Here is a 72,089-nt window from a genome sequence, read left to right as displayed (position 1 = left end):
TAGCCTGGAACTGAGTAGGAAACAAAGTTTTCATCTGTTCCCAAGATGTGATCACCCCTGGACCAAGTTTTAGGAACCATTGTTGAGCACCTTCTCTAAAGGTGGCCGCCAGAAGACGGCACCGTGCCAAGTCCGGTACTTATATACATCCATCTCAATGTTGAAACGCTCCAAGAATTCCACGGGGTCGGAGTTTCCATGAAAACGCAAGTCATTAGTTGTGTTCATGTTCCTGGAGGAAGTTGCGCTTCCCTTACAACAGCAGAAAAAAGGGGATGGAGCTTGCGCAGTTGTTGTTTCCCTACCTCCTTCAAGATGGTTGAGCAACCTCTTAAGATCATTCACATTAAACGTCCCTACTCCAGGAATGGTTTGAACGTTGAGTTGTTGGGGTTGCTCCAAAACTTGTTGTTATCCCCCTTGGTTACCCCCGGGTGTATCGGTGGATCTCGATGTCCCTCACTCTGAGGCTGCTGTAACACCCCCAAATCCGGGGTCGGGGATCTGGATTGTCACGAGTTCCATTTCCCTTAATAACACTTAATCTTAATAAACAACCAACTACTACATACTGTGACCCCACAATATACACACACACCACAAGTTATAGTCTCAGAGATGAATACCAAAAAAAATAATACAAGTCACTTTATTCCACAATTATATGTCATTACACCTTAAAAGGGTTTTTGAATAAATTTACATTTCCTTGCCATTATTACAATTCATAAATATACATAAGTCTGGTACATCAAAAGTTGAAAGCCTAGCCTATTGGTAGATCATACCTCGGCTATAACGGCATCAACGCCTACAGGAAACTGCGGAACGTTTCCTAACCGCTTGCGAATCGGGAGCTTGGTCCTGTTCATCTTTTCTATCTGTTGTTGTGTGATGAAGAAGAAAGCAAGGGTGAGCAACAAGCCCACCGAAATAATATGTATAATAATTAACAATATATGAGCATTCTCATAGTACTCATGAAAGTCTTGGTCAAGAAGAAATGAACCAAGTTTGATATCTTAATGTGACGAAGTCACAAAATATTCAGTATATATACTTATATACTTTTCAAAATCTTGGAAGTCCTCTTCCATGCCTAATATATACAGAGTTCCAGTTTATAACTGTATAAAAATATCGTTGCAAGGTGATCTCATATATCTAACCTTGTCTCAACGTTTTTGTGAAAATCTTTGTCATGCATAAGATAATCATTAACCAGATATAAGTTTAAAAGATGAAGTTACAAGATACTCCAATATACTTATATCTTTTCCAAATACTACTTGAACTACCACCGTTCAAGTTATAATCAGTTTCAAAAGTTCATCACACTGATGAGACTACAAGACAAGATTTGAATAGATTCAATCTTTGAATATCATTATAAATAATGAAGTTACGAGGTACTTCATTAAGTCCCGATATATATATATACATTTCATACACTCCTTGAAAACCTCTGTTATGAAAATTTTAAACAGAGTTGCAATATCCAATGAATTTGGAAAGGAGAAAACCTTGGCATAAACCTGATATCTTGCTGATCAGGCAAAGATACCAATAAGTAACCTTTTCTACTAGTAGATGGACGAATTCCCCACTGATCATCACCCTGGCCGCAATAGGACCTTATGCTAGACTGCCACTCAGCCACTTACGCATTTGATGGACTCCCACTGAGCCACTTACACTTTCATGGATGCCCACTGAGCCCATGTTGATTATGCCGACTCAATAGATGGACTTACTTCCCGAACTTTGGGTAAGTAATCAATTCATTTATCAAAACAGCAACCTCGTTGTGAATATAAAATACACCACAGAGCCGGATCCCTCGGGTTTTGAGCGAATATTTAAATCCCCTTCGAAAGGAAGATCTTAAATATAAAAATGAGTTTTGGGATCCGCTCTAACTTTTAAAATCATTTCGAAGACTCGAAACATTTTTAAGAATGTTTGGAGTACTGCCGATTTATTAAAATAAATCAGTCCCAATATATTAGAAAATATCTGAATATTATTATTTAAATAATATTCCCAAAAAGGATAATCTCTATAAAAATAATCGAAGTACAAGTGTTAAAACTCATACTTGAAATGAATATTAAATAACCAAAGATATACTTATACGAAAGTACTATCTTTATTTGAATAATCAAAAGTAAGTTTGATTATCGAAACATTATTCTTTAACAAAATAAAGAATATTATTTAATAAAATAAGCGGAGTCATAAGCCCTCGAATGAATATTCAAAATAAGATTCATTAATAAAATAAACGGAGTCATAAGCCCTCGAATGAATATTCAAAATAATATTCATTAATAAAATAAAGGGAGTCATAAGCCCTCGAATAAATATTCAAAATAATATTCATTAATAAAATAAAGGGAGTCATAAGCCCTCGAATGAATATTCAAAATAATATTCATTAATAAAATAAAGGGAGTCATAAGCCCTCGAATGAATATTCAAAATAATATTCATTAATAAAATAAAGGGAGTCATAAGCCCTCGAATGAATATTTAAATTAATATTCATTAAATAAATAAAATAAAGTTATCGAATAAACCTTATTCTATTAATAGTTTTGAAAACTATATCAATATATATATAAATATATATATATATATATTATACTCGGGAACATCGACTCCCGGTTTAGAAAAAATGTTCACCTTTGGGTCCCCTATACTAAGGGTATACGCAACTACTGTTTATCTCTAGCATAGGTATTATGCAACTATAAGCATTGAAATCAACAGATAGATAACCAGATTACGAAACAGACATGCATATATATACCATCTCAGCATGCTTCAATATATCGCAAAATTTGCTAATTAACCAACATGCGTCTATCACAAGATAATGCATATACATATATACATCACCACAATAGTATAACAGGTAGAAAACTTGCCTGAGTGCTCCCGGATAGACTTAAGCTTAGAGTGGGTCCGATAACCTATGAACAACAACATAAGTTGGAATTAAATCCCGGTTGCTTAAGAAACTAGACTTTAACCAATTGAACTCTAACGTTCGCTTATGGTCACTCCTACGCTTAACGAATCACCTAAGTCGTTCGAGTACCCTCGGCTCCACCATTTTTAATAAATTAGCCATTAAGAATTTTAAGGCGATTCTTTCGCGAGTACCTTACCAACTGCCTAATCCACTTATTATAATTGTTTCATATCCCAATTAGTCATTTAAAGTCCTTAACCAAGGTTTCAAAGTAAGGCGAGGGGTAATGGTTCGTTCGCGAAACATCGTTACTTAAAATGGTCGTTTCTCCTAAACCGTACATCGGATTCAAACGAACCACATATCAAAACGAAGCTCGTAACATGAACTATATAAACATGACAATGTTAAGAATCTTACAGTGAGTTCACGGGTCCTGAAGTTAATAACAAAAACAGTCTAAGGTAAATCGGACATTACGACGGCTATGTTTACGCGATTACCAAAGTTTAAACTACTCCAATCAACCACCAACCAACTCATAACCATCAATACAACAAAACTTCACCTAAACCATATCACATCAGTCCATAACCTCCAAGTTTTTCAACTCAAACAACCACAATAAAGACCTATGAACTATAATCAAGCTTTAATTACCAAAACACTTCCAAATCAAACCAAACTACTAATAATCACAATCTATGCTTCTCATTTCACAAAACCAATAATTAAACTTACTAACAAATAAATTAAAGGCTAGGGTTTGATGTTTATACCTTCCTTGGGAGGTGTTAAGTTGCTAGGAAGCCTTAGGAAGCCTCCTACAAGCTTGATATTTCCAAAGAAATCAAGAACACAAAGTTAGGCTTTGAAGTTTCTAAAAGTCCGATTTAAAGAATTGTAAAAATGAGGGTCTTACCATACTTATTTGGACGAGACTTGTGAACAAGAGTTGTAGACCATCTCAATACCTTTCCAACGAGCTATAGAACACAACATTTGAGTGAGTATTGAAGGAGATATGGCAGTTTGAAGTTTCTGTGTTTATTTTGGCCGAGAGCTTCTTCTTGCAAAGTCAACTTTTCTCTTTTTGATTTATGTTATTTGCTTGGTTGATTCTTCTTTTTGTCTTGAAATTTGTTTTAACCTTTTTACCATGGTTAATTTTGTATGGCCCAAAATCACCCAACAAATAAAACTCCTTTGTCATGCTTATGCAAGCAAGCTTGTGTCATGTGATGACATCATCATTCACTACCTTTTTGATTAATCCCTTAATTACTTGGCTAATGACAGCTGATCTGTTATACGGTTCGCTTATCTTTTGTTTTCATTTATCGTTTGAGGGATCATACCTGGGATCTTATTACTTAGGTTCCCCTAAACCTTTCTCAATATTTTTATATTCCTTTTATGATCCTCTCTAAAAATCCTTGAATTTAAATCCTTTTTATCATGTTACCTTATACTCAATTCTTTCGGTATCTGGTGGATTTTCGGGAAAAATCAAAGTGTTCGGATTTGGATTCTGACGATCCTTACATACACTTATTTACTTTATGGAATACTAATATGATCTTAGAATTTCCATAACAGTACTCCTATATAGCGTAGTCTGATAATTTTCCTTAATCAGCATCATCAGCAAAAGTTACTATTCATCTGTGCTTCAAAAATTCCAAAAATTGGGGTTATTACAGCTGCGGCTGTGATATTTTGCCATCTTGATTTTGAACATTCCCTTGCGCACGAGGTTCCTCCTGACCACGTCTTGGTATCTTATCATTATTTTTTAACCTTTATTGAATTCGCGCGCCATCCCTGTCATGAGGACGCATCCTGGATCCATTGCCCGTAGCACTGTGGGAAGCTACAGGAACAGTGATAGGGGCTTCTTCAGTGGAGGGCACGCCATCTCTTCTTCCATTGTATAGCGCCCTTCTATGCTGGTATCCCATCCTTCCTCGTCCATTCCTTTGATAGCCTCGGCCATAATTTCCGAACCTTCCACATGGAGGGGCACGCTCGTGTTCGCGGTGCCACACCCTATCATCTCTTGGATATGTAGGGGGAACACGCGTTGTATCACGGGGCCTCGCTTCTCCACCGTTTCCCTCCTTTTGCCATTCTAGCAACAACATCCTCAAATCATCATCTTCCAACCTTATGCCAAGTCTCCTCTTTAGGGTTGAAAAATCTCTTCTTTCCTCATCTTGATTCTGAATATTTTCCGCACGACGACGCTCGTCCATCATACGCTCAGACCTATGTGGGTGTGGTACAACCTAATTACCAAGACGAGGCCTTTCTCTACCGTCAGTGTCCTCATCGACAAGCTCCACAATAGGCTCTACATCGTCAGAATATTCCAAACATCGCGGAGTGATTCGGGGTTCTCTCCACTGGCATGGGCATCTCCCTCAACTACGGGTGCTTTCCCCACGGCGTGGCCACGATGGGGAAAATGACGACCCCTCCTCGTCTTGCGAAGCTCCACCGTACTCAGCCTTGCTGATGAGAACTGGAGGTGTTCCTCCTACATCCGGGGCTCTCAGAGGATCTACCATATTTCTGGGCACGTAGGGTTCATGGCGAGTGTAGCCTCCCTCGCCCTCTCCTTCAGATCTGCCATCACTTCCATCATAATTGTAAGACATCTTTTCCTCCCAAGATTATGATCATAATCAGCACCCCTCCTTTTAGCGCCAATTTGTTGACGGAGGAATCTGGTAACAACAAAGTTTGAGGTTTCTCGCCAGAATGAAAATCTATGACGGTGGTTCTTCGCCGGAAAATCAAGCGGTCTATGGTGGTTTGTGGTTGTTTTAGGCTGAGATTGATCAGAGTAAGTGGTGGCTCCATTATCAGCTCTCAACTTCTTACCCCTCTCAATATGCCTACGTACCCTTTATATAGGGATCAAGCGTGACATAGTTCTTGGGGAACAATAAATCTAAAGGGCTTAGACTTCTTATTCCTAGGCCCGATAGAAGCCCATCCAGAATCCATCTTCCGCTAGCTTTAGGAATGTCCAACTATGAGGCTCAACCGCGAAGGCCCAAGGCTCGTCCGTAATCGTAGGACTTCACGGATAGTGCATTTCCCTACGCAGGGATAACACTCCGCTACAACTATCTGATGGGTTTCGAGCACATAGACGCAACGGAAACATTAATTAAAAATGTAAAAAATCAGAATTTTCGAAACCCACCACAGGATCCATGCGAAAAACATATATTTAATTCGTAGATCAGATTGTTTACCTTAAGAAGCTTTACCAATTGGTTGACTAATGGAGATCCAAAGCTTGTTCAATCACCATGCATCCCGCTCTCGCGATCTACGCTCTATCGGTATCCACACGAATGCTTGAACTCAAAGATTTTTAACCCGTTTCTTCTTGCTCTCTCCATCTTCTCTCTTGGTGGCTAGGGTTTTAATAGAAATCTTGCATCAGCCACACAAGAGATATTATATAGAGAGTAGAAAAACGAATTATAACTCTTAACTAATTAGTAGTTATTATTAATTCGAAATTTCTTTTTGTATTATAATTAAGTCTCACTTAATTATTTAACAAATAAATTTCATAATTAATATTAGTAATTTGAATATCATTATTTATCTAATTAATTAAGACAAACTTAGTTAATATTATAAATAATTCAAATTACTTTAATTTAATTTAAATCCAATTTAAATTAAATAATCCATCAAGCATTCTTTGTGTGTAACCCTACAGGTTATTATTACATTGGCAATGAATTTTAAATCTAATTTAAAATCGTAAACAATGAGCGGCATCTAGTAATACATCATTGCTACCCAAGTAATAATAATTGAATTGGTGATCAATTAAACCTTTCATGAATAATGTACAATGTAATATAATCCCTTTGACCACATATTATAGATTAAACTAGAGGCATATAATGTGTCATCATCATCAATATTTAATCCAGGTTTCCTTGATCAATGAGTAGACTATCATATCAAATCAACATTTGAGTGTGGCCACGCATTTCGTAGTCTAGCTCACACAAGGGGCCAATAATATCACTCCTAATATAGGAGGGTTAAATTCATTCTAGATCATTCATATTTCTCATACGATTCAAAATATATCCAATGTCCACTTTTATCATTACCCGGTCAAGGATAACTTTTAATGGAATCAATGTATATTAATACTCATATAGAAATATAATGACTTCAGGTCTAAGGACCATTACATCATTATCACTGTGAAATTACTTATGACACAACAGGCATGTAGAATCTCACATCGGGTCTGTCCAGCACCATGTACATGTACATCTGCCTGTGTCTTTGACTTTAGTATCACTACACCTATGATCAATGAGATGTGATCATCAGTCAACAAACACACTAGTCTTAATGCATTATTATTGTCCCTTAATAATAATACTCGACTAGGGACCTTTAGGAATATTGATACTATTCTCGTAATCTCATTTCTAAGTCACGTACTTAGAGATATAGAATTGCATATCATATTCCAAGGACATTTATTAATCTAACATTTATATCGCAGTATGTTAAGAATTAATAAATTATATAGGGAATAATCGATAGAACATAAATATTAATAATCCAAATGTCTTTAACTAAAACATCATAGTGTTGTCTCTAGGGCACAAACACTAACAATCTCCCACTTGCACTAGAGCCAATCACCCATGTATCTAATACTCATGGAACTAGTATGACCATCGTGCTTCAACTGCGATAAATCCTTAGTCACTGGGTCTGCAACATTATTATTACTATGCACTTTACATTTATATCTCCTTGATCATTAATCTCATTAATAAGGTGATATCGCCTAAGGACATGCCTAAACAGTCTCATTGGCTATTTCGAAAAGTATCAATATATTCGGCTTCCATTATAGAATCATCAATGTTCTTATTGTGAACCATTCCAGCTAACATAACTTATATTTAGACAAAACACAAACCAGACAGACATATAATCATCCTTGTCTATCCAGAAATTAGGTTAAGAAACTAGTATCAGTGTAACCCTTTATAACCAGTTCCCTATCTTCTTCATATACCAAAAATAAATCTTTAGTCCTCTTTAAGTACTTAAGAATATTCTTTAAAATAATCCAGTGACCCTCACCTGGATTAGACTAGTATCTGCTCGTCATGCACAAAGCATACAAAACATCAAAATAAATACATATCATTATACACATTATAGATCCAATTGCTAAAGCATATGGAGCTTTCTCAAATGGCTCTTATCATCTAATGATTTAGGAGGCAGTTATCTTTTGAGATCATTATCCAATGAGACATTGAAATATATCATTTCTTTACCTCCTACATCGTAAAATGATGCAATATTTTATCAATGTATGTACTCCGACTAGGTCGATTAATCATTTCAATCTATCTTTATAGATCTTGATCCCTAATATATAGGTAGCATCGCCTAAGTCATTCACCAAGAAACTATTTCTCAACCAAGTCTTAACAACCTGTAGAGAAGGTATGTCATTCCTTATTTGTTATATGTCATCTACATATAATACTAGGAATGTGACATGGCTCACACTAACCTTCTTGCAAACACATGGTTCATCTTCGTTTTGAATAAAGCCAAACACTTTGACCGTTTTATCAAAATGAATATTCATTCTCCTTCAGGCTTGCTTCAATCTATAAATAGATTTAAAAACTATCTTAGCAAACTTTGGATCGACAAAACCCTCAGGTTGTATCATATATACATCCTCTTCAAGGCTCCCATATAAGAAAGCAGTTTTGACATCCATTTGCCAAATCTCATAGTCAAAATAAGCAACTATTGCTAACAAAATCCTGATGGACTTGACCATAGTAACCGGTGAAAAAGTCTCATCATAGTCTATACCATGAATTTGTTTGAAACTTTTTGCTACTAGTCGCGTCTTATAGGTCTGTACTTTACCATCCATGTCAGTTTTCTTCTTGAAAACCCACTTGTACCCTATAGGTTTTACCCCTTCGAGTGGATCAACTAAAGTCAGTCCTTTATTTTGATACATGTATTCCATCTCAGATTTCATGGCCTCTAGCCATCTCTCAGAGTCTGAACTGTTCATAGCATCTTGGTAGGTGAGAGGCTTATCATTATCCGTAAGCATCACATCACCATCTTGAGTCAAAAGAAATTCATAATTTCTCTCGGGCTCATGGTGAATCCTATTAGATCTACGAATAACCTGTGTTTCTTGGACGGGGTTACTTTTAATATTTTGATGTACATCCTAATCTTATTACAACTCTATTTCAATATTATCATGTGGTTCTCGATCTTCATCGAGATGTATTGTCCTCTCACTGATTTTCTTAGAAAGCAGTTCTCCCTCAAAAAAATACAGCGGCCCGAGCAACAAACACTTTGTTCTCGGAAGGATTATAAAAACTATACCCTAGTCTCACTTGGGTATCCCATGAAATAGCATCTATCTAATTTTGGTCCAAGCTTGTCAGAGGCTAAACATTTTACAAACGCTTCACGTCCCCAAATTTTCATAAATGACATGCTATGACATTTATCAGTCCATATCTCATATGGAGTCTTTTGAACCGCTTTAGTCTGAATTTGGTTAAGTGTATATGCAGCCGTTTCTAGAGCATAACCCCAGAAACTGAATGGAAGATCCGCTTGACTCATCATCGATCGCACTATATCCAACAAGGTACGATTTCTCCTCTTAGAATCTCTATTCCATTGAGGTGTTCGAGAAGGAGTAAGTTATGATACACTATCACACTCCTTCAAGAAACTCTTGAAATTGAGGTTTAAGTATTCTCCTCCACGATCTGATCGTAAAACTTTTATAATTTTCCCTTGTTTTCTTTTCTACTTCATCCTTATATTCTTTGAACATTTCAAAACAATCGGATTTGTTCTTCATAAGAACCACATATCCCTATCTAATGAAATCATCAGTAAATGTTATGAAGTAGTTTAAGCCCCATTTCCATCATACGCATTCGACCACATACATCATTATGTATAAGTCATAATCGTTCGGTGGCCCTTTAACCTGATCAGGTAAAAGAAGCTTTAGTCATTTTGCCAATGAGACAAAGTTCGCATCTTCCGTATGATTCAAAATCAAACTTATCCAAGTATTAATCTATATATAACTCAGAAATGCGTTTAACATTAATATGGCTTAACGACAATGCTAGAGCTTATGTTTGATTTGAGTCAACTTAGAACATATAAATTATTAACTAACTGTGCAACACTATAAGTCTTATCATTGAAATAGAATAAACAACTATTGTTTATTTAATTAAAATGAAAACCTTTCTTGTCCTGACAAGAAATTGACTTAATATATCCGCTAAAGGCAGGCACGTAATAAGGATTTATCAAGTTCTCAATCTCGCCTTATGGGCAAAATTAGGTATCGAGTTCCTTCAACTAGAGCAACAACTTTTGCTCCAATTCTAACCCTATACCTGAAGTTTGACCATTGCTAGTCTTCTTCTTTAGATCTTCCAAATAAGCTCGACAATTTAACTTCCATTCATCCAGTTATTTCCACATAAATGGCAATCATCTCCTTTAGCAACACCACTATTAGGCTTCAAAAGCCCTTTGGGATTAGACTTTGGTTTGACACCGAATAAGATCAGATCTTCACCTTGCCTATCCACTTTCATTTCCCATTTGCATTCTATGTGTACATCATCAATATGGACGTAATTCATGCCTTTACCGTGTTATTTTCAGCAGTTCTAAACATACTTAACAACTCAGTGAGTGTTCTGTCTATCTCATTCCTTTTGTTCTTAACAAACTGAGAATAGAATTTGTTCAAAAATTATTTGATCAAATCAAGCTGAGTCTCTAGACCATTCTTGAAACCCAAAATATCAAGGTACATATGATTATCACCTTTAGAACATGTGGTCCAACCGGATATGATTCTCCCATTAATGCAAAAGTATGGTGCCTTATTATTGTCAAATCTTTCTGATGAGCATATCCTTCAAGCATCTTTTGAAGGTGCTCAATCATATCATAAGTATAATTATGCTCTTGTTGCTTCTAAAGCTCAACACTCATAATTACAAGCATGAGATATGAAATATCAGTTGCATAATTAATTTGCTTCTGGTAAGAATTTTGTTCTGCACATGTTTCATTCTCAGCTAGAAGAAATAAGGGAGGGGTTTGAGTGACATCCTTGAACTCGAGGACAATCCTCAAGTTCCCATGTCAATCGAGGAAATTATTTCATGTCAGCTTGTCCTTCTCAAGGACTATTACATAGAGAAGTTATTTATGTTATTTGTCATTTGATATCTACAATATTAAAGTGCATAAAATGACTTAGTCTACAGATGATCATTAAATTATGTTCAAGTGATTATTCATATATATATATTCACAATAAATATATCCCATTATTTTTATCAAATCAATAGCCCTAACTATTAATTCAGAAAAAATATCTTCTATATCCTTTCTAGTGAGCCAAGATCCATATTTCACCACGCGTTAGATCAGCTTTGGCTTTTCTCCTAAAACATGATTATTTAGGTAGACAACATTTGTCAGTTATATAAACTATATAACTCTTGGATAGCTTGGTGGAACAATATTTGTTCATATTTATCTAATAAATCTCGCCAAAATCTATGCCTCTAAGTTCACAATCCTATTGTGATAACTTAATTAAGTCAAACCCAATAGTCAAAAAGTATCAATATACTTCAACACATCTCTCACGATAGATAGGAGTACTTCGCTTTGGCGAACCCACTCCTGGTCGATCTAGGGGTTAACGCATTGGACTCATTGGAATGAATCTGATCAACTTAATATTAACTTTAGGGTTTTGTTAATTTTAAAAAGATCATGATCTCATCATAAAGAGATTCCCAATTTATTCTTGAATAAAATACTTCAAATCAATATTCGTCAATGGTTTGATTTTCAGGTAGTGAGGGAGTCACAACGGTCTCGCTTAAAACCCACAACCTTACAAGTTCAATGAACTAGCTTTTGACAAAATCACCTCATGTCAGAAACAAAGAAAATTTGTAATTTATTCTGTGTTTCATAAACACGAGAATCTCATAATCGTTTATTCATTTTAAAATCTTGAATCATTACAGATTTTATCTTGTTTAGCAAGCATGGCATGGGTATCGTATCTAATACATACATCCTTAATCTAATTAAGCATGCATCTTTATAAACTACTCTACACATACATTTATCATATGCGTATATATATGTAAAGTGCAATAAATAAACGTGGATGGTTATGGCTTCATCATATGTGATCTTTATCAAGCTAATGACAAAGATCTAGGTCAATCTAAGGTGGAAAATAAATACAGGCTAACTATTACATGTCTTCTTTCTTGTATTGCTTCCTTGAATGGCCTCCATGTAGGATTACCCTTGATCTTCAAATTTTCATGTCTTCATGTACATTACAAGAATGAAATATGAAAACTAATCTAATGAACTTACAAGAAGAACTCGAGTTACATTCGAGATTTAATAATTACAAGATTAAACGACATGCAAGCCGTATTTGAAAAACCAAAACCATTAACCTAAGGTCATAAGCCATAACCATACACCATGATCAATTAACACAAAAGAACGTGTTAAAACACATAATCTGATCTTAACATATCATACCCATCATAATCTAATCATAAAAACCAAATATTGAAAAAAATCAGAAAATTCAAAATTAAATCTGACAACATCAAATCACAGATTACAGGGCCTAAACGATGTCAAACGCCTTACAAATCAGTCGATGATAGCTTTAGCTATCTATTACGTTCAGACACTGGATTCCATATGAAATAGGGTATTCTTTCGCCAAAATCGGACACCAGACACAGATTTCAACAAATCCGCTGCATCCGATTCAGAATCGTATCAAATACGATTCTTATAATAAGAACAAACACAAAATATGTATATATCAGTATATATACAGATTATATAATCATCATATGATTATAAAACTCTCATGAATATCATATATTCAAAATAAATATATACATACGCATATATAAATATAACAACATGTAAAATATATAAAATCGCATACATAACAGTCATGAAATATTGTATACATGTTATCATCATAAAACCAGTAAACACATAAACGAATTAAACACTTTTCGCAAGTAGCTCTGATGCCATTAATGGGTTTCGAGCACATAAACGCAACGGAAACATTAATTAAAAACGTAAAAAATCAAAAATAAAATCGAAACCCAACGCAGGATCCATGCGAAAAATATATATTTAATTCATAGATCATATTGTTTACCTTGAGAAGCTTTACCAATTGATTGACTAAATGGAGATCCAAAACTTGTTCAATCACCACGCATCCCGCTCTCGCGATCTACGCTCTATCGGTATCCACACGAATGCTTGAACTCAAGGATTGGATGTGTACTAGCACAAACCCGTTTCTTCTTGCTCTCTCCATCTTCTCTCTTGGTGGCTAGGGTTTTAGTAAAAGTCTTGCACACTCAAAAAATCAGCCACACAAGAGATATTATATAGAGAGTAGAAAAATGAATTATAACTCTTAACTAATTATGAGTTATTATTAATTCAAAATTCTTTTTGTATTATAATTAAGTCTAACTTAATTATTTAACAAATAAATTTCATAATTAATATTAGTAATTTGAATATCATTACTTATCTAATTATTTAAGTCAAACTTAGTTAATATTATAAATAGTTCAAATTACTTTAATTTAATTTAAATCCAATTTAAATTAAATAATCCTTCAAGCATTCTTTGTGTATGACCCTATAGGTTATTATTACATTGGCAACGAATTTTAAATCTAATTTAAAATCGTAAACAATGTGCGGCATCTAGTAATACATCATTGCTACCCAAGTAATAATAATTGAATCGGTGATCGATTAAACCTTTCGTGAATAATGTACAATGTAATATAATCCCTTTAACCACATATTATAGATTAAACTAGAGGTATATAATATGTTATCCTCATCAATGTTTAATCCAGGTTTCCTTGATCAATGAGTAGACTATCATATCAAATCAACATTTGAGTGTGGCCACGCATTTCGTAGTCTAGCTCACACAAGAGGCCAATAATATCACTCCAAAAATAGGAGGGTTAAATCCCTTCTAGATCATTCATATTTCTCATACGATTCATAATATACCCAATGTCCACTTTTATCATTACCCGGTCAAGGATAACTTTTAATGGAATCAATATATATTAATTCTCGTATAGAAATATAATGACTTCAGGTCTAAGGACCATTACATCATTATCACTGTGAGAATTACTTATGACATAACAGACATGTAAAACCTCACATCGGGTATGTCCAGCACCATGTACATGTACATCTGCCTGTATATTTGACTTTAGTATCACTATACATATGATCAATGAGATGTGATCATCAGTTAACAAACACACTAGTCTTAATGCATTATTATTGTCCCTTAATAATAATACTCGATTAGGGACCTTTAGGAATATTGATACTATTCTCGTAATCTCATTTTTAAGTCACGTACTTAAAGATATAGAATTACATATCATATTCCAAAGACATTTATTAATCTAACATTTATATCGCAGTAAGTTTAGAATTAATAAATTATAAAGGGAATAATCGATTGAACATAAATATTGATAATCCAAATGTCTTTAACTAAAACATCATAGTGTTGTCTCTATGGCACAAACACTAACACTATCTCTCTTGATTTATGGACGCAGATATAACCACGATTCACCCCAAATGCCGGACACATCCTTGTCCCCCGAATGAGGATAACCCACCAGATAGCAGGACAGGTGATCTCAAGCTCTTGGGTGCAAAGTGTAGGATGACTCCACCAACGAGGACAGCTGTTGAATACAAGAACAGAGTTCCCAAAGCACACACTAAAGTTAACCCCGCATCCCTAATGAGGACACCCGTTGAATACAGGATGAGGCATTCAATCATCAGGCATACCCCTGGAGGCCTTCTAGCTTTTCACGGACATCCCCCTCATTGACCGTCTCAAGGAGGGAATTCTTCAAAAGGTACCTGCAACAAATATGTTAGTAAAAAATAACCCTACATTGCTCATTTCCATGCATGCTTTGTCCTGAGCTCACCCTTGAGGATGCATTCACCACAGATAGGACGCGTCCTAAGACATTGGGTGCGTCCTGACCTTCTTGAAGCCTGTATTGTTTTTTCAGCAACTACCCCTCATAACATTCCATAGAGACAGGACGTGTCCTGAACCTGAGGGTGTGTGCTCCAACCTTCATTGCTAAAAGACCACAATTGCTAGATACCTCCACCATGGTGGATGCGTCCTACTTCCCTGGACGCGTTCTACACCAGATAGGTGCTTCCAAACCTCCTTACCACAGAATCATCATTAATAAACATTCCCACAAAAAGTGGGCGCGTCTTGTGAACCTAGGCACGTCCTAACCTTTTGCAATGCTGTACAGAGTTTGATTGTAATTAGCCCGCGTTTGACCCACATTGATCCAATACCAAATTTTGGGTATAATATAATTTAATAACACTGCTCATTGAAATAAAAATGTAAGCCTATATATCATCAAAAGCAAGCACAAGAATTTTAAACCTTTTGTATCTAGGTAAAAAAAATTGTTCCTTTTTACTTAAAGCAAAATATACATTTGAACTACATACATTAGTACATTTTTTTTGGCAGAATACACTCATATAATTAAAATTATACATTTTTTTCTCGAACAAGAATGACTAATATGCATCTTGAACACTTGTAGTCACCGTCATTTTTCAGAGTTTCCCCATCCTTGCATTTTATGCGGGTTATCACCAGTTATCCCCTTCTTCATCTTATATAAAATCAAAATATAATAAGGTACAAAAAAATATGAACGTGAGACATTGTTTTATTAGATATAAAATTATCAAAAAATTACATAATCTCAGTTTCATGGACAATATAAACATCCAGATTTAGATTTATCTTGGATGATGTAAGAATGTTAATTACGGTAAATAATTTTTGAAAAACATTATCGGTATACCGACTCTTGAAGATTTTCAATATAATACTAGTAATAATCATGATAATGGGGAGTTTCTCGATATTTTATACATACATCTTATCAACTAGCAGTAATAACAAGTTTTTCCCAAACAATAATCTTATGCGAGTAACTTTTTACATATAATTACATTATTATACCAACATTGGTACATTGTTAAAAAATATTAAATGGTATGTGATATACGGAATAATGAAACTATTTATGTCATTTTAAAAGCAGTAAATACATTGTACCTTCTATGTGTAATCCTAAACTTCTCTACGTTCCTCTGATTGTACTATATTCGAATTGGCTTGACCTTTTTTTTAAAATCTTCCAATATACGAATTATATTTAAACATAAACAAATTTACAGTATTGTCTCATATCCGATTTAGATACGGAACTCAAAATATGAGATTGGTTCAGATTCAAACAAAACGATACCGAACTCAAATCTGGACACTATTAAAAGAAAATAATTCGATATAATGTAAAATGTGAAGTGATTTCAACCCGGATTATTTTACACCCTACATTAGGCTAGTTGATAGTAATACTCTCAAGACAAAGTCACTTAAATAATTTATTTGAAAATTTTAGTTACACTTAATTAATAATTTAAAATTCAGTAAATGCAACCAACTGTTTTAGATACATGAAGGGCCTGTTTGGACATCAAATTTTAAGTTACTAATAATTTATAAGCCAGTAACAACTTATCCATAAGTGTTTGTCGACCCAACTTATAAGTCAAATTTATAATTTATAAGTTGATAAATAAAATTATATTAATGACGTACTTTTTCACAAATTTTTGTTTCGTCTTTCTGTTAACTTTAGTTTTAAAATATATGTTATTTTAATGTTAATCTAATTTAAAATTTAAGAATTAAGATAATTATATATAAATATATTTTATTTTACTAAAAGAAATTCTAACTTTTAAGTAAAATTATTCAAACACTTATATAACTTATAAATATCTGTAAGTCATATGTCATAGGCCTATTTGTATATTCGAGGATTCAACTCAACTCAAATAAGAATGTAATAAGTAAATAGTGGATCGACCGTCAGAGAGATCTCGCAAAGTAATATCTGTCAAAGGATTCAGAAATAAGGTTCATCTACAGACTTGAGGAGTTAATTCACTGGAAGAAGTTCAAGAAATTGATCAAGCCTCAGTGATATAAATCAAGATCGTGGATTTAATCAAGTGACAGAGATCTCGTCAGAGTATCATTAATTACAAGGATTTAATCTGAAGAAAATCAAAGTGTCAAAGTCAAGATATGAAGAAACGTCACGGAAGTTAGTCACTCATGAACCAGACAGTACATCGAGTGTCAACGTTGAAGTGGTGGAATTGATTCATAATTGACTGTGATTATCAGAAGATTTTCAGAAGAATGGATGCTGCTCAGGGTTAGTATTAATTCTCTATTAACTAATTAAGTCATTTAATTTAATTAAGAAAATAAATTATATCTGCACAGATTAATTTATTGATTAATTGAATTAAATTGATTAATTAATTTAGAATTAATATTGAGGATTTACAAGATTTTAATTGGTTTAAAATCTGCTTAAATTCAAAACAAGACAATTCATTTGAACTAGTATGACAATCGGTATGACAATTGATAGTCATACCGAAAGTCATGCCAATACATTTAATTGTCTTATTAGAATTTCTGTTTAGATTAAAATCTGTTATTAATTCAGCAAGACAATTTATTTGAACTAATATGACAATCGGTATGACAATCAATAGTCATACCGAAAGTCTTGCTAGTTCATTTTGATTGTCTTGCTAGTTGTAAACATTGTCCTACCGAAAGTCTTGCTAGTTCATTTTGATTGTCTTACTAGTTGTAAACATTGTCCTACCGAAAGTCTTGCCAGCTATAGGATTGTCATGCCAATTCAATTCTATTCGGCTGTTGATTAAAAAGAAGCAGAGAAGCAGCAACTCAATAATCACATACACAAGTCAAGAACAAGAACACAGCAGCCGCAGCAAATATTTCATTTTCATCTGCTTTATTCAAGATCAATTTCTAGATTGTAAAGTTAAATCCAATCAACTAGAAATCTTTATCTTGTTCTTGTGTAACAATCTAGCGGATCAAAATCCCTAGAACTTAATCTCAAATCGCGTTTAGCATTTGATTCTAATTATTGCAAAAATAGAAAAAGTTCATGTCGAATTTATTCTAGATTTGTGATAATTGATTTGAGATTAATACCTTGTAATCGATACAGTTGTTGTAACACCTTTCAAGTTTAATAATATTTTTATTTAACTTGAATTTTGTTTCACATTTTTTATTCCGCATTTATTCGATTATTTGGTACTGTTTGTATTCAACCCCCCTTCTACAAACAAATTGGGACCTAACAATTGGTATCAGAGCCTTCTGATTAACGAACAAATCAAGATCCTAGACTTTTGTGATTTTCCAACTCCTTGAATTTTTATTTATTCAAAAATTCATAATGACTTCACATAAAGTTGGAACCGTTAAAATTCCACAATTTGATAAAGAGAATTATATCATGTGGAAGAAGAAGATGCTATTATTTTTACAAGTTGCAAATCCCAAATATTCAAACTTGTTAAAGAAGGGTATAAAAACTCCGATGGTTATTGAACCGGAGGTAATAATAGATGGTGTGGTGACTACTAAAGCTAGAACCTATCCAAAAGAGCCCGAAGATTTTACTCCTGCTGAGAAGGAAGAAGCCTCCTTGGATGCCAGCCTTCAATTAATTTTAATTGATTCCCTTGATCCCTTGATGAACAGACATGTGATGAACTGTAAAAATTCCAAACACATGTGGGAAACTATTGAGGTGATCAATGAAGGCACAGAGGAAGTTAGGGAGAACAAGTTGGAGATCCTAACCTCTGAGTATGAACATTTCAAATCAAATCCAGGAGAAGGAATTACTGAAGTGTTTGAGAGGTACAATGCGTTGATCAACAACCTGAACATCAATGGAAAATTTTATTCAATCAGGGAGGTCAACAAAAAGTTCCTTTTAACACTGCCAACTCATCTTGAACATAGAATCACTGCCATTAGAGAAGCTAGAGATCTGAGTGAGATTTCTTTGGACAGACTCTATGGAGTGTTAAAAACCTATGAGTTGGAGCAGATTCAACAGAAGGAAGTCTACGGGAAGGATAGAATGGTCACTACATCTACTGCACTTGTAGCTGAAGGTCAACAACAACAGCAATCTCAACAATTGGAGAGAATGGTACAGTGTTCCAAGGCTGAAGAAAATATGTTAGTAGCAGAATATGATCCTCCTACTACAAATCAATCAAGTGATGATTTTTATTCCTTGGAAGAGCTGGAGCAATTGGAAGACGAGTCAATGGCCCAAATTGTCAAGAGATTCTCCCATGTCAGATTTAAGAAGAATCCCAAGCTTAAGTACAAGTCCAACTACAACAAATTCCAGAAAGGTGGATCTTCATCCTCTAACACCAGCAGTGGTGGATACAAAACAGGGATGGTTGATCGAAGCACCATTAGATGCTATAACTGCAATGAGTTGGGACACTTTGCCACAGAATGTAGGAAGCCAAAGCAAGTAAGAAAGAACTCTGAAAGGGCTTATCTGGCAAAGGGAAGAAGCTGGGATGATACTGACAATGAAGATGAAGATGAAGGAAATCTTGCTCTTATGGCTATTGATGGAAAAGCTTCATCGTCAAGAATAGAGGTAAAACTTTCTGATGCTGAAATGGTTTATCATCTAAAAGGTAACTTAGATTGTGCACGTCGTGATAATGAACTGTTAAGTTTACAGATCACAGACCTTGAGAAAGAGGTCAATGAATTAAGACTTGTGCACATTAATCAAGACAAATTAAAAGAACAAGTATCTTTTCTAGAGAATAAAGTTGACTGTTATAGAAAACTCGAAACTATTCTCAAAGACAAGATCACCAGTCTTGAGACTAAGGTTAGAGCCTACTTCAATTCTTGTTCGAAGGCTAAAGAGTTCTACAGTAAGCAAGCTGTTAATCAAACATCTGGAATAGGTTATGATTACAATGCTGCTATTGGAGAATTAGGCATAAACTCCCCTCCTCATGTCTGTGCTAAAGGGAGGGAAGTACCACATGTGCTTAAGGGTGTTGATGAACCCCTCTATAAAGCATCAATTGTTGAACCATTTGATGCGACCTCTTCTGTTATTCAAGAAGAAATACGTGCTGAAGATCTTGCTAATGAGAAGGTTATTTCCAAGTCAAGTGTGTCGAAAGTTCCAGTCAAAGTTGTGAAAGCAACTGAGACTAACTCAGACACACATGAGTTGGATAATGAAAATGCCATGTCTACCATGCATAAATTACCTGCTGTTAATCACTCTCATAAAGCATGTGATGTTTCTAATTGTATGTCTTGTGCTTTTAATATGATGTATGCTTATTTTAATGGTAAGTATGTGTCTAATGATAAGACTACTCCTCGTCAGCATGTGAATAACAAGAAACATGATAGGTGTAAGACTGCTAGTCCTTCTAAGGCTAGAAAGGAGACATTTGTGCCTAAGCTTAAACAGAAATTTGTTAAGGCTGTTTACAAGGTCAAATGTTCAGTCATTGAGGATGTTGAGACCATTAAAATTAAAAATGTTGTTTTGTCTGACAAAGGACAGTTCTACAAGTATGTCGGGCCCAACCAAGTTTGGGTTCCGAAGAAGGTCTAATCCATTTGAAGTGCAGGGCAGTATACAGGTGTAACCGGTAGTGTGGATTCTTGACAAGTGGATCATCAAGACTTATGACCGGAGATAGAGCCCTGCTATCAAATGTGGATTGAGAAAGCTGGCCCCCTGATTACCTTTGGAGATAACAGTAAAGGTTTATCTGAGGGATATGGCTGTTTGCAAGCTGGATATGTTATCAGTGAAATTTTGTATATTGTGCTAGGTTATTATCAGGAAGCAGTATTTAACATATAGCACCAGTGACGAGACTTGAGAATATTACGACATATCAGACACCTGCTGCACATTACACTTGGAATTGTACTCTAGTAAGATGTGTACAAGTGTACTCCTGATTGGTGAGTCAAAAGAGGAAGTCAGTGCACCACAGTTCATGGACTTTGCAGTTGCAGATCTATTGGACTATGCAATTTCTTCTTCACAATCTCACTTCAGGTTGGTATGAACTAGTATACTGCTCAAGCAATCGTCAAGGACATGGTATGGCACTCTAACAGAAGTTATAATTTTATATGAATAAGTAGAGTCGTCATATTAGTAACTATCTTATCACTAAGCACAATCATATTGTTTTATATGTGCAGTGGTATATTGGTTATGCAACATAACAATTAGTATCTAAAGTACTTGACAAGTATCGGTCAATGATATGTTGTTAACATTATGTTGCAGATATTTGTAAGCTTTTGACATGAATGAGAATTACTTAGACTTTACCCTAAGTGATCAATGTTTTATCAAAAACTCATTCATTCTGAAAAACAAAAATTAAACTTCTTTCTACATTAGTGATTTCTTATTTCATGTAAAATCTTTTGAAATCACTATTGTAAATCATTTTCTCTCTATTACCATATATTCTGTGTTACAGGTTCAGTCTCCAATGACTTTCTTTCATTGACAGTCATGAGGTTGAAAACCCACAACGTCTATCCCAGACTGTAAAGACAAACACAGAAACAGAACCAACCAACACTCTCTTACCACTAAATGTAGTATGAATGAGCGTGAGGGAGATAGTGCCTTAGTGCAGCACATAAGGAAGGTTCTGTAGTCAACCCAGTAGCTCTGTCTCATACATAGATGAGTAGTATTTAAACCGAGACAACTGCTAGCCCCCATACATCTTCTCAAAAAGATGTAATGGCTGAAAAGGCACAAAAACAGTTACTAGATTCATTCTCTCAACAGGGTGCGTCTATTGAATTTTGCCTGTCGGCCAAGGCATCCGATGTAGTGTCACCACTTCAAACATAAACAATTCTTGATGCACAAGGAAAGGTTACACACACAAAGGATGAGTTGACGGAAACAAGAGTTTCGACCATTTTAAGGTCAGATTCGATTGTTCAAGGTTCGTTAGTGGACCAATTGCCTTTACAGGTGTTAGGAGAGGATACTGATCCAAAAGCCATATGTCAGTGGTCAGTGTCTACCTCCCCAGGCTTAAATCCCCTGGATGCATCTGGGGATAGTGGATCTGACATAGGTGCAGATCGGCAACTTGTTGACAATGATTCAGATATTACCTGATGAGTCACAAGGAAATGTCTTCACAGACATTAGAAGGGAACTTTGATCTTTATGCTAAATTCGTTGGATCATTGTTTACCTTCCCAGAATTCAAATCTGGAACCCTAAAAGGGAAACTAGCAACTTGTAGATTATGACTCAGATTCATCTGACGAGTTTGACGAGGATGGGGATTTGTGAACTCCCATTGCACCACCTGTGACCTCCTTAAGGATGGCTAAGGTGATTTTCCTTGCAGGTATAGCTGATTTTTGGAGCTATGAGAGGAGTGATACACTTGTGAGAATGAGTGTAAACACGAGTGGAGAGAAGAGTGAAACACATGTGAGGTACACTAAAACACAATCACACACTCACAGTGAGGAAGAAAGAGAAACTACTTGTTATTTCTTTTCCAACCAAGTGAAATATGAGAACTCCTTCAGACGACGGCATACATTCCTTCTTTAAGGAGGAGATAAAAGCTTAAGTAATAGTTTGGAGGATTCCTCAACTAAGGGGGAGAAATAGCAGGGAGGAAGAAAAAGATCCTATATGTACACTACACCACACCATTGTTGTTTGTAACTACGGATCCTATTGTACGGGAGAGGTGGTAAACACAAGGTGATTTCCTAGTAAGGGAAGAAGCAGTTAGGGGAGTACCATTGGTTTTTATCTGCGGATCCTATTGTACGGGAGAGGTGGTAAAACGAAGATGATCTTCTTTAATCAGTTGATTCTCATAGGGGGAGAAGCAAGAGATATGGGCTTCTCAACAGGAAATGTGGTTGTACAAATGAAGATGGAACTACTTGAAGATATGTTCAGTCTAGAGGAACATCTACTTGGAATCTGGAAAATGTTAAATCTCATCCAGAACTTTTCTGCTATTTACTTTGCATGTATGTTTATATCTTTTTCTTATTTGTTAGTTGAGTTATCCTCTAGGTATTTATGTGTTATTGTCTAACAAACAAATAGGGGGAGATTGTAAGTCATATGTCATAGGCCTATTTGTATATTTGAGGATTCAACTCAACTCAAATAAGAATGTAATAAGTAAATAGTGGATCGACCGTCAGAGAGATCTCGCAAAGTAATATATGTCAAAGGATTCAGAAACAAGGTTCATCTACAGACTTGAGGAGTTAATTCACTGGAAGAAGTTCAAGAAATTGATCAAGCCTCAGTGATATAAATCAAGATCATGGATTTAATCAAGTGACAGAGATCTCGTCAGAGTATCATTAATTACAAGGATTTAATCTGAAGAAAATCAAAGTGTCAAAGTCAAGACATGAAGAAACGTCACGGAAGTTAGTCACTCATGAACCAGACAGTACATCGAGTGTCAACGTTGAAGTGGTGGAATTGATTCATAATTGACTGTGATTATCAGAAGATTTTCAGAAGAATGGATGCTGCTCAGGGTTAGTATTAATTCTCTATTAACTAATTAAGTCATTTAATTTAATTAAGAAAATAAATTATATCTGCACAGATTAATTTATTGATTAATTGAATTAAATTGATTAATTAATTTAGAATTAATATTGAGGATTTATAAGATTTTAATTGGTTTAAAATCTGCTTAAATTCAAAACAAGACAATTCATTTGAACTAGTATGACAATAGGTATGACAATTGATAGTCATACCGAAAGTCATGCCAATACATTTAATTGTCTTATTAGAATTTCTGTTTATATTAAAATCTGTTATTAATTCAGCAAGACAATTTATTTGAACTAATATGACAATCGGTATGACAATCAATAGTCATACTGAAAGTCTTGCTAGTTCATTTTGATTGTCTTGCTAGTTGTAAACATTGTCCTACCGAAAGTCTTGCTAGTTCATTTTGATTGTCTTGCTAGTTGTAAACATTGTCCTACCGAAAGTCTTGCCAGCTATAGGATTGTCATGCCAATTCAATTCTATTCGGCTGTTGATTAAAAAGAAGCAGAGAAGCAGCAACTCAATAATCACATACACAAGTCAAGAACAAGAACACAGCAGCCGCAGCAAATATTTCATTTTCATCTGCTTTATTCAAGATCAATTTCTAGATTGTAAAGTTAAATCCAATCAACTAGAAATCTTTATCTTGTTCTTGTGTAACAATCTAGCGGATCAAAATCCCTAGAACTTAATCTCAAATCGCGTTTAGCATTTGATTCTAATTATTGCAAAAATAGAAAAAGTTCATGTCGAATTTATTCTAGATTTGTGATAATTGATTTGAGATTAATACCTTGTAATCGATACAGTTGTTGTAACACCTTTCAAGTTTAATAATATTTTTATTTAACTTGAATTTTGTTTCACATTTTTTATTCCGCATTTATTCGATTATTTGGTACTGTTTGTATTCAACCCCCCTTCTACAAACAAATTGGGACCTAACAATATCTATCTATTTTTCACTAATAAGTAACCATTTTTTTTAAATCTCTTCTATATATAATAGGAAAATGATAAAATTATGAGATTTTTTATGAAAAATGCCCAAAATACACAACTTTTGGGCTTCAACCTCCCAAAATACCCAGATGCACGAGAACCACCCAAAATACCCACAGAATACGCATTTAAGGAATGTGTATTCAAGCTTCTAAAATTTAATAAAGAACACGCATGTTGAACATGCGTATTTAATTTTATTTTTATAAAGAATGCGCATGTTCAACATGCGTATTCACAAAATAAAATAAAATGTGAATGCCCATGTTCAACATGCGTATTCTTTATTAAATTTTGAAAATTCGAATACGCATCCTTCACATGCGTGTTCAGTCGATAATTTAGGCGGAACATCCCGCCAAATGGTATTTTGGGAATTTCTCCCCAAATGGTGGGTACTTTATTTTTTCACCCATTTTTTATTCTCATTAAAATGACTATTTTACCCGTGTATGTGTTATTTATTGGAAAAAATTACAAGGATTCGAACCTAGGTCTTACAATTGCTTTGTAAGAGCTCTAACCACCGTGTTACTTAAATCATATGTGTTTGTTAATCATACCTTGTCGAGGTAGACTCTCCTCTTATAGAGGACGCGTCCTCCAAGGATCAAAACCTTGTCGAGGTACATGCTCCTCTTACAGAGGACGCGTCCTCCAAGGATGAAGACCCTTGTCGAGGTAGATGCTCCTCTTGCAGAGGACGCGCCCTCATGATTAGGATAACATAATTTTTTTCTTAGGTTTAGAGATAATGGGGACAAATGTTTTCCATGATTAACGTATTAATCGGTTAAAATTTTTTGGTTGCGCCCTGAAAGCTACCTCAACATAGGTGCACCTTATTGAGAGAATGATGCGTACAAATTTTTTTAATTAAAGAAAGTTAAAAATTCCAATTCCATTTCCAATGACATATGGAATTTGGGGTAGTTGTTATAGCCAAAATTTGGTACAAGACATATCCGGGTCAAAGTCAGGTCAACATAACTCAATTTGGGCGGATGCCAAGGAGATGGGCTTTCACGGACGGGTTGGCACAAGCTAAACCCCCTGGACAGGTTGGCACGTGCTGAAACCCTTGGATAGGTCAGGACAAGCCTTTATCTTTGGACAAGTTAGAGCAATCCCTAAATATTTGATTGACAGATTCCTTGGACGGATTCCTCAGACATGATTACTTTGACAAATTCACACATTGGATTTCCATGGAGGGGGTTAAGGTGAGCCCTAACCGTTGAATAAGTTAGGGCACGCCCAATAATGTAGAATGAAAAAAGAAGATATCAAAGGCTAACGACACAGGGCGGTGCCAACATACAGAAATGTTTGGGCGCGCCCTTAGCTTCTACTTGGCATAGAGTGCAACTTCGATATGCTACTTGGACAGACTCTTTGAACACTTCCGGAGGGAAATGGAGAATTATTATTAACATATTTTTTGCAGTTACTTTATTGAAGAACTCCTTCCTGTAAAGTAACCACAGGAAGGTGGTGTCCGTGATCAGAGACCTCCAGGGATATTCCTGGACGGAAGGCCTCCTCCTGTAGTCAATGAGTGTCGTCATTGGGGATGTAGGGTAAACTTTGATGTGTGTTTTGGGAGCTCTGTCTCTGTAGTCAACGGGTGTCCTCGTTGGGAGACTTCGGAGTATCCTACACTTTGCACCCAAAAGCTTGGGATCACTTGTCCTGCAATCTGGTAGGGGCTCCTTATCCGGAGGACAAAAATGCATCCAATATTTGGGGTGAACCACGGCTATACCTGCGTCCACGGACTAAAGAAACAGCTGGTAGCGGAGGGTTATCCTTGGCCAAGGAGATGCCTTATCTGTGAAGTCTCGAAGTTGCGGACGAGCCTTGGGAATTTGTGGTTGGGCCTCATCGGTGGACATTTCTAAAGCTAGTAGAAGACGGTTTCCAGTAGGTTTCCTACTGAGCCTCAGAACAAGATATCTAAGCCCGTTACGTTTCTTGTTCCCCAAGAACTACGTTGGCTTGATTTCCTATAAATAGGGATACGTAGACAAATTGCATGGGGTCAGAAGGGAGAGTGCAAATGAGCCACCACTAACCCTAAGAAATCTCAGCCACCAATAATCACCACCACCAAAAACTGTTCATGTTTCCCGACGAACACTGTTCATGTTTCCCGACAAACACTGTTCATGTTTCCCGACGAACACTATTCACGTTTTCCAATGAAGAACCGCCATCATAGATCTTGTTTCCGGCTACGAACCTCAGACTTTGTTGCTACCAAATTCCCCCGTCAACAAATTGGCGCTAGAAGGAGGGGCTAATCGAGATCTGCATCTAGGAGGAAAGATGTATCAAAATCACGATGGAAGTTCTTACGAAGAAGATGACTATGATTTTGAAGGCAGCGTTGAGCATGATTACACCCACCATGAACCTTATGTTCTGACAAAGATTCTAAAAGAATAGCAAAAAGGATGGAGATAACGAAGAAGCTTGGCCTCGTGCTTACGCGTGTGCCCCTAATTTTCAAGGAAAACATAGGGAGGGGCACCGCGGACATGAGCAAGTCCCTCCGTGGGATGTAATGGGAAGAATCGTGTGATGTTGTAATAAGCGTTTGCAAGCATTAGTCACTAGCAGGGTCGCACAGATCGAGCATACAGGTGCGAGGTGCCATTAATTTAAAAAAGGTATATTTAATTATGTAACACGCCATGTTGGTGGGTGAAAAGCAGAAAGGGAGTAAGATTTATACCTGGACCAAAATATTATATTTGCGGACGCTTCTGCTCACGTACATGCAATATGTTTTCTACCTAAGACACGCCCTTGAAACAAAATATAAAAGCATTTGGTATGCTCTCTAAGTGGTGTTACAGGGTTCTCGTAATGAAGAAATTTTTTATTGATCCAGAATTTGGTTGTATTTGAGGATGGTGATTAAATACTAAAGTGAATCACAGTTTAATAGTGTGGGATCTACAAAGGAAAGGTTTAGGGTACTTACGATTAAAAAAAGGTGATAGACACTTTCTTTAGTAAACTACTAATACAGGATGGAGTTGGGCGCGCCCTCGTATGGATAATTGATGGAGGATATGAGTTTTGATTATTTAATTACATGGAATTAGAGCCAGCCAAATGAGCGGTTTGGCTCGGCCAGCTCACTACTCGGCTCGCCAGAAAATTGTAAAAGTCGCCCCGCCATGTGCCGAATCAATATTCGGCTCGAACCGGTAAATACAGCGAATCGAACACGAATAGGAAAGCTGAAAACCGTAACCGGACCGACCCGGCACGCTTGAATTCATCCCGAACTCACGGGCACGAACCGGCACGGCTCGGACCGCGGTTAACCGGCTCGGCCCGCGAGTCCCTGCCACGCGCCTGTTCTTCCAAGTTTTCCAATGTCTGCACTGCTCTGCACCTGCCACACCAGCCAGAACGGTAACCTGCGGCTGCCACCACCACTCCACTCACCACTCACCAGTCACCACTCACCACACATTTGCAACGGCTCCTTTCCAACGTTCCTATTTCTTCCACCTATAAATCTCTCTTCACTCTCGATCTCTCTTCACTCTCGATCTCTCTCTCAATCTCTCTGTTTAATTCTTACTTCAATTCTTCGCAAATATTAATACACTGATAAGCTTACATCTCAAAAATACTCACGACTCACGATTTAAACAAGCAAACCAAGCAAATACAGTTTTTTTCCGGCGAGGTTAATTATTTTTCGACAAGTTTTTCAGAGAATCTTACAGTTTTTCAGACAATTTCAGACAAGCATTTTAAGCAAATGGAAGAAGGGAGGGGCACACAATCATCTCAAGGATCGTCTCAAGCAAATACGATGCGACCCCCTCGACCCAATATTGAACCCGGTAAAAATTCTGAATTTACTCATGTTTTCAGGCTGCTCATTTTTCTTGTTCTTAACCTCCATTTCTTTTGTTAGTAGTTTGTATGTTATATGTTCATTGTATTTGTAGTAATAAAAAGGTGTTATGTTTGCTGACTAGCTGACTGTTTGAGCAGTTTTTTAAATGCAGCAGTTTATTATTGCAAAAATGCTATTGAATTATGTTCGAATTTTTATAATTATGTCTGCTAAAAATTGTTATTCTATTTTATTATGTCCATTTATGATTATAAAAATTGTAACATGTATATTCTATTTGATATGTTAAAATCGACTGTGTGTGTTATTTTGAAACAGAATAACTGAATTTTTATGTTCGAATATTTAGCTAATCTTTTTATATTAAAAATTTGTAGGGAGTTCTGGTACTTCTTCGAGACATTCCTCGCACGTTGGGAATTATTTTTCGAGACAAGTAACACCGGAGGATCCCAACAAATTTAAATGCTTTTGTTTACTTTGTATTCAAAGCGGCCGAAATCAATCCCCGTTTCTTCACTCTAAAGGTGCCGGCACAGGTACACTTGATCGACACTTGAAAATGCATCACGGAATTTCTAAACAAAGTCACGAAAGTGGAGAAGCACGCGGAGAATCACCGCAACAAACACAAATTGGTGATTTTGTGACATCGTCTCCCGGTGGAGGTATGCCTTATTACCGAAAATGATTGGGACTTGCAAATAGGGTATGTGATTTGCTTGATTGTTATGCTCGTGGTACTAAGATATTTTCTTACGTTTACGAGCCAAATGTACATCTTGTTATTATTGAGTGTGTTAATATTATTACTACTTTAAAAGCATATGAAAAAGATAATTGTTTTGGTGCAATTATTGTTGATATGAAAAAAAAGTGGATAGAATATTTTACCGAATTTCCTTATATTTATGGTGCTGCATGTCTTATTGATCCCGGTGTTACAAAAGAAGGTTTAGAAAATATGTTAGAACATTATTACTCGGTATTAGGAGTTTCATATATTCATGTGCTTTATGTGCAAAATTGTTTAGACTTGTTACACCGTCTTATAGATCTATATACTCCTAGAACTCAAAATATTATACCACCTAAGACTAGTCAGTCTAGTAGGTTTAATCCCACATTGCTTGGTATCCTAACTAAAAAACAAAAGTGTAGAAGAAAATGCATCTACACCTCAAACTTCATTTAGCATGCTTAGAGAGTTTTTTTTCATATAACTATGAGTTCGATGAGGATTTTTCAATACTAACATGGTGGAAGAATCACGAGAACCAATTTCCGGTATTAGCTAAAATTGCAAGGGACATTTTAGTAGTTCCTCTCAAATCAATTGTAACATTTTTTTTTTAATTAATAAAATTTATAGAGGTATCGTCCTCTTTTCCTTAATAAAGTTTCAGTTCAACCTTTTCCTTAATAAAGTAATATTTGAATAATTATTTAGAGCTCAATTGTTTACTGATTCAACTATATTACATCTTTTTCCTTTTAAATCTTTATTTAAGTACAATATTACACAAAACCATAACTCTGGTTGTTAAATGGAATTCCTATTTAAATATTTCTCTTAACATGTTACTTTTTCATAACTTAAACTGACAATCTCAAAATATTTATCCATGGAGTCACATCACAGTAATTTGCTTGTCAACCAACATTCATAAAAAAATAAATTAAAAAACAAACTTAGTGGACCACTTGCCCAGTTGCTTTTCCACTTCCATTTGCTATCCACACAGGTTATTCGTCTAATTCGCCAACTCGCGGTTAGACCGGCCCGTATTCGCATAACTCGCATAGCTCAGAATAATCGCCTAACTCACGCGCCGATCACGGTTTATCAATTTATCAAACCGGCACAGATCAGCCCGGCTCGTTCACTTCCACGTACCGTTCACGAGTTTTTTGAGCATTGAATCGGACCGACAGAAATTCGGCATGGCACGTCCGGCCCGATCGTCTGACCACCTATGCATGGAATGGCTTGCATGCATGGTGGAAGACTATCGACCTAAGGAAGTGTTGTGCAATAAAGATGATAGGTCGAGTAAAAGAAATTGATTATGATTTGATTATATACCTAATTACATGCTGGTTGTTACAAAGAGAAAAAGAGATGATACCGTAAATGGTGATTATTAAAGTTGGTGGGGACTGCAGTGGTTAGTAAGCAAAAGAAAAAAAACAAAGTGACAAATGTTGTCTCAGACAGTGTTACAGATTTCGGAAATCGGAACTATTCGGTTGAGGTACCGATTTACGATTTATCGGACGATTTTTAAAAAATCGGATGATTAATCGGCAATTTATCGGAAATCGGTCAAATCGGATAAATATTTTTGACCGATTTTTAAGTGATTTATCAGCAATTTTTGAAAAATCGGCCGATTTTTATAACAGATGTCACAAGTGCAAATTCTCTATAAATAGAGTTTGTGAATTAAGATGAGCAACTAGAAGTGGTCCCACATATATTGATGAATCAAATGAAAAAGCAAGGAGAAAGGGTGTTGTTAGGTGAATTAATTATCATGGCATTTAATATATCTATAATAATTTGATGAAGTTGATTTATAATTATGGCATAAAACTTTCCAACCACACCTTATACAAGAAAAGGAGAGTCACGGAATGGACTACTTTTGTACGCAAAAGAGTAAAAAATAAAAATAAAGAAGTATCAGGTGGGTGATGCAGAGCAGTGCAAGATTATTTGAAAAAATATTAACGTACAAAAGAAGAAGGCGTAGCCTAAGCAAGACGAGCCTTGTTGATACACAAAAAAAGGTTTTGTTGTTTAAAAAAAAAAGACAATTAGGGATGGTATAATATTGTGGTGAAGTAATTGTTGGAGAAAGTAAATATAAAAGATGTGAGCTAGCTTGTGGATTGTATGAAGCATGTGAAACACGCCCTCCTTAATTCGATATTGGGAAATATTTATTAATTAAAATAAGCGAGAAAAGCCAAGCCAACAACTCGCATGCTGACATGTGCACACAACTTAGGTTAAAGATGCACCTCAACAGGAAAAATAGCTTCATTGAAAAGATTACTTGTACGACGCGCGCTTTCTCAGATGTACATGAATAAAATTCATCTCATTAAACGTGCAATTATAATAGGCCGGTTATCATTTTCTATTTATGCACTGTGTATGTATGCAACAAGCCTGTGTTGCTGTGATAAGAATTAAAGCATGTGGGGCCTGCAAGATGAATGGATCAAGCTATAATCAAATAAATAAAATGATAAATCAATTACTATTTATAGCATGAAAAGAGGGGATGCTTATGGCTATATTAATGGAAAAAATGGAAGGCGCACCTTGTGACCCGCATTTGGAAGAAATAAAAGTATAGTATAATAATAGAGTAAGGACGCGTCAAGTAAAAAATATATATTGAGAGTAATTTATGTACTTGGGATTGGATGTCTTGTAAAACATGCGAGATTACTTATTTTTTTAAAAAAAATGAGTTTGTGCAATAGTATGAAATAAAAAAAATTGTATATATGCATGAGAGAGTGGGGTCTATGCTACTAAGAAAAAGATCGCATGCACGGATGAATATACAAAAAAGAGAGGAAGCTTATAACATTAATTTAATATGCTACTTGCATGATGGTGGGGATAAGGAGCAAAGAAATTTATATATATAAGAAAGAGAATGTAACACCCCCAAATCCGGGGTCGGGGATCCGGGTTGTCACGAGTTCCATTTCCCTTAATAACACTCAATCTTAATAAATAATCAACTACTCTGTACTGTGACCCCACAATAAACACACACACCACAAGTTATAGTCTCAGAGATGAATATCCAAAAATAATCACAAGTCGTTTTATTCCACAATTATATGCCAATGCACCTTAAACAGGTTTCTGAATAAATTTACATTTCTTTGTCATTATTACAATTCATGTTATACATAAGTCTGGTACATTATTAGTTGAAAACTTAGCCTATTGGTAATTTCTACCTCAGCTATAGCGGCCTCAACGCTTCCAGAAAGCTGCGGTACGTTTCCTATCCGCTTGCGAATTGGGAGTTTGGTCCTGTTCATCTTATCTATCTGATGTTGTGTGATGAAAGAAGAAGCAAGGGTGAGCAGCAAGCCCACCAAAATAATATGTATAATGATTAACAATATATGAGCCTTCTCATAGTACTCATGAAAGTCTTGGTCAAAAGAAATGAACCAAGTTGATATCTTAATGCGATGAAGTCGCAAAATATTCAGTATATATATATACACATATACTTTTCAAAATATGGGAAGTCCTCTTCCATGCATAATACACACAGAGTTCCAGTGTATAACTGTATAAAAATATCGTTGCAAGGTGATCTCATATATCTAACCTTGTCTCAACGTTTTTCTGAAAATCTTTGTCATGCATAAGATAATCATTTACTAGATATAAGTTTAAAAGATGAAGTTACAAGATACTCCAATATACTTATATCTTTTCCAAATACTACTTGAACTACCACCGTTCAAGTTATAATTAGTTTCAAAAGTTAATCACACTGATGAGACTACAAGATAAGACTTGTATAGATTCAATCTTTGAAATATTTTGAAGGAAATGAAGTTATGATATACCTCATTAAGTCCCGATATATATATACACCTATATATATACATACGTTTCCTGAAAACCTCTGTCATGTAAAGTATGAACAGAATTGCAATATCCAATAAATTTGGAAAGGAAAGAATTTTGGCATAAACTTGATATCTTGCTGATCAGGCAAAGATACCAATAAGTAACCTTTTCTACTAGTAGATGGACGAATTCCCCACTGGTCATCACCCTGGTCGCAATAGGACCTTATGCTGGACTGCCACTCAGCCACTTATGCATTTGATGGACTCCCACTGAGCCACTTACACTATCATGGACGCCCACTGAGCCCATGTTGCTTATGTCGACTCAATAGATGGACTTACTTCCCGAACGTTGGGTAAGTAATCAATTCATTTACCAAAACTGCAATCTTGTTGCGAATATAAAATACACCATAGAGCCGGATCCCTCAGGTTTTGAGCGAGTATTTAAATCCCCTTTTTAAAAGGAAGATCTTAAATATAAAAATGAGTTTTGGGATCCGCTCTAACTTTTAAAAATCATTTTGAAGACTCGAAAACACTTTAAAGAGTGTTTGGAGTAATGCTGATTTAATGAAATAAATCAGTCCCAATATATTTAGAAAATGTCTGAATATTATTATTTAAATAATATTCTCATAAAGATAATCCTTATAAAAATAATCGAAGTAGAAGTATTAAAACTTATACTTGAAATGGATATTAAATAACCAAAGATATACTTATATAAAAGTACTATCTTTATTTGAATAATCGAAAATAAGTTTGATTATTGACACCTTATTCTTTAATAAAATAAAGAATATATTTCAGCAAATAATCGGAGTCATAGATCCTCAAATGAATATTCAAAATAAAATTCAATAAATAAAATAAAAGGAGTCCTAAGTCCTCAGATGAATATTCAAGTAATATTCATTAAATAATATAAAGGAGTCATAAGTCCTCGAATGAATATTATAAATAATATTCATATAATAAAATAAAGGAGTCATAAGCCCTCGAATGAATATTCGAAATAATATTCATATAATAAAATAAACTTAAAGTTATCGAATAAACCTTATTCGATTAATAGTTTTGAGAACTATAACCATATATATATAAAAATATATATATTATACTCGGGAACATCGACTCCCCGTTTAGAAATATGTTCACCTTTTGATCCCCTATACTAAGGGTAAACTCAAATACCGCTTATCTCTAGCATAGGTATTATCAACTGAATCAACAGATATATGTATCAAGAATACGAAACAGGCATGCATATGTACCATATAACATGCTACAATATATCGCAAGAATTTGCTATAACAAATATGCATTTAACGCAAGATCATGCATATACACAAATACATCACAACAACAGTTATAACGGGTAGAAAACTTGCCTGAGCGACTAGGGGTTACAAATGGCTCGGGACGAGTCTGGTAACCTATAAACAACAAGTAAGTTGGAATTAAACCAAAGTCACTTGTAAATCTATACTTTAACTAACTTAGACTCTAACGCTTGTTTTGCGCTTACTGATTCTCTTAAGTCACTCGGGTACCCTCGGCTCCACCATTTTTAATAATTTAACCTTTACGAGTTTTAAGGCGATTCCTTCGCGAGTGTCTTACCAACTGCCTAACACACTTACCATAAATGTTTCATACATTAATTAACCCTTTTTGGTCTTTAACCTATGTTTCAAAGTAAGGCGAGGGGAAAAGTTTCGTTCGCGAAACGCCGTTACTTGAAACGGTCGTTTCTCCTAAACCGTGCATCGGAATCAAACGAACTACATATCAAAACGAAGCTCGTAACACGAGCTATTTAGACATGGCAATGGTCATAATCTAGCAGGGGGTTCTCGAGTCCTAATGTTATGCACAAAAACAGTCTAAAGAAAATCGGACGTTACGACGGCTATGTTTACGCGATTTCCCAAATTTAAACCAATTCAAACAACCACAATTTCAACTCCAATTCACAACCCAATCAACCTCCATCTAAACTACATTACAACGGCCCCAAATCAACTCAATTTTAACATTCATACTTATGTCTAAGCTTGAATTTAACTATACTACATTCTTTTAACCAAAACAACAAGATTTACCATTCTATTTCAATACCACTTCAACCCAAACTCTAAACCACAAACATTAAGCTACAATATCACCATAATAATCAAAATCATCTTATTAAACATAGGAATCTAGGGTTTGGAGATGATATACCTTTCTTGAAGTGGTGGGAGTAGCTAGGAAGCCTTAAGAAGCTTTGAGAAGTCTTAGGGATGCTTGGATCTTAAAGGAAAACAAGAAAAATTTCAAGTTAAAAACTTGAAAACACTATTCATTGTCTTCTTCATTGATTTAATAAAGAAGATTGAGAAAGAATTGATGGCTTAAACTCATGATATAGCCCTAACTATGCATAAGGATGATTAGGGAATTAACTCACCAATTTAGGAAGCTTGGATCTTGAATTTTTGAAATTTCTTGCCTTTAAAGATGAAAAAGCCGAGAGCAAATGAAGAACAATGCCTTGGTTTCTTTTTGTTTTGATGAAGAATGAATTATTCGGCTTGGTTGATTTGGTTTTGTTTTGTTTTTGGTTAATTACCAATTTAACCTTGATTTTGTGTGGTTAATAATCCACCACATCTCCTTCCTTCCCATGTCATGCCTATGTCATGTTGTGATGTCATCTTTCCCTCCTTGTCCTCTTCTCATTGGTTGGGTGACATCACTCTCTCTAATCCCTTTGATTAACTTCCTAATTGTTTGCCTAATGACCGCTGATCTGTTATACGGTTCGCTTAACTTTCGTTTTCGTTTATCGTTTGAGAGATCATACCCGGGATCTTATTATTTGGGTTCCCTTAACCTTTCTCAATACATTATATTCCTTTCTATGATCCTCTCTTATAATCCTTTAATTTAAATCTTTCGTATCCTGTTACCTTATATTCAATTATTTCCGTATCTAGTGGATTTCCGGGAAAAATCAAAGTGTTTGAATTTGGATTCTGACGATCTTTACATATACTTATATCTCATATAAAGTACTAATAAAATCTCAGAATATCCATATCAGAACCCCTACATAGTGTGGCATGAAAAGTTTTCTCATTCAGCAAAAATACTATTCATAAGGGTTTCAAAAATTTCCAAAAATTGGGGTTATTACAGAGAAGCAACGAGACGCGTTTTGATAGAGAAACAAGACATTGTGTTGAAGAATTAGAAATAAAAATGGCAACGATAGAGAAATGTATGGGCTTGCTACCTGCAAAGGAACATATGTGTATGATGGAGCCCACAGAACATCACAGTTAAACCAATTATGGAGACTTGCATGGAGTACAAAGTTATATAATCAGCTTATGTTTTAAAAAAGGGCAAATGGCGCGTCCTGGTTTAAAAAAAGATACACTAAAGTGTGAAATGTGAACAACTCCCATGTTTAGTAAATCGAGGAAGTAGTGGAACCTACTTGTAAAAGAAAGGTTTTTTACACAAGGGTACGCAAGTAAAATAGATGTGCAAGAACGGCGCGCCCTTGAGTATGGAAATATAGCTACAAAAAGAGGTGGTGAAGGGGTGTTAGAAATTTATGCACGAAAGGAAGGAATACAAAGATCAAGGCGCGTCCATTTATCTTTAAGGCTGAGTTATGAAAAATAAATGAAGAGCTTTTGTGAGCATTGCTTCTTGTCACAATTAAAGTCAGCAATGGTACTATATTAAAAATATTTTGTATAATGACTATGGGATCAAGATAGTGGTACAGCTCCCGGAACAATGTTAAGAGCCCCCTTACATGACATAAGGGTGCAGCTCCTAGATTATGTGAGAGCCCCTACAGCACATATGGTTGCTTGGTACACTCCAAAGTAAAGGCCTGGTTTGTTTTTTAACTACTTTAATGAAAGCTTGCTTGCTATATCATTCCAAGTCCCATGTAGACGCAAATCTACTAGCCTTGCAAGGAGAGTTAGTGAAAATGTAGAGTTTCCTGGGGTAGTTTTTACTTTAAAAATCGAAGAAACTTATGAAAATGAGGAGAGCAAAGCATGGATTGTTATGCAGTTGTTTGCTACATGTGGTTTCAAATACAGAGGGCTAGTATGCAAAGAGCAAAAAAAGAAAGGAGACCCATTTTTGATATTGGTTGAGATATTATGGCGTGTCCACATGGAAGGTTACAACTCTTGCCAAGTACTTTTATATATAGTAAACAAGAATACCCAGGATAACAAAGTCAAAAAAAAACTCATGCATATTTAAATGTTTGAGAAAAGAGTCCAGGAAAAATCGACCAGTATGCGCATGTCCATGGAAAGAATTGGTGGCTAGCCTATATATAAAATAAAAATCTATATAAAGGGTGCGCCCTTGTTTGTGAAAGCCTGACAAAGAAAGACTATAAAAACAGAGTCAGAGAATGGTGTACATTACTAGTATTTCACAAGAAGTCATTACTTGGTCTTGTATAAAGATAATGTGACGTGCAAGGACGCGCCATAAAATTAGAGATTGGAGTTGCTACTCTATTAATACATAAAAGTTGGAAATGAAGTTGATGCTATACTTAAATCTGGTTGGATAATTATTTTGCTTAGCAATTATTGTTGAGTATTAATGGTGAAGAAGAAATCAAGGTGGCTGGTGATTGAGTGTATGCTAGTATGAAGAAAGCAGGTGAATAATTGAGGCGGTAAAGAAATCAACTAGGCGCGTCTAGTGTAAACAAATAAAAAAAAAGGCAATATGTTTGTAGGCTAAGGATGGGCCTCGAGGAAAAAGAACAAATAAAAATAGAAATAATATAATGAGAAGGTAGATGATTAATTCCATAGAGAAAAGAATGACCATAGGGCAAACATTTATTTTCCTTGGGTCCTGCATGAAAGAAATTAAAAAGCAAACTATGTGCGGGATGAATGGCATGCAACCAAGGCGCGCCTTTGGTGTGAAGAAGTCGATCTTAAAATGAGCTAGTTTGTGGAGTGAATGAAACATGAAGGACGCGTCATCTGTCAATAGGTTTTAGAAAAGAATCATAGTGAAGCGGCATCTTCAATGATTGATGAGTGTATAGGTTGATCATCATATCAGTTTGTATTGTACGAGAGCTGTATACTTAAACAAAAGTGGACATGCCCTTGCATAGAAAGAAAGAACTAACCAAATATAAGAAGAGGGTCGGTCTACAACAAACAAACACATTTGTAACCGTGAGATCGGGAATTGGAGGGCTGAGATCACATGTGGACCGCGGAAATTTTCAGCGGTCCGGAGTAATTACAAAAAAACCCCTAGCCCATGGACCGCGGAAAATTTCCGCTTGCACTTGTGGAAGTTAAGGAGACCACAACGGGAATTGCTACACATGCTTGGGTTCGGGATTTTTGCAGACCCTGTTGTTGTCTTGGCTACTGACACTCGGTTGATATCTGCTTTGGTGGAGCGTTGGAGACCTGAGACCAACACTTTCTTCACGAGGCAGAGGGAGATGACTGTTACATTGGAGGATGTAGGGTTTATTTTAGGGGTGCCAGTGCAGGGGGATGCGCTGACTTGTGGGGTGATAGAGAACAAGGCGGCGTATTTTGCTAATAATTGGTTTGAGCCTTTGACCGAGGAGGAGGTGAAGGAGGCTTTGTATTGGAATAACATCAAGCTGGGGTGGTTGTTTGAGAGATATGGTGCACAGAAGCCTGAGAAGTACAATATGAGGGCCACGGTTGTACATACCAAGGCGTATCTGCTATTCATTATGGGTTGTATCCTCTTTCCCAACATCAACCGCTCTTTTGTTCATGTTCGGTATATGCACCCATTGATTAATATGCGGGAGATTCCTTATTATGCTTGGGGTGCAGCTGTGTTAGCTCATATATACCGGGGTTTGGAGATTGCTGCAAGGAAGGGCAGCAAGAGCATTGCTTGTTGTGTCTGGGTGTTACAGGTTTGGTCTTCTGAGAGATTTCCTCGTAGTGGCGTGCCATTACGATCTCCCGGTCAGGAGGATTATCCGGTTGCTGAGGGATGGGCCTATGCTAGTGATACTCATGTCGGGGTTTCAAAGAAGCGCAGGATGTCAGGCCCTCACCACAGCTTACCATTCTATAGGGGTGAGTTTGATGGTGTTGCTGGTGATGAGGTGGTCTGGAGGCCGTATGCTAGGTTCGAGGATGTTATGGACAGCGAGATGATACAGGCACAGTTAGCTGGGTGTGGTCGAGTTCCCCTTGTATGTTACGACATGGTCGAGTGGCAGCATCCGGACAGGGTGTCGAGACAGTTTGGTTCTAGTCCGCAGATTCCACGGGCACCGGTGAACATGGTTGGTTACAGGGGGGCTAAGGATGCCACGTTTGCAGGGGAGGATTGGCTGGTGCGGTGGTTTATTGATATTGGCAAATGGGCCAGGTTCTGTTCAGATTTGGATGGCCTTGTTGATGACTCGGTAGACATAGCTTCGGAGGCTGATTACATGGCGTGGTATGCTGATATATATCGTATGCGCATAGGGAAGCCCGATCCACAGCCTCAGCAGCAGTACAAGACGAGGGAGTTGTATGATAGCCTCGAGGGCTATGAAGTTGTAAGTGTTTTACAAATATGCATATTTCACATTACACCCCCACACACTACAAAATTTGCATTCACACGTATTTCATCTTGATGATATGATATCCTTGTGGAATTAATGAAAAAATGTTTGCTTGTTTTTGTTTGTAGATGGTTGTCGGGCTTAATATGTTGAAGCAGCTGGATGCTAGGGTTCCTCCTGAGTTTGTGGAGGAGTTTGGGAGGATTTCTGCTACCTTCCTCACACCATTCTCTCGGTTGATGAAGAAGATCAAAGGACCCGCCTACAGACCTCCCACATTTCAGAACATAAAATCAGATTTCATTGCACCTTTGGCTGACGACTTTGACATTCCAGCCATTCCTGCCCAGGATGTCGTTGACATGACACAGCCATCCCAGCATGTGTCTCAGCCACCCCAGGCTATTGCCTCATCTAGTAGGCCCGCGAAGCTTGCATCCCGCAGGATGAAAGAGGAGAAGTGGAGTATCACTAAGAGTCTCAGCATGACAAAGAAGAATGCTATATATTCAGATTGGGGATGGGGCTTTGGGATGGCGCCGAGGAATCCCGGTGGTCTTAGTGTTCAGGACTATCACGTCCATGCATCAGCTATGCAGAGTCTGGCTCCAGGAACATGGGTTGATGACAGGATCATATACACTTATATGGTATTGTTCGTTGTCTAATATATTTTAGTTTTTGCTTTTATTTTACTTGTTGCATTAATTTTACTTGTTGCATTTATTTTACTTGTTGCATTCATATATACTTGCAGGGATTGCTAAGGACTCGGGAGGAGGAGATTCACACTGGAGGTATATGGGAGAGGAAACCCATCTATTATTTCATGGATCCCTACTTCATGGTTCTTGGGAAAGGACATGTGAAGAAAATCAGAAAAGCATCGAGGGTCGGTGGAGATACATTGCAGAGGGCATGGAATAAAGCATTACGTAGCTTTATCGGGTTTTCCAGTGCTACTGTTGGTCCTTCCGTTCTCGAGGCGGACTACATATTCTTCCCATGTTGTGTCGGAGATGTGCATTGGGTTTTGTTCATGTTCGGTACTAGACGATTTGAAGGTCTTATCATAGATTCAATGAATGACGAGCCGGATTATCGTGAGGATATACGAGTGGTGGTATGTTCCTCTACTATTACTGTCTTCTATATAGTCCTTACCAATTGTATATTATATTCATTCTCGGATCATAATTTCATTGTAGTCATGGTTGTTGCCGAGGCTATTGCATATGGTACACCCAGTCGAGGGGCTTGACCCTACTTCAGCCGAGGTCCTAGCTCTACCGTCCAGGCCAAAGCAACGAAACTCTAATGATTGTGGTGTTTATGTGATGAAGTACATGGACTACTTCACACAAGGATATGACTTAGCTGAGGTACCAAATTGGTCGCAGGAGGAGGTGGATACCTTTAGGTATCGGATAGCCAGGGAGCTTCAGTTAGGGAAGGCAAGGGGGATTCCCGGGATTCGTATGCATAGGCGTCACGAGGCTTCGTAGTTGAATTTCATAGTGTTTTAGTTTGTCGGATTATGTAGTTGGATTGCATTTCATTTTAGGTTGTCGGATTATGTAGTTGGATTTCATTTGATTTTAGGTTGTTGAATTATGTAGTTGGATTTCATTTTATGTTGTCAGGTTTTATTTGGTTTATTTGGTTTGTTTGGTTTGACGTTGTTTAATTTTGTTGGATTTTTGTTATTTTTGAGCATTTTGGGTTGTTGTGGATTTTGGTGGAATTTGGTAGATTTTGGTGGAATTTGGTAGATTTTGGTGGAATTTGGTGGATTTTGGTGTTGTAGGTGTTGGGATTTTGGTGGAATTTGGTTGTGGATTTGGTTGTGAATTTGGTTGTGAATTTGGTTGTGAATTTCCTGGCTGCTTTGTTTTCAATCTGCAAAAAAACAATTTAATGGCCCCAACCGCGGAAAATTTCCGCGGTCCGTCTACAGCCCCACCGCGGAACGGTCCATCAGTTTTGTTTTTTGCCCCTGAAAACAGAGCAAAAGACAGGGGAAACAGAGTATGTGCAAATTAATCTTCTGTTGAAATTGCTTAATTTTTGGAAGTTAGTCCTAAACTAACTTCCACTAATCCAAACTACTCTCAAAAGTCTTAAAATATGGTAATGAGTGATTTTCAAAAAAAAAATTATTTTTTTTCATTTTTTACGATAAATTGAAAATTCCTTAAAAAAGTCAACGAAAGTCAACGCTTGTCCAAATATTGAAAAAAACTTTTCAATACATTTCATAACAATTTGTAATGTATAGTTCGACTTGTAAATTTTACTTTTCAATCTCAAATTTTTAGGTACACTTTCAATCTCAAATTTCATACTTTAATTCATAGAAGATTCATATAAATTCATATAAAATTCAATGAAAATACATAGATTCGAATGAAAATTAGACGATCAATACAATCCACTAAATTTTATGAAATATATTGGTCCTAACCAAAAATACCTAGTATATTAGAAAGACCACCGGATAACCGGTGTTGAGCAACTTCTTGCGTAGTATCCACGAAGCATGCAATATGGTAGAGAACAAGTACACAACCATCACGGATATGGCCTTCCATAAGTTTCCAAGGGTAAGGGTTGGAGTCGTTCCAAATGGTAACCGAAATCGTATTCGAGCCATCGTAGAGACGAAATCTTGCAAAACATGTCCCGCGTTCCCTCTCCGTCCCTCCCGTTAGGTGTGAAACCCAACCCTTCACATATTCGATGCGTATTTGGTCCATATTACAACCCTCACGAGGCCTCAAGTTTACAATATCGGCAATCCGATCACATTTAACAAGCTTACCGCAATTCCATCCGGATTTTTTCCATTTTCCATCGGGCGTGTTGTTGCCCAAATTCAAGATCGGAAGGAAGTACGGATCCGGATGAGAGTTCACCAATCTCCACGGTTCAGTACCCTCCATCCAATTGCATGCCTCGATCCAATTTTTGGCCCTATAAGCCTCCTCATCGGGTGGGTACAAGTCCGTTTCCTCTTCCTCCACATGGGGCGGCTCGTCATTGTCCACAAGGGGCATCAACTCGGCACATGCATCTTCCATCTCACTAAAGGTTGGTGAGACCACATCTTCCTCGTCATTGTCCTCATACCATGAGTCGCTTGGTAGGGAGTCCGAGAATGTGTTGCTAATGTGGGAAACCGAATCACAACTATGATCGGAGTTGTTCTCACCACTATACTCGCTAGTCATGTTACCTATCACAATAAAACACAATTATATGACAATAAAACATAACAAAAAAGAAAGCAATGTTAAACACTTAAAATTCAAATCCATTTAAAAATTACAACATTCGGTTACAAAATGGTACACCACTAATTATATTGCGATTCTTGAACATTTTTAAGATCTTCTAGTCTACTAGCACACTTCCTTTTATCATGACCTTCCATTTGACAATAAGTGCACCTTCTTGGCGGCTTCTCCTTTTTACCAATCGATTCTATTGGACTTTTAAAACGAACGTCCTTCTTCCTCCCTTTAGTTTGGGACATAATAGGGTCAAGAATTGTTTCTTCATGAGCACTTGCATTTGGAGATTGCGAATTGCTTTCGTAAGATTTAATTCCATCAACGCTCATTTTTTCGAGAATTGGTATTTCTCGATTCATCACTCCAACGGCATAATCATACCGTTCTTTGGATGCAATGCTACTTTGACAAAAACTCATGGTTAACATTGTCATGCTATTAAATCGATCGGTTGAGGTCATCTCATGACTTTGTCCAACATCCAAATTGTAAGGCAACACACCATCAACTCTATTGGCATGCATTGTCCACCTCCGGTTTATGTAATACGGGGGAATTTCCGAAACCCGTTTCTTAGTGAAGACCGCCAATAGGTGTCTACAAGGTAGCCCCGAATGTTCAAGCATTCTACACGTACACATTCCCAAAGAGCTTGCTTTCTCGAATGCCACAAAATAAACATTTCTTCTCGTAGGCTCGGACATGGGCCTATAACAACTATAGTACTTATAAACATCCCACATTCTCTCCCCTTCTTCACTAGCTCGTCGGTCTTTTTCAACAAAGTATTTTGAAGACTCAACCAATTCATCTTGAAATCTTCTAAACATTTCCTTAGTGTAGATACAAGAAGCATGATACTCTAATGTGGTATGCAATTTCATGGACGTTTTAGATTAATGGTGACATAATCTTCTTCCTTCTCCCTCATGAATTACCTTGCCAATGCTTTTTGGGCATTTTTAATGAATTCCTTCAAACCCGTTGCCGAACTCACATACTTATCAAAGAAAGAATTCATCCCCTCACTCCTCGATGTACTATTTTGAAACGCCGAAAATTTGTTTCTAGTATATGCAGGAATCCACTTGTGCTTCAACTCATATAACCCCTTTAACCATTTATGATCTTGCAAGTGATACTTTTCCACAAACGACGCCCATCTAGCTTCAAAAACACATTCGGTGAGAGATTTATAAATGCAATTGTTGAAGTCTGTCTTGAATTCCGGAAAAGCCGAATAATAATGAGCTAATTTCTCCGGGAATTTTTGACTAATGTGCCAAGAACACAATAAATGGGTAGTATTCGAGAGTACAACCATAATAGCACTTGCCATGGCTTGATCTTGATCCGTGATTATAGTCAATGGAGGATTATTCCCCACACCTTCAAGCCAAGTACGAAGAATCCACTCAAAAGTCGATGCGTGTTCATCCCGCATCAATGCAAACCCGAAAATTACCGATTGATAATGATGATTGACTCCGGTAAATGGGACAAATGGCATTGCATACCTATTTGTCCGATAAGTGGTATCAAAAGCCATAACATCGCCAAAATTTTGGTAAGCCATTATACATCTCGGATCAATCCATACTAGACACTTCAAGCGATTCTCTTCATCGACTTCGGTCCTAATAAAATATTTAGAACCACTTTCTTCATTCAACCTATGCAACAAGTCCAACCCCGCTTGGGCGTCACTAATCTCAAACCTTTTCTTCCTCTCGTCTCTTAACATATTCCTAACATGTTGAACATTGAAACCAACTTTGTCATTACCTCCATGAATGTTACCAATCACATTCATCACTTGACAATTACGAACCCCCAAACTATAAAGCGTTTTAATCAAACTACGGGTCGCGGTGTTGACATGTCTTTCTCGTTGTACCAAATTCATCTTACTAGGGGAAACAAGACCGTGGTTATGTACCAATTCAAGGCTAGTTACCTCCCAGTGACGTTTTTTCTTTTGATAATTGACATACATCCTCACCTTGCACTCGCTTTTAGGAAGAACCTCTCTACGCCGTTTATTTTGACTACTCTCGGCGACGACACTTTTTCCATAAAGCCTACAAACATATAAACGACCATATATCTCGTTGTCTTTATTACGATGGCTAGCTTGAATTTTAATAGCAAATCCATTTCGTAAAGCATAAGCCCTAAAAAAATGACCGGCCTCATCCACACTTTGAAAAATTTGATTCAAATATGGAACTCCCCCCCCCCCCATCAACATTTTCATACAAATCTGCATCCTCTACATTATCATCTTCATCCTCACCCTCAACATTATCACTATCATTTTCAACCTCATTTTCAACCTCATTTTCATCACTTTCATCTTCAACATCAACCAAATCGTCATCTAAATTAATAAATTCCTCATTTCTATCTACAAAATCATCATCTTCAACATATACAGGGGTTTTAGGTTCTTTACTACTATTTAAACTATCAAGATGTAAACTACAATCAATAGCCTCTTTTTTTTCATTTTGACGTTTATGACGAAACATACGAGCAAATAATTTATCCGCCATGAAAATGTGAAATTTAAGACAAGAAATATACCTTGAATTGACAAAACAACTTGAATTTCTTGATGAAAATGTCCCAAAATCGCCTAAAATATAAACTTGGAGAGTAGATTTTTTTTTGAAATTTTGATGTTTTTGTGTGGTAAAATGAGGATCTGCTGGAATGTTGGGGATAAGGGAGCAGTTGGGGATAAGGGAGCAGTACCAACCGCAGAAATTTTCCGCGGTCCGTCCTGACCGACCGCTGAAAATTTCCGCGGTCCCCCCAATGATCCAGCCCTCCAATCCCAGATCAACGGCTGCAAAAGTGTTTGTTAAATTCAAGTCTACAACAAACAGTTGTTGTAGACCCGTCCCCATTTAAGAAAGGGGCCATGTGACGCCCTCAATCTCGGGGTTAGGAAATGAGGACTCACACACCTCTATTCTAATAATTAAATATGCATAAACCCCGATTAACTACTAACAGGATCAGCAGGATAAAGTATGAGACAAGATTACAACTACCAATCACAAAATATAACTTACAAACCCAAAATATTCTTAAATAATCAATATCGATTCCGGCTGGGAACCGACAGATAACCCATTGTATCTTTAAACACCTCTTTCTAGGCGCGAGCTCACTCATAACCTGTACTACCTGCTCTGGCAACTGGAAGCCCTCAACACGGTAGGGACCACCAGGTACGCTCTTACGAGCAGTGCGCCTAAGCCTGGCCATCTTCTTGCTTAACTGCCATGGTTAAATTAAGACAAAACAAATGAGTATAAAACTCAGCAAGTAACTAAATAGCAGTTCTACAATATCAAATCTCAATATACTTTGAACAAACTAGGGCATTCTATCTTAGCTAATCTAGGTGGCAGATTTCCATATATTTTTTTTCTTTGGGATAAGGAAAAGGGTATCCGAAGAATAGTTGGGCTTTCAAGAAACAAAGCTCGAAACAGGACGAAAGCCGACATTCATCACAATTCATTATAGGATCAAAATAGATCTTTCGGTAGAGGAAAGCAACAGTATTTCAAGATATAGAATCATTCATATGATCAACAATTTCAGGAATCAGGGTTCTGAGCTTTAAGCTCCACATTAACATAATCAACTCTTTTCAAAGCAGTATAAACCATTTTCATTTCAAAAAAAATCAATTTACTGAATAAAAGTTTCAGTTCCCTTTTTAAATAATCATTTAGAACCCTTGATTGGATCACTTATCTTTCCATTTCATTATATACGGGTGATCAGCCCGTATCGACCTCCATTCTGGTCTTTAAGGTACCATTCGGCATAATTTCAGCCTTAAATTGGACTAGTCCCACTAGCCTCTTACCATGACTGGACTAGTCCCACTAGCCTCTTACGTCTCAATCCAATCCATCAGGAATTCATTTGGAAAACCTTGAGTTGGAAAACAATAGGTTTTCTAAAATTCATTTTATCATTACCAAGCCTTTGAAATCATTCGGACTCTTTCAAGTCGAAACTCATTCTTAATTCAGATTTTAAAGAAACAAAGTTCAGGGAGTGAATCAAAGATACGCAAGGAACAATTCTCAAGAATTCTGTATCAAGGATAATAAGGCACTAAATTTGAAGGATCAGTAATAACTTAGGGATCATTAGGGCGATCAAGAGAAACAGGGTATCATTAACAGAGTTATCCAAGATAATTAAAGGTTCAATATGATTCATGGCATTATAGGAAACTGGAACAGAAAGGCAGATTATCAAAGGGTGAAATTAATAGGATTATCAATAACAGGTTATCAAGAACAAGGGTACTTCAAATCAATATCAGGGTTTCATAAAGCAAGGGTTTTATACTTTAATAGTTCAATACTCTACATGGTATGAACAACATTTCCTTTATAATCATTTACACAAGTAATCAGAGTTACTTGCCTGAAATTGCTTTCCTGAGGGTTGAACTACTGCCACCTAGTATACTTTTCCCTTTCCTAGCCCGAATGCCCTCACGCTCCGACTCTACAATAAAAACCAAAAATCTTAATTAGATTCCCAACTATCGTTCCCGAAACGATCTCTCTATACGATAACTCGATTATATCTTTGACTCGAGCATACGAATATAGCTTATACAAATAAGCACACAGCACATAGCACATAGCACAATCCTTTCTCGAATTTTTATATCCTTATATACCTAGCAATCAAAGCGTACTCGCTTGACCTAGGCTATTTCTCAAATCACACTAACACAACTCTTTTACGAGTACTAGACCCATTTACAACCAAACATTTACGTGCATACTATCACTTATATCAATTGACTTAATTCCCTTTTCTTTTATTCCTTAATTCGAACCAAAAAAACAATCCAATCAAGCAAAATCAAAGATTTTCACATATAACACTCAATCATTCTTTCAATTACCAAAATCAAGTTTTGACCTTTATTTCTTATGGCCTATTCGGCCTTAACACTTATCACAATCAAGAATCAAACATGCAAAAATAGATTTTGACATGCAAGGTTATATACCACATTTCTTTCTTGTTTTAATCCCCTATTAAATCATTCCATTCATTAAGTCACCAAACCATGCACTACTTAGTGATTTCAACTTAATCAATCCATCAAATCAACATGCATACACTTAATCACCAAGTTATCCCCTTTTTATCTTGTTTTCATTCGGCAAGAACATAATTTTCAACTCAAAGACTAATTACTAGCATGCACTCATTGATCTCCTTTAAAACTATCATGCAATTGCTTTTAAATCATACAAACTTAGTGTTTACCAAGATTATCTCACCAAATTCAATTTCCTTTCTTATTAACTCAAAAATTCGAACCTAAACTTAGCATGCAACAATAATTCATTCCTTATTAATCTAATCACCATCCATCATTACTTTAATCAAGTCTACTCACAACAAACCACTTTAAAGATTCAACCTATTCGGGTTTATCAAGAAAACACACATACAAAGATCAATCTTCACATGCAAAGTCCTATATCACATTTTCAACTTGTTTTAAGCCTTAACTTAGTCATTTAACTCATTTTCATCAAGATTTTCGAAGCACAAAGCCAAACATCACCTAATAACTCAACCTTAATCAAATTATTCAATGCATGCATTCACTTAATCACAAATCAATCTCTTTTAATCCCATTTTCCATTCGGCAAACATTCAAAATTCACAATCCAAGAACCAAACATTGGCATGCATCACTAACTCCTCTTTTAAATCAACATGCAACTCTATTTCCTACTAATTAAGCTTAGTTCATACCAAGATCAAGTCACAAAATTCAATTTCCCTTTTTATTAGCATAAAGCCGAAGTAAAATCTCACATGCAAATCATCAATTTTGATTTTCTAAGCAACAATCACATGCACACATTCATTTTACAATCAAGGAAATCATTTTACCAATCACATACTCAATTTTCAACAAAAGAAACAAAACCCTTTTTCAAGCTTTCAAGAAACCATAACATGCAATATTAAAATCCAACAATCACATCATGGAAAACCCACCGGCTCTCCTTTGGATCATGGCCGGTGGTGGTCGAACTTGAGAGAGTCCATGACGGATCTCTTCTCGAGTTTATGACCTCCAAAACCTCTTAAAATCACTCTTATAGTTATGCTTCAAGAAATTGTTTTTCTTAATCACAACCATAGTGATCACTTCAACAAAACCTTTATAATCACTTACATGCAAGTAGGAATTGAAGTATATACCAAGAATAACAACTAATGGAAGCAATATCTCGGTGTTTGAGTGTGTTTTAATGGTTGCATGCGAGTGAGAGAGGTGAGAGATGAGAGAGCCGAGAGGGAGTGAGAGAGAGAGAGTGTGTTCGGGAGAAAGAAAGAAAAAGAGAGAAGAGAGAATGAGTGCTTGGGAAAGAAAGAAGAAAATGGGTTGGAAGGGGTTGATTTATACTCTACCAAAGCAAGGGCAAGATGGTAATTTAATAATTCCTTTTTGACTCACACATACTTTCTCTTTTTACTTAAATGCAACAAAATTCAAATATAAAATATATCTCTCTCGGGAAGTCGAGAATTATTGAAAATGACAATTTTAACACGTAGGTCTCGAAATTAGCTTTTTATCCATTACTCATAATAAGAATTTGAGCGAACGGTTGATTTTATATGAATTTCGCAAACTTGCTTTAATAAATACATTTTCCACATAAAATCAATTTAAAAATGCAAAGATCAACAATCAAATTCACTTATCATTTTTATAAAGTCTCTTTGGTCTTTACAAGGATAACAAAACAAATCCCATATTTTTATCTTACTCAGATGATTTTATAAAAATGCACGAAGGTTAAATAAACCCTTATTTAAATCAAATAATTCCTTTAAATCCATAAAAATGTCACAGAGCACATAGTCATGCACACAGGCTAGCAATCACACATATACGATCATATAACGACTCAGGTCTGATCACAAATTTATTCCTCTTTATATATGTATTCCCTTTTTATTCTTTATCATCTTTTACGCGTACCGGGTCACGTTCAGCCTGACGGCCCGACGCTCAGCGTTTCGATTACGCTTCTCATTATATTTTCCAATCAACACGTCTCTTAAGACGAAATACTTTATTCATTCACTTCACATATAATTCACATTTTATATTATTTAATTCCATATTAGGACGGGTTCCGTTCTACCTGACGGCCCGACACCACAGCTCGACTTCTAAGCTGACTCTTTAAATTGGAACGTTTTTATCCACACTCCTTAACTCTAGTATACAGATAAGACAAATAATCACCGCTTAATCACATAATCTCATCACATAACACATACTTTACTTTCTTAATTACGACGCAAAATTCTCGGTCGTTACAATCTTCCCTCCTTAAAAGGATTCTGTCCCCAGAATCTAATCTAAGCAAATAGATGGGGATACTTTTCTTTCATTTCGCTTTCTAATTCCCAAGTCGATTCCTTGACTAGTGGATTTCTCCACAACACTCTAACTAGAGGTACAACTTTATTTCTAAGCGTCCTTTCTTTTCGATCCAAAATTCGCACTGGTTGTTCCACATAGGACAAATCTGGTTGGATTTCTACTGGTTCCAACTCGATCACATGGCTCACATCGGCATTATACTTTTTCAGGAGAGATACATGAAATACATTGTGCAGATGTTGCATTTGCGGCGGCAGCGCCAATTCATACGCCACTTTCCCAACTTATCGCAATACTTCAAATGGTCCAATGTACCTTGGACTTAGCTTTCCTTTCTTTCCAAATCGAGTTAAACCTTTCCAAGGAGATATCTTCAATAAGACTTTGTCTCCAGTTTCGAATTGCACATCTTTCCACTCTTGATTCGCGTACTTTGCCTGTCGGTCTTGAGCTGCAATTAATCTCTTTCGTATCATTTCAACTTTTTCCTTCGTTTGTTGCACTAGCTCGGAGCCAATTAACTTGCGCTCACCAACTTCGTCCCAATAAGTAGGGGATCTACACTTCCTTCCATACAACGCTTCATAAGGCGGCATGCCAATACTTGCGTGATAACTGTTGTTGTAGGAAAACTCAATTAAGGGCAAATGATCGTCCCAATTTCCTTTGAAATCTATTGCGCAGGTTCGCAACATATCCTCAATTGTCTGAATTGTCCTTTCACTTTGTCCGTCTGTCTGCGGATGATATGCTGTACTCATTTTCAATTTTGTTCCCAAATGATCGTGGAATTGTCGCCAAAATCTCGAATTAAACCTTGGATCTCTATCAGACACGATAGATACAGGAACTCCGTGACGCATCACGATTTCATCCAGATACAATTTGAACAGCTTCTCTAATGAAAACCTTTCGTTTATCGGCAAGAAATGTGCTGACTTTGTCAATCGATCAATTACCACCCAAATCGCATCATGATTAGACTTGGTTTTAGGTAATCCTACCACGAAATCCATCGCGATATGTTCCCATTTCCATTCAGGTATGTCCAGTGGCTGAAGCAATCCACTTGGCCTTTGATGTTCCGCTTTAACTCTTTGGCACGTATAACATTTGCTTACCCATTCCGCAATTTCCTTTTTCATGTTTGGCCACCAAAAATTTTCTTTCAAATCCTGGTACATCTTCGTACTCCCAGGGTGGATTGAAAATCTCGAGTTATGTGCTTCTTGCAAAATCTCGTGCTTTAGTTCCACAACATCAAGTATCCAAATACGTGAGTTAACACGGTATATCCCTTTTCCATCCTTTTGAGCTTTAATTTCTTCTCCCGTCAACTTATTCCTTTCGCGATTCATCACTTGCTCTTGACAGCATCTAATCTTTTCCAAAATTTCAGGTTGAAACTGTATTGCATAAATGGCTTCACCTCCACTGGAGTCTGCACCACTATTTCCATCTTTTTAAATTCCTTGATTAATTCTTCTGATGACGTTAACATATTCAACTTTTCCTTTCGACTTAAAGCATCAGCTACCACATTTGCCTTTCCAGGATGATAGTTTATCGCACAATCATAATCTTTGATCAATTCCAACCACCTTCTTTGTCGCATATTTAGTCTTTCTGAGTAAAGATATACTTTAAGCTCTTATGGTCCGTATAAATCTCGCACTTTTTCCCGTACAAATAATGCCTCCAAATCTTAAGGGCAAATACAATTGCTGCCAATTCCAAATCGTGCGTTGGATACTTTTGCTCATGCGGCTTGAGTTGCCTTGACGCGTATGCTATTACCTTCCCGTGTTGCATTAACACGCATCCAAGTCCTTTATAGGAAGCATCACTGAATATCACAAATTCACCTTTATCATCTGGTAATACCAACACAGGGGCGGTTACCAACCTCTTCTTTAACTCTTGAAAACTTTCCTCACACTTTTCTGTCCAAACGAACTTCTCATTCTTTCTCGTCAATTTTGTCAATGGAACGACAATCTTTGAGAAATCTTGCACAAATCTTCTATAGTATCCGTCTAATCCCAGAAAACTTCTGACTTCCGTCGGAGTCTTGGGTCTTTCCCAATTCATTACAGCTTCTATCTTGGCTGGATCCACTTTAATTCCTTCTTTATTAACTACATGACCAAGAAATTGCACTTTCTTTAGCCAAAATTCACACTTTGAAAACTTTGCATACAGCTTCTCTTTTCGCAGAATTTCCAAGGAAATCCTCAAATGCTCCTTATGATCTTCCTCCGTTTTGGAATAAATAAGTATATCATCAATAAACACAATCACGAACTTGTCCAAATACTGCTTGAACACTCTGTTCATAAGATCCATAAATGCAGCTGGCGCATTCGTCAAGCCAAATGCCATCACCAAAAACTCATAATGCCCGTATCTTGTTCGAAACGCTGTCTTGGGTATATCTTCCGCTTTGATCTTTAATTGATGATACCCAGATCTTAAATCAATCTTTGAGAAACACGAAGCTCCTTTCAATTGGTCAAACAAGTCCTCAATCCGCGGTAGAGGGTACTTATTCTTGATCGTCAACTTATTCAGCTCACGGTAATCGATACACAATCGCATACTTCCATCCTTCTTCTTTACAAACAACATCGGTGCGCCCCACGGGGATACACTCAGTCGGATTACTCCTTTGTCCAACAACTCTTGCAACTGAGCTGCCAATTCCTTCATTTCAACCAGCGCCATGCGATAGGGAGCTTTCGACACTGGTTCCGTACCAGGAGCCAAGTCAATCGTAAACTCGATCTCTCTGTCTGGAGGTAGTCCAGGCAATTCATCAGGAAACACGTCCGGAAAATCTCTTACTACCGGAATATCGTCGATCCTTACAGATTCTTTCTCCACGTCCACGACATGAGCCAAATAAACCTCGCATCCTTGACGCATTAATCTTCTCACCTTAATAACCGTTAGAAACTTCTTATCTTGCCTTTTTCCTTTAAATATCACTTCCTCACCATCCTTGGTTCTTACCTTCACTTTCTTACTTTTACACTCTATTTGCACCTCATGATTTGACAACCAATCCATTCCTAGTATAACCTCAAATTCTCCTAACTTAAAAGGAATTAAGTCAGCAGAAAAGTGCCGACCTTCTATAGACACATCACAGTCGGGACAAATCTTATTAACAACAATTTTCTCTTGATTTGCTACCTCTATAATCAACTTACGCTCTGGAGGGTACGCAACACAATTTAACTTATCAAGAATGCTTTCAGAAATAAAAGATCTGGTTGCTCCAGAATCCATCAAAACTTTTACTTCTACTGAGTTTATAACAAGCATACCTGCTACCACGTCCACATCTTGCACCGCATCTTTCATTGACATATTAAAGGTCCTAGCTCTGGGTTGAGCTGATGGTGCTGGGAGAGACGGCGGTCCAGCAATTCTGAGAACATTAGCCTTCTGCACAGGCTCCTTGCAATTTCTAGCCATATGGCCTACCTTGCCACACTTGAAACAAGTCAAATCAGGCTTCCTTATTCCATTTGAACATTCCGAAGAATAATGCCCCTTCTGGTTGCACTTAAAACATGTTATATCCAGCTTATTACACCTCCCCGGATGTCTCTTTCCACAGTTCCTGCATTCTTGCATCTGGGGTCTGCTTTCCTTTCCCGGTTGTCCATCTTTCTGGAAACGGTTCTTCTGAGCTCCATTCCCGGGTCTAAACCTCTGGAACTTTTTGTTCTGACCTCCACCATTCTTCCCAAACTTTCCTCTGAACTTTGAACTTCCTTGCTCTTGCTCAGAGCTTTCAAACTTCCTCTTTCTTCCTTCATTTTCTCTTCGAGCAGCTTCCCGCTCACCTTCCACTATCATTGCCTTCTGAACCAAAGCAGCATAGTTCTTGATCTCCAACATCGCTATTTGACTCCTAATCCATGGCTTAAGTCCCTGCTGGAACCTCTTAGCCTTCTTTGCTTCAGTATTCACGTACTCTGGTACGAACCTTGACAATTCCGAAAACTTCACCTCATATTCTGCTACCGACATTTCCTTCTGTCTAAGATCCAAAAATTTCATCTCCAACTGATCTTGCATATAACTTGGCAAATATTTTTCCAGAAACATCTCAGTGAACTTCTCCCAAGATAAGCCTTTGCCTTCCAATAACGCCTTAGAAGACTCCCACCAGAAACTTGCTTCATCCCTCAAATAATAACTTGCGTACTGAGCTTTCTTATCGTCCTTAACTTCGGCTAGCTCAAAGGCTTTTTCCATCTCTCTCAACCACGATTGTGCTTTAATCGGATCTGGCAAACCTAAGAACTCTAGAGGATGAACAGATTGAAAGTGCTTGAAATTTCCAACTTTTTGGGCCACAGGTTGTTGCAAAAGCTGAGCAAGTCTGCTCATCAAAGTGGTTTATGGGTTTATTTATGGGTCTTGGGTGGGAATTTCTTCTTCTTGGTGATCTGGTGAGTTGGCCATTTCTTACAAACCTGATTGAGCAACTATTTAGCAATACGATAGCATGGCATATATATAACAACAATTTTTTTTATGAAATCTCTTTTGTGGGTTTTAAGTTTTACCCAATTTGCACATGCAATCCTATTACTACATAATTCTCATATCAATATTGTTTTATCATGGCACGGAATAGGGTTTTACGATATTGAGACATGGTTGTACGAAAACATAGTTGTATTTAAAACATGGCATTGAGAACAGTTTATAAGATAAACAAGGTGCACAAAGGAAAGCAAGATAATAGATTTATTTAAATCAAGGGTTACATAGGAAATATTCTGGATTTTAAGGTTCTGAAACAAGGTACAATAAATAGCAGGGTTAAACAGAGGAAAAACTGGAAAACATCCTCCTAACTACCCCTAACTTCCAACTACTACTACTATTACTACACTGGTCTGAATTACAACAAGATAAATGAAAAAGGGGTCCCGGCATCTGACCAAGTATCCCAAAGCCTACCGGCGCTGAAAACAACAACAACAATCTACGGGCTCAACCAACAGTCCCGTCTAATCATCTAGGATCTCTCTCAACACAACCAACATCCAGCGAATGATCTTATGCAGCCTCCGGGCCTCAGCATCAGCATCACTAGCGGATGGTCCCTCATCCAATCTCTTCCTGGTAACCTGCTCCACCAACTGAATCTTAGCTCTCCACTCCTCCATCACCACAGAAGTCCTCTGCCTAGAGTCTCGAATCAACCTATCTACCAAAGCTCCCAACTCAGGAATGCGGGAGTACACAAAGTCTCGGTCCTGGGCTAACTTGCCACCAATACTGACAGGAACAGTCTTAGGCATCTCCGACTCTGGCTCAGGGGCAGGGGTCTCTGAATCAGGCCTCAAGGGTGAAATCTGCATAGGGATCTCACTACTCTCAGAAGGGTCCTCCTCTGGCTCTGAACTAACATATACAGGCTCCTCTGGAGAGGGTGGAATAGGGTCCACAGGGGTACTAGTCAAGCTAATCTCTGAGTCTGAATCACTACCACTACTAGGATCCTGAGAGAAAATACAAAACAGCAACCAAGAAACAATATTAGGGTCAAATAAAGCTTCCAGCTAACTCACACCCTAACTCTAGTTTCTGCTTTACAAATCAAACACTTTCCTTAGACTATACCTAATAGTCTAACTCAACTCTACATGAGTCGAACTCTCTCGCGATATAGATATATTCCCAAAATACCCCTTTTTAAAACCTAACTTGTCTCAGGGACTAGATCCTGTAGCTCTGATACCAATTGTGACGCCCTCAATCTCGGGGTTAGGAAATGAGGACTCACACACCTCTATTCTAATAATTAAATATGCATAAACCCCGATTAACTACTAACAGGATCAGCAGGATAAAGGATGAGACAAGATTACAACTACCAATCATAAAATATAACTTACAAACCCAAAATATTATTAAATAATCAATATCGATTCCGGCTGGGAACCGACAGATAACCCATTGTATCTTTAAACACCTCTTTCTAGGCGCGAGCTCACTCATAACCTGTACTACCTGCTCTGGCAACTGGAAGCCCTCAACACGGTAGGGACCACCAGGTACGCTCTTACGAGCAGTGCGCCTAAGTCTGGCCATCTTCTTGCTTAACTGCCATGGTTAAATTAAGACAAAACAAATGAGTATAAAACTCAGCAAGTAACTAAATAGCAGTTCTACAATATCAAATCTCAATATACTTTGAACAAACTAGGGCATTCTATCTTAGCTAATCTAGGTGGCAGATTTCCATATATTTTTTTTTCTTTGGGATAAGGAAAAAGGGTATCCGAAGAATAGTTGGGCTTTCAAGAAACAAAGCTCGAAACAGGACGAAAGCCGACATTCATCACAATTCATTATAGGATCAAAATAGATCTTTCGGTAGAGGAAAGCAACAGTATTTCAAGATATAGAATCATTCATATGATCAACAATTTCAGGAATCAGGGTTCTGAGCTTTAAGCTCCACATTAACATAATCAACTCTTTTCAAAGCAGTATAAACCATTTTCATTTCAAAAAAAATCAATTTACTGAATAAAAGTTTCAGTTCCCTTTTTAAATAATCATTTAGAACCCTTGATTGGATCACTTATCTTTCCATTTCATTATATACGGGTGATCAGCCCGTATCGACCTTCATTCCGGTCTTTAAGGTACCATTCGGCATAATTTCAGCCTTATATTGGACTAGTCCCACTAGCCTCTTACCATGACTGGACTAGTCCCACTAGCCTCTTACGTCTCAATCCAATCCATCAGGAATTCATTTGGAAAACCTTGAGTTGGAAAACAATAGGTTTTCTAAAATTCATTTTATCATTACCAAGCCTTTGAAATCATTCGGACTCTTTCAAGTCGAAACTCATTCTTAATTCAGATTTTAAAGAAACAAAGTTCAGGGAGTGAATCAAAGATACGCAAGGAACAATTCTCAAGAATTCTGTATCAAGGATAATAAGGCACTAAATTTGAAGGATCAGTAATAACTTAGGGATCATTAGGGCGATCAAGAGAAACATGGTATCATTAACAGAGTTATCCAAGATAATTAAAGGTTCAATATGATTTATGGCATTATAGGAAACTGGAACAGAAAGGCAGATTATCAAAGGGTGAAATTAATAGGATTATCAATAACAGGTTATCAAGAACAAGGGTACTTCAAATCAATATCAGGGTTTCATAAAGCAAGGGTTTTATACTTTAATAGTTCAATACTCTACATGGTATGAACAACATTTCCTTTATAATCATTTACACAAGTAATCAGAGTTACTTGCCTGAAATTGCTTTCCTGAGGGTTGAACTACTGCCACCTAGTATACTTTTCCCTTTCCTAGCCCGAATGCCCTCACGCTCCGACTCTACAATAAAAACCAAAAATCTTAATTAGATTCCCAACTCTCGTTCCCGGAACGATCTCTCTATACGATAACTCGATTATATCTTTGACTCGAGCATACGAATATAGCTTATACAAATAAGCACACAGCACATAGCACATAGCACAATCCTTTCTCGAAGTTTTTATATCCTTATATACCTAGCAATCAAAGCGTACTCGCTTGACCTAGGCTATTTCTCAAATCACACTAACACGACTCTTTTACGAGTACTAGACCCATTTACAACCAAACATTTACGTGCATACTATCACTTATATCAATTGACTTAATTCCCTTTTCTTTTATTCCTTAATTCGAACCAAAACAACAATCCAATCAAGCAAAATCAAAGATTTTCACATATAACACTCAATCATTCTTTCAATTACCAAAATCAAGTTTTGACCTTTATTTCTTATGGCCTATTCGGCCTTAACACTTATCACAATCAAGAATCAAACATGCAAAAATAGATTTTGACATGCAAGGTTATATACCACATTTCTTTCTTGTTTTAATCCCCTATTAAATCATTCCATTCATTAAGTCACCAAACCATGCACTACTTAGTGATTTCAACTTAATCAATCCATCAAATCAACATGCATACACTTAATCACCAAGTTATCCCCTTTTTATCTTGTTTTCATTCGGCAAGAACATAATTTTCAACTCAAAGACTAATTACTAGTATGCACTCATTGATCTCCTTTAAAACTATCATGCAATTGCTTTTAAATCATACAAACTTAGTGTTTACCAAGATTATCTCACCAAATTCAATTTCCTTTCTTATTAACTCAAAAATTCGAACCTAAACTTAGCATGCAACAATAATTCATTCCTTATTAATCTAATCACCATCCATCATTACTTTAATCAAGTCTACTCACAACAAACCACTTTAAAGATTCAACCTATTCGGGTTTATCAAGAAAACACACATACAAAGATCAATCTTGACATGCAAAGTCCTATATCACATTTTCAACTTGTTTTAAGCCTTAACTTAGTCATTTAACTCATTTTCATCAAGATTTCCGAAGCACAAAGCCAAACATCACCTAATAACTCAAGCTTAATCAAATTATTCAATGCATGCATTCACTTAATCACAAATCAATCTCTTTTAATCCCATTTTCCATTCGGCAAACATTCAAAATTCACAATCCAAGAACCAAACATTGGCATGCATCACTAACTCCTCTTTTAAATCAACATGCAACTCTATTTCCTACTAATTAAGCTTAGTTCATACCAAGATCAAGTCTCAAAATTCAATTTCCCTTTTTATTAGCATAAAGCCGAAGCAAAATCTCACATGCAAATCATCAATTTTGATTTTCTAAGCAACAATCACATGCACACATTCATTTTACAATCAAGGAAATCATTTTACCAATCACATACTCAATTTTCAACAAAAGAAACAAAACCCGTTTTCAAGCTTTCAAGAAACCATAACATGCAACATTAAAATCCAACAATCACATCATGGAAAACCCACCGGCTCTCCTTTGGATCATGGCCGGTGGTGGTCGAACTTGAGAGAGTCCATGACGGATCTCTTCTCGAGTTTATGACCTCCAAAACCTCTTAAAATCACTCTTATAGTTATGCTTCAAGAAATTGTTTTTCTTAATCACAACCATAGTGATCACTTCAACAAAACCTTTATAATCACTTACATGCAAGTAGGAATTGAAGTATATACCAAGAATAACAACTAATGGAAGCAATATCTCGGTGTTTGAGTGTGTTTTAATGGTTGCATGCGAGTGAGAGAGGTAAGAGATGAGAGAGCCGAGAGGGAGTGAGAGAGAGAGAGTGTGTTCGGGAGAAAGAAAGAAAAAGAGAGAAGAAAGAATGAGTGCTTGGGAAAGAAAGAAGAAAATGGGTTGGAAGGGGTTGATTTATACTCTACCAAAGCAAGGGCAAGATGGTAATTTAATAATTCCTTTTTGACTCACACATACTTTCTCTTTTTACTTAAATGCAACAAAATTCAAATATAAAATATATCTCTCTCGGGAAGTCGAGAATTATTGAAAATGACAATTTTAACACGTAGGTCTCGAAATTAGCTTTTTATCCATTACTCATAATAAGAATTTGAGCGAACGGTTGATTTTATATGAATTTCGCAAACTTGCTTTAATAAATACATTTTCCACATAAAATCAATTTAAAAATGCAAAGATCAACAATCAAATTCACTTATCATTTTTATAAAGTCTATAAGGTCTTTACAAGGATAACAAAATAAATCCCATATTTTTATCTTACTCAAATGATTTTATAAAAATGCACGAAGGTTAAATAAACCCTTATTTAAATCAAATAATTCCTTTAAATCCATAAAAATGTCACATAGCACATAGTCATGCACACAGGCTAGCAATCACACATATACGATCATATAACGACTCAGGTCTGATCACAAATTTATTCCTCTTTATATCTGTATTCCCTTTTTATTCTTTATCATCTTTTACGCGTACCGGGTCACGTTCAGCCTGACGGCCCGACGCTCAGCGTTTTGATTACGCTTCTCATTATATTTGCCAATCAACACGTCTCTTAAGACGAAATACTTTATTCATTCACTTCACATATAATTCACATTTTATATTATTTAATTCCATATTAGGACGGGTTACGTTCTACCTGACGGCCCGACACCACAGCTCGACTTCTAAGCTGAATCTTTAAATTGGAACGTTTTTATCCACGCTCCTTAACTCTAGTATACAGATAAGACAAATAATCACCGCTTAATCACATAATCTCATCACATAACACATACTTTACTTTCTTAATTACGACGTAAAATTCTCGGTCGTTACAGGCCATACCCAAATGATAGTGACAGCGCCCCCACGGGAATATAAAGATGGAAAGCATTTAGAAAGAAGGAGCATCCAAGCAGGATTGCTTAATAAAAATAAGTAAGTAGAGCAAAATTTATATGACGGATAAACTGAGATAGGAGGCAGGAAGTTCCCAAGATTGCCAGAGGTCTATTGTAGAGGTGTGATGGACACCCACCAATGTCGTGAATATATGGTATTGGTAGATGCAAGACAATAAAAGTGATAGCCAAAATAAAGAAGTGGGATTTATCTAAAGAAAAAAAATGAGCCTGCTCTCTTAAATTCTAAGAATCGGTATTGCGTGGAATTGTATTGGTGGTGATGTTCAACAGCGTGAAAAATTCAAGAGTTAATAAGGTATATTCGTGTTGTGAAATTTAATCAGAGGACCAATCCAATCCAAGCCAGAGTTATTGAAGTGGTAATCAAAATAAATCAAATCAGGAGGAGCTAAGGGATTGACTAAGGTATTCTATTTTGGCGCACTCTTGGGGTGGGGCACATGTTATTGTCTCTATGACGTCACATAATATTATGTGTGGAAGATAGATGGATTTTACAAGTCAAATAACGTCCAAATTGAGTGCAATTCTAAAGCTCAGGAAGACGTTCAACTTCAAGAGAAGGCATTCAACTTGATGGAAATTCCTCTGAGATAAATGTCTCGTTGAGATATGCTTCTTCATTAGATGATTTATGCATCCATTAAGCTTCGTTGAAGATAGAAACCTTCTAAAAATATTGATCTTTGATTTAGTTTTGTTATATGAATATTCAGCAGAATAACCTTGTCGAGGTAGATGATCCTTTTGCAGAGGACGCACCCTCCAAGGATGATTCCCCTTATGGAGGTGAATGCTCCTCTTATAGAGGAAGCGCCCTCCAAGGATGATTCCCCTTGTGGAGGTGGATGCTCCTCTTATAGAGGACGCTCCCTCTAAGGATGATTTTCCTTGTCGAGGTAGGCGTGCTTCTATAGATGATGCGCCCTCCGAGGATGAAAATCTTTGTCGAGGTAGAGGCTCCTCTTGTAAAGGACGCTCCCTCTAAGGATGAATACCCTTGTCGAGGTAAGTCACTCCTCTTAAAGAGGACGCGCCCTCCAAGGATGAACACCTTGTCGAGGTAGACGCTCCTCTTGCAGATGACGCGTCCTCCAAGGATGAAAACCTTGTCGAGGTAAATTCTCCTCTTACAGAGGACGCGCCCTCTAGGGATGAAGACCCTTGTCGAGGTAGATGCTCCTCTTGCAGAGGACGCGCCCTCATGATTAAGGATAACATAATTTTTTTCTTAGGTTTAAAGATAATGGGGACAAATGTTTTCCATGATTAACGTATTAATCGGTTAAATTTTTTCGGTTGCGCCCTCAAAGCTACCTCAACATAGTTGCACCTTATTGAGAGAATGATGCGTACAAATTTTTTAAATTAAATAAAGTTAAAAATTTTAATCCCATTTCCAATGATATATGAAATTCGGGGGTAGTTGTTATAGCCAAAATTTGGTACAAGAGATATCCGGGTCAAAGTCGGGTCACCATAACTCAATTTGGGCGGATGCCAAGGAAATGGGTTTTCGCGGACGGGTTGGCACGAGCCAAACCCCCGGGACAGGTTGGCACGCACCGAAACCCTTGGACAAGTCAGGACAAGCCTTTACCATTGGACAAGTTAGGGCAATCCCTAAATATTTGATTGACATATTTCTTGGATGGATTCCTCAGACATGATTACTTCGACAAATTCACACATTGGATTTCCATGGAGGGGGTTAAGGTGAGCCCTAACCGTTGAATAAGTTAGGGCGCGCCCTGTAATGTAGAATGATAAAAGAAGAGATCAAAGGCTGATGACACAAGGCGGAGCCAATATACAAAAATGTTTGGGCGCGCCCTTAGCTTCTACTTGGCATAGAGTGCAACTTCGACATGCTATTTGGACACTTCAAGAGGGCAATGGAGGATTATTACTAACATATTTTTTGCAGGTACTCTATTGAAGAACTCCTTCATGTAATGCAACCACAGGAAGACGGTGTCCGTGGTCAGAGACCTCCAAGGGTATGTCTGGAAGGAAGGCCTCCTCCTGTAGTCAATGAGTGTCCACATTGGGGATGTGGGGTAAACTTTGGTGTGTGCTTTGGGAGCTCTGTCTATGTAGTCAGCGGGTGTCCTCGTTGGGAGACTTCGGAGTATCCTGCACTTTGCACTCAAAAGCTTGGGATCACTTGTCCTGCAATCTGGTAGGGGTTCCTTATCCGGGGGATGAAAATGCGTCCAACATTTGGGGTGAACCATAGCTATACCTGCTAGGGTTGAGCAAAAAACCGAACGAAAACCGAAACCGATCCGAAATCGGTAAAATCCGCAAAAAACCGATCCGCACAAATCCGAACCAATCCGAAACCGAAAAGGTTAAAGACTGATCTGATGATAATTTTTCAGTTCCGGTTTTAAATCCAAACTGATCTGAGAAAAACCGAACCGAACCGATTATTTAAATAAATATATATATATATTTAAAATTAACAAATCTATGTATATATATAACATCAAATTAAATAACATTATGGCTGGAACTCAGTAGCAGACTAGCAGCATCAGTAATAGGTTATCCATTCTATTGGGCCTTACAAAATATTTACAAGTCCAATAACACTGTAACAGTCCACCTAGCCAAAGTTTCAGTAGTTCATTTAAATGATTCAGTGAGCTTTAATACTGTAAGTTGTATGATTTTGGTTTATAACTGTTTGTTTAGTTTTTGCAAACTATATTGGTTGATTACATGGTTTAACTAGGTAGAAGCAATGAACATTGTATTGGTATTATGATGCTATGGATGCTGATCTTTTTATAATTAAAATATGTTGTTCATCATGTTTTTTTAAAATTGTATGAAATTTTAGAAGCTTTACATGATTATCAGCTTCACTGACGATCCTAGAATGTAACTGATTTGAGTTGCCAATCAGCCACCTTCCTTCCTACACATGGTTTTGAGATAATACATTTTTTAACCGGTTTTGCAACCGAAACCGAACTGATATAAACCGATCCAGAGTTTCTAAAACCGAAACCGATCCGATGGATCGGTTGCGGTTTTTAATTTTAAAAACCGAAGACTTCCGGTTCCGGTTTTATCTAAAAACCGAACTGATCCGAGGTTTGCTCCCCCCTAATACCTGCATCCACGGACTAGAGAAACAGCTGGTAGCGGAGGGTTATCTTTGGCCAGGGAGATGCCTTATCTGTGAAGTCTCGAAGCCGCGGACGAGCCTTAGGCCTTTGTGGTTGGGCCTCATCGGCGGACATTCCTAAAGCTAGTAGAAGACGGTTTCCAGTAGGTTTCCTACTAGGCCTCAAAACAAGAGATCTAAGCCCGTTAGGTTTCTTGTTCCCCAAGAACTACGTTGGCTTGATTCTCTATAAATAGAGATACGTAGACAAATTGTAAGGAGTCAGAAGCGAGAGCGCAAATGAGCCACCACTAACCCTAAGCAATCTCAACCACTAATAATCACCATTCACCACCACCAAACATTGTTCACGTTTCCCGACGAACACTGTTCATGTTTCCCGACGAACACTGTTCACGTTTTCCGATGAAAACCGCCGTCATAGATCTTGTTTCCGGCTACGAACCTCAGACTTTGTTGCTACCAAATTCCTCCGTCAACAATACTGTCGCATGTGTCTTGTAGTACTTACCACTTACCAAAATTGATGACAATAATGATTCCGGTATGAAGTTGAAAAAATAGAAGGATCATGAATCGGCCACAAAGATATTTTTATTTTTAACATAAAAAAATATTTTGTATTCTACATTCATACTTTAGAATTTTATATTTTACAATTTGCTTTCCTTTTTATAAAAGATATATAAATGTAATTGTATGTTATAGATAATTGCAATTTTAAGTTTCCGGTTTCATCCTACTTCTTTTATGTTCAGCTTGCATGACTAAGAACATGGAAATTTTGTTACAAAACATTTTTTTTAATTTAACATCTCACATTGAAAATGACAATCGACATATACTTTAATTATTACTAGAGAATGGTTCATGGTCCGTGTCTCGCACGGGCTATTATACTAGTTATAAATTACTAGTTGGTAACCCGTGTCAAGCACGAGCCTGAAATTAAAAATAATATAAAGTTAAAAAAATCGAAGTTAAGTGTAACTCTAAAATTTTAACATATAATTCTAGTTATGCATGTTCTAATTATTTACTTATATAAATATGACATGTTAACTTAGTAATACGATTATTTTAAAATAAACTGACGCTTGGATGTTCAACAACAAATAAAAATTGAAGGAAAATAAAATTTACAAATAGTCAAGTTAATTTTTGTAGTTGAGATTTTATTACATAAAATTTTAAAAATAATTGTATATTTTTCTAGTGAGCACCAAGATTTAGGACCTAAAAATTAGTATAGATAGTTGATAACCCGTGCTAAACACGGACCCGAGATTAAAAATATTGAATTAATATTTGTAGAAAATTATTCATAATCCGTGCGAAACACGAATTAAAATTAATATATTAATATCAATATTAAATTGGTACTTGCAAAAAATAGCTATTTGGTGAAAAAGAATCGAATCAGTTATGAAATTTCCCACTATAAAGTTTTGCATTATTTTACTTGATATAAAAATCTAATATATTAGTTTTATTTTTGTGAAACGAATTGTATCTCTATCTTATGAACCAAATATATGTTCTTTAGATAATTTAATATTAATTAATATAAGGTGATAATTATCTTATAATTAGCCTTTTCAATATAGTTTATTTAATATTACGTAATTATCGATAAAAATTAATTTATAAATTAAAAGTAAATAGATGTTATTAAACTTAATTTAATATTACTTAATATATCTAAATATAGTCTATAAATTTTTGACTGTTAAAATATGTTTTTAATTTAAAGTAAATAAACATGTTGATGGACAATTACAAATACAATCGTTAAATCAATAATTTTAAGTTTAAAAGTTAATAAATGTTACTAAAGTCATTTGTTATTACTTAATTATTTTTAAAATAATACTATAGTAAATAAAGTTTACAAGAATAGAAGGCAATTCGTGTTAATAGTTTACTTTGTACCTAGTAGTTTTTCAAAATAAAAGTAAATATATGTTTTTTGCTAAATTAATATATGTTATTTTACTTAATTTAACGTAACTTAATAAATTTTTAATATAATTATAAATAAATAAAGTTTACAAAGAATATAAGTCAATTCGTGTTATTAGTTTACTTAGTAGTTTGTAGTTTTTCTAAAATTAAAAATAAATATAAATTTGTTAGGTCCCAATGTGTTTGTAGAAGGGGGGTTGAATACAAACAACACCAAATAATCGATAAATGTGGAATAAAAAATGTGAAACAAAATTCAAGTTAAATAAGAATATTATTAAACTTGAAAGGTGTTACAACAACTGTATCGATTACAAGGAATTAATCTCAAATTAATTATCACAAATCTAGAATAAATTCGACATGAACTTTTTCTATTTTTGTAATAAAAAGATTCAAATGTTAAACGCAATTTGAGATTAAGTTCTAGGGATTTTGATCCGCTAGATAGTTACACAAGAACAAGATAAAGATTTCTAGTTGATTGGATTTAACTTTACAATCTAGAAATTGATCTTGAAGTTTTGCAGAGAAGATGAAATATTGTTCTGCTTCTTTTTCTTTTTCTATGTTCTTGACTTCTGTTTTTATGATTATTATAAACTGCTGCTTGTCTGCTTCTTTTTAATCAACAGTCGAACTGAAATGAACTAGAATGACAATCTCTTTGGCTCAGCAAGACTATCGGTAGGACTATCAAATTCCAGTAGAACTTTCGGTAGGACTATTGTTTAGAACTAGCAAGACTTTCGGTATGACAATCAATTGTCATACCGATTGTCATAGTAGTTCAAACATATTGTTTTTGCTGAAAATAAATAGATTTAAATCCTATAATAATTCTGGTAAGACAATCCTTTTGAATTAGCATGACTTTCGATATGACTATTGATTGTCATACCGATTGTCATACTAATACAATCAGTTGTCTTGTTGAATTAAAACAAATTTTTAAACCAATTTAAATATTGAAAATTCTTAATATTAATTCAGAATTAATTAATCAATTAATTCAATTAATCAAATAAATTAATCTTTGCAGATATAATTTATTTTCTTAATTAAATTATATGACTTAATTAATTAATAGAGAATTAATACTAATCTTGAGCAGCATCTATTCTTCTGTATATCTTCTGAAAATCACTGAAATATATGAATCAATTCCACCACTTCAATGTTGACACTCGATGTACTGTCTGGTTCATGAGTGACTAACTTCCGTGACGTTTTTCATGTCTTGACTTTGATACTTTGATTTTCTTCAGATTAAATCCTTGTAATTAATTGATACTCTGACGAGATCTCTGTCACTTGATTAAATCCACGATCTTGATTTATATCACTGAGGCTTGATCAATTTCTTGAACTTCTTCCAGTGAATTAACTCCTCAAGTCTGTAGATGAACCTTGTTTCTGAATCCTCTGACATATGTTACTTTGCGAGATCTCTCTGATGGTCGATCCACTATTTACTTATTACATTCTTATTTGAGTTGAGTTGAATCCTCGAATATACAAATAGGCTATGACATATGACTTACAAAATTATTTTATTTAATTTAACGTTACTTCATAAATTTTTAATATAATTTAAAAATCGTTTAAAAAATATTTTTATTTTATAAAGTTATTAGACAATTGGATGAATACTAACTAAAAAAAAAATTTACAAAGAATATAATTCGATTTGTGTTAAAAACAAAGTTAATTGACAACAGAAGTCAACTTAAGTTAGGTAAGTACCAAAATTTGTTACTTTGGTACTTTGCTACTTTTAGCACCTAATTATACATGGTTTCGATTATTAATAAAGATTAATAGTTTTTCTAAAATTAAAAATAAATATAAGTTATTTTACTTAATTTAACGTAACTTAATAAATTTTTAATATAATTTAAAAATCATTTAAAAATATTTTTATTTTATAAAGTAAATAGACAATCGGATGAATACTAACTAAAAAGAAAATAAAATTTATAAAGTATAAGTCGATTTGTGTTAAAAACAAAGTTTATTGAGAATAGAAGTCAACTTATGTCAGGTAAGTACCAAAATTTGTTACTTTGGTATTTTGAGCACCAAATTATACATTGTTCCGCTTATTAATAAAGAGTAATAAATATAAGTTATTTTACTTAATTTAACGTAAGTTAATAAATTTTTAATATAATTTAAAAATTATTTTAAAAAATATTTTATTTTATAAAGTAAATAGACAATTGGATGAAACTAACTAAAAAGAAAAGAAAATTTATAAACAATATAAGTCTATTTGCGTTAAAAACAAAGTTTATTGAAAATAGAAGTCAACTTATGTCAGGTAAGTACTAAAATTTGGTACTTTGCTATTTGATACTTTTAACATCAAATTATATATTATTTTGATTATTAATATATTATTTCGATTGTTAAGAGTATAGATTTTAAATTATAAGTTATTTATTCTCCCGTAAGTAATATCAAGGGATTAAAAAGTTAGTGGGGACGAGAGAATACGGATCCCATGTGGACAAAATATCTTTATACAAACATAATAATCGTGGACCTGTCTGAATGGCATCTATCTCTGTTCTCACCCAACATTTACTAGATTAGCACTACTACATAACCCACAACTTGCCTTACCTTTTCTTTTCCCTCTTTGGCTCGCATAGTTTTCCCCGCTTCCTCAGAGCCAATTTCATCTCTCTGTCTCTCTCTCTGGATGGGTTCAGCTTCTCAAGCAAATCTTCTCCTTCAAAAACAGCTCAAAGGTAAACCTGAAACCTACATAAATATCTTATATATATTCCTGACCTACACATGAATGATTTTTTGCTGCTTTATTTTATCTTTTTTGTTCAGATCTATGTAAAAGACCACTGGATGGCTTTTCTGCTGGTCTGGTTGATGACAGCAATATCTATGAATGGAGCGTTACAATTATTGGACCTCCCGATACTCTTTAGTTAGTTCCTTTATTTCTAATCCCAAACTTCTTTTTATTTTCTCTTTTAATATCTTTGATTTATGAGATTGTTGATTTTTTCTGTTATTGATAGAAACCATTATATTTGAGCTAATATTTAGTGGCGAGAGACAGTTTAATTTTGCTTGGTTTATATATTGTTTGGTAAAGTCTGTGAAGATATGTTGTAGAGTAGCATATTTATGTAAGTTGTATTAGATGAAGCTATTGGATTTATACAAAGCGACAAAGTCTATCAACTATACGAAAGGAAAGAAGATTGATAAATTTGTTGATTAAGAAAAATGATTAACGTTTAGGTTTAGTAGCGGTCTCTGGGAGCTTGAATATTATTGTTATTTCACTTGTTGAATATTACTCCATCCGTCCTTTTCAATTGTTTACATTTTTTAGAGAGTGTCCGACACACATTTTAATGTTTTAATGTGCATATAAAGTGTAGTTCTGTAAATTTTTTTTACAAATTTATTTTTCAGAATAAAAATTAAAACATTCAACTTTTATTGAGAAAAAAAAATTGTAAAAATAAGTTACATAACATACTTTTTATGCACCTTAAAATGCGTGCCGGACACTTCCCCATAAATGTAAACAATTGGAAGGGACTGAGGGAGTAGTAGATTGTATTTATTGAGCCTTGCTGGTTTTAGAAAATGATTGAATAATTTTCCAAAGCTTCTGTTAAAGATGATTTAGCGCAACTCCTTTAAATTAATGGTTCTGCCAATGATGATAGGAGATATACGTCTATGGTGTGAATCTTGAACCTTGTAACAATATATATTTATCTTGTTGCAGCGATGGAGGCTATTTTAATGCAATTATGAGCTTCCCGCCCAACTACCCAAATAGTCCTCCATCAGTGAGGTTTACATCTGAGATGTGGCATCCCAACGGTATGTCTGCAGTCTAGTAGTTTTTATAGAGGTTTATATATAAGTTTATAAAGTCTGGAAAGAATCTGAAACTAATCCCATCATTGCAGTTTATTCTAATGGAAAGGTTTGTATCTCAATTTTACATCCTCCTGGTGAGGATCCAAATGGTTATGAACTTGCAAGTGAGCGCTGGACACCTGTCCATACGGTATGATCTTAGCTTTATTTTCTGTAACTTTTAGCCTCCACCTAGCTTTTGCACTCGTCGTTTTTGATATATATTGTTACAGTAACTGAACAACTGGTTGGGTTTCATTCATTTCGATCTATTTGGATTAACTTCTTATAGTTTAAACTGGCTGGATTTGTGGAAGTCCGGCAAACCTCTGGACTTGTGTGTGTTTCACTGTTTGTGTTTCTTAAATGATATTACTTCAGAATAATATAATTATTATGCCGTGTCCTTACCATTATCTTTTTCCGTCATTGTGGATATCACATTAAATTACTAGATATAATTATATATTTCATGTTTTTCATAAAAAATAGTCAAAAGAGGACCATTATTTGGAGAGAGGGTACATTTCTCTTCTCGATGCTTTAGGACTAGACTAACTTGCATATCGCCATGCGACAAACTCATTTCTACCTGCATCGAAAGTCCTTAACTCTACCATTATGTTACTTCCACAATTATTTGAAATATTTAACCTGCAGGTGGAGAGCATACTATTAAGCATCATTTCAATGCTTTCGAGTCCCAACGATGAGTCTCCTGCCAATATTGATGCTGCAGTAAGTAGCTAAGTTATTTATTCAATATATAGCACTTCAAGAGATTTGTTGTACCATGAGAAAACAATATGTAAGAAGCATTATATACATGTAAGTTGTTTATGAATTTAGAAGTGCTTCTGTTATCAGAACTTCAACACTTCACAATCTACAGGTGTAAAAAGCCATTTTTGGGCGGATGAGTTTTGTTTGCATGAGCAAAGCTGTGTTAAATAGGAACTAAGAAATTGGCCAATTTCGGTTACCTGATTGAATCTTAATTAGAACCAAAGGCTGGCTGAGTAGCCTCATTTTGTGGATGTCCGATAAGTTTACGTTTATAGCTGCTCTATATATTCACGGCCTCTCTCATGGATATGAATACAGACCTTTTGTTATTTTTAGTACAAGCAAAGGCCATTTATTGCCATATTGGACACTGTTTCACAATTCTCAGTGACAGGCCGTCACTCGGTACTATCATCTTCCAAGTTTCAAGTCATTATTATTCTCTCCGCCCTCTTCATTATGATATTGTATTTGGTTTTGAGGTTGCTCTTACTTACACTAGTTTGTGGCTTCAATAACATGGTGTCTGATTTATTTATGCATTTTGCAGAAACAATGGAGAGATAAGAAAGATGAATTCAAAAAGAAAGTTAGTAGATGTGTAAGAAGATCGCAAGAAATGTTTTGATCGTATGAAGGACAATATCTTACTGGGGAGTGAAGACTGCTTGATACTTGGTGCCTAGGTGAAAGTATGGTTACTCCCACATTCACGGCTTTCTGGTTAAATACTTGTGTTGAAGTATCAATTAGCACAACAATATCATTGCAATTACCATGCACCATATGTGTATTTGTGTTCTTCAACAGGTCTGGTTATATTGGATAACCGAAGGAACATCTTAAATTATGCTCTTGTTTGATGTTTGCTATCTCTCTTCTCTTTTCCTTGGAATTTGTAGTTAAGTTTTAGACTATTATGTCTTGTGTAGAACTGATGTTGTATGAACTGACCTAAATATTAAATGAGCAAATATAGCTTATTCAGGAAACACCTGTTGAAATAGCTCATGTGGCATTTGTAATTTCTCAATGTTTCTTGTGTATGGCGATGAAAAGACTGTCTTTGTTTTATTTAACATGTTCTCTATTTTAAATCCGGTACCTTGCCTAAAGAAAATGCAGGCCAGGTTCTTTTTTCTTTGATTTCCAAGTCCTTACCTGTGCTTACTGTCTTCCCTTCATTAATATGCAGGAACATTTACGTATTTTTGTATGTAATAT

At 36.0% G+C, this 72,089-nt stretch overlaps 3 protein-coding genes across 3 annotated transcripts; 2 read left to right on the top strand and 1 right to left on the bottom strand.

The window, feature by feature from the left end:
• The first annotated feature begins 38,723 nt into the window (after positions 1-38,723).
• LOC141714385 (uncharacterized) lies at positions 38,724-42,240 on the top strand. Its single transcript, XM_074517906.1, has 7 exons — positions 38,724-39,941; positions 40,079-40,600; positions 40,708-41,073; positions 41,159-41,451; positions 41,594-41,612; positions 41,703-41,978; positions 42,229-42,240. Exons 1-7 carry the CDS (start codon positions 38,724-38,726, stop codon positions 42,238-42,240), a joined length of 2,706 nt encoding a protein of 901 aa, XP_074374007.1.
• Positions 42,241-44,177: 1,937 nt separating this feature from the next.
• LOC141714384 (protein FAR1-RELATED SEQUENCE 5-like) lies at positions 44,178-45,494 on the bottom strand. The gene has a single exon (XM_074517905.1). The coding sequence runs from the start codon at positions 45,492-45,494 to the stop codon at positions 44,178-44,180; it is 1,317 nt and encodes a 438-aa protein (XP_074374006.1).
• A 23,276-nt stretch (positions 45,495-68,770) lies between these two features.
• LOC141712501 (ubiquitin-conjugating enzyme E2 7-like) lies at positions 68,771-71,871 on the top strand. Its single transcript, XM_074515473.1, has 6 exons — positions 68,771-68,929; positions 69,021-69,123; positions 69,943-70,040; positions 70,130-70,230; positions 70,740-70,817; positions 71,416-71,871. The coding sequence occupies exons 1-6, from the start codon at positions 68,881-68,883 to the stop codon at positions 71,491-71,493; spliced, it is 507 nt and encodes a 168-aa protein (XP_074371574.1). The 5' UTR covers positions 68,771-68,880; the 3' UTR covers positions 71,494-71,871.
• Positions 71,872-72,089: the final 218 nt, after the last annotated feature.

This window comes from Apium graveolens, chromosome 3 (assembly GCF_009905375.1).
Source record: "Apium graveolens cultivar Ventura chromosome 3, ASM990537v1, whole genome shotgun sequence".
Lineage (NCBI taxonomy): Eukaryota > Viridiplantae > Streptophyta > Magnoliopsida > Apiales > Apiaceae > Apium > Apium graveolens.
The sequence above is the reverse complement of the archived record's forward strand: the minus strand, read 5'-3'. Positions and strand labels throughout refer to the sequence as shown.

Coding starts and splice junctions, on each gene's coding strand:
- LOC141714385 (XM_074517906.1), top strand. CDS start 38,724: ATGCTTGGGTTCGGGATTTTTGCAGACCCTGTTGTTGTCTTGGCTACT. Junction 39,942..40,078: donor GCCTCGAGGGCTATGAAGTT/GTAAGTGTTTTA, acceptor TTTTGTTTGTAG/ATGGTTGTCGGGCTTAATAT. Junction 41,074..41,158: donor GTGAGGATATACGAGTGGTG/GTATGTTCCTCT, acceptor ATTTCATTGTAG/TCATGGTTGTTGCCGAGGCT.
- LOC141714384 (XM_074517905.1), bottom strand. CDS start 45,494: ATGTTGATGGGGGGGGGGGGAGTTCCATATTTGAATCAAATTTTTCAA.
- LOC141712501 (XM_074515473.1), top strand. CDS start 68,881: ATGGGTTCAGCTTCTCAAGCAAATCTTCTCCTTCAAAAACAGCTCAAA. Junction 70,041..70,129: donor TGAGATGTGGCATCCCAACG/GTATGTCTGCAG, acceptor CCATCATTGCAG/TTTATTCTAATGGAAAGGTT. Junction 70,818..71,415: donor CTGCCAATATTGATGCTGCA/GTAAGTAGCTAA, acceptor TGCATTTTGCAG/AAACAATGGAGAGATAAGAA.